The 64,325-nt window shown below is 58.7% G+C and overlaps 3 protein-coding genes across 4 annotated transcripts; all 3 read left to right on the plus strand.

The window, feature by feature from the left end:
- Positions 1-6,995: 6,995 nt before the first annotated feature.
- Positions 6,996-13,621, plus strand: CIMAP1D (CIMAP1 family member D). The gene is made up of 4 exons (XM_045800059.1): positions 6,996-7,122; positions 9,624-9,731; positions 11,402-11,515; positions 13,137-13,621. Exons 1-4 carry the CDS (start codon positions 6,996-6,998, stop codon positions 13,619-13,621), a joined length of 834 nt encoding a protein of 277 aa, XP_045656015.1.
- Positions 13,622-16,278: 2,657 nt separating this feature from the next.
- Positions 16,279-45,847, plus strand: SHC2 (SHC adaptor protein 2). 2 transcript variants are annotated; one of them, XM_087867473.1, is made up of 13 exons: positions 16,279-16,769; positions 30,664-30,734; positions 32,491-32,551; positions 32,727-32,846; positions 34,032-34,085; positions 34,241-34,292; positions 34,386-34,512; positions 35,771-35,933; positions 36,557-36,614; positions 39,470-39,613; positions 41,398-41,708; positions 43,820-43,953; positions 45,535-45,847. In XM_087867473.1, the coding sequence occupies exons 1-12, from the start codon at positions 16,305-16,307 to the stop codon at positions 43,946-43,948; spliced, it is 1,755 nt and encodes a 584-aa protein (XP_087723599.1). In that variant the 5' UTR covers positions 16,279-16,304; the 3' UTR covers positions 43,949-43,953; positions 45,535-45,847. The 2 variants fall into 2 exon arrangements, with proteins under 2 accessions (XP_087723599.1, XP_087723598.1); XM_087867472.1 differs by having other exon boundaries at positions 16,280-16,769; positions 36,557-36,620.
- Positions 45,848-51,692: 5,845 nt separating this feature from the next.
- On the plus strand, positions 51,693-54,751 carry C2CD4C (C2 calcium dependent domain containing 4C). Its single transcript, XM_045804822.2, has one exon. The coding sequence runs from the start codon at positions 51,718-51,720 to the stop codon at positions 52,978-52,980; it is 1,263 nt and encodes a 420-aa protein (XP_045660778.1). The 5' UTR covers positions 51,693-51,717; the 3' UTR covers positions 52,981-54,751.
- Positions 54,752-64,325: the final 9,574 nt, after the last annotated feature.

Here is a 64,325-nt window from a genome sequence, read left to right on the forward strand (position 1 = left end):
AAGGGCTGCTCCAGAGGGATGGATGAAGCCGGAGAGGACAGAAAGGACCTGGTTGGGTAGGACTCTGTAGGCTCCAGGAAAGCCCGCCCAGATGTCTACCCAGTCCTCCAGTCCTCTGAATACAAGCGTGCCTTCCTCTGAACCTCAGTGTTTGCATCTGCAAAACGGGGACTCGGCAGGCATGTAGTCAGGTCTCCAGCAGAACACCAGAGCTGATCCCACCCCTGCTCTGTCCCGTGTGGAAAGCTGCCACTTTCCCGGATGGAGACAGGAGGGGAGCCTGGCAGGTTCACTGTGTTCTTGTCTTGTGGAGAACAAGTCTTCTTTGTTAGAGTCCCCTTGGAACGAAGGGGCAGGCGGCCACAGAGGCGCGTGAGTCTGAGTCAGGGGGCTGGTCCCTGGCAGAGGGACAAAGGATGATTGCAGATACCCCAGGAGTAAATGGGAAGTGACAGACTGTGGCAGATGGGAGGTCAGAGCTGCAGCTGACACTGGATGGGGGCAGCCTATGAACACTGCTCTGCTGTGACCGTGTGCCAGGGACAGAAAACAGCAGGTCCCTCAATATATCCAGCCTTCAGGGGCACCTGGTGGCTCAGTCGGTGAAGCTTCTGCCTTCCGCTCGGGTCATGGTCTCGGGGTCCTGGGATTGGGCCCCACGTCCATCTGCGTCTGCCTCCTGCTTGTGCTCTCTCTCTCTCTCTCAAATAAATAAAGTCTAAAAAAAAAAAAAAACACCACCAACAAACAAACCCCAGCCCCCCAGCCTTCTGGGGGCACATCCTCCCTTTCAGCCCCCAGATGATTTTAGAAAGGAATGGTGGGAACTTGGACCGACAGCAGTAATGCCAGTGAGGGTCCCCTTCACCCACAAGTCAGTAGGCGTTCGTTGTGCCCTTAACTCTGGACTTCCAGGACACAACAGGCTCAGCTGCTTCTGTGTACCTCCCTGTGCATGGGTCTGCATGTGCGTGTGCTGGCATGTTGCGTGCAGGGGGGTGGCAGGGATGGGAGATAAACTAAAGGAACCAACAGGGCCCTCTCTGGGTTCAGCCTCAGACCTATTCTTCAGGAGATTCAGGTCAAAGCCTTGTAGCCACTCTTGACTCCTTTTCTCTTACAGCTGACCTCACTCCTCCTCTGTCCAGAGCCCTTCAGGGCGCCCACCCCCTCAGGGTAAAAGCCCAAGTCCACCACCTGCCTCTTCACCCTGCCCTCATCCCCTCCCTACCCTTTCCTCCTCTTTCGCTCCCCCTCACACTGCTTCAACCACAAGGGCCTCCTCACTGTTCAGCACACAAGCCCAGTGCTTCCCCAGGACCTTTGCACAGGCTGTGCCATTATTTGCAGTAGCCTCGAAGGGAAACTCCCTAGAAGCTCATCCATAGTGTGCTCTCTTCATGCGATGGAATATTACACTCAGCAACGAAAACGAGTGGTCTGCAGCCATACCCAGCAAGTGGGCGGATCGTGGACACTAGGTCCAGGGAAAGAGGCCTCGTAAGAATGCAGTGGACGGTTCCGTTTATGTAAAGCAGAAAAGAAGGGGGGGAACAGCCTCACTTGTGAAGTCAGGACAGTGGTTACAAGGTAGCAGGGAGATGACGGGGGCATGATGGGGCTTCTGGGGGCTGGAAGCATCCTGTCCCGGGATCTCAGTGCTGGCTACATGGCGTGCTTGATCTGTGAGGAGGAATGCTGGTCGCAGCCCTCTGCATCGACTACCCTCCGCATCCCTGCCCCCCCGCCCCGTACGGTGTCAGGAGCACCCTTCCCACGCAGTCTTGGCAACTGAAAGTATCCCCAGATATTGTCCAGGGCCCCCGGGGGGGCCAAATTGCCTTAGGCTGAGAACCAGCAGACGAAGGGAACTCTTCCGTCTAAAGCAGTCGAGTCCTCTGCTCAGTACTTGAACGGTGGCTGCTCTGAACAGAGGTGTGCCACGAGTGCGAGATGCACCTTCGATTTTGAAGGCTTAGCGTGAAGAAAAGAATGTAAAATGTCTCAACCACAGTTTTCGTATACTGAAATGATACTATTTTGGTTCTGTTGAGTTAAATAAAATATATTGTTAAAATTAATTTGTCTGTTTTTTGACATGTCTGCTAGAAAATTCAAGATTGCACACGCCGTTTGCCTTCTGTTTCTTGTGGGCTGTGTGAGTTTCCCTACACAGAGGCTGGTACATGGTAGGTGCCTAATACGTGCAGTTCCTGCCCTCATAGGCAGACATAGACGAGGTTAGAAGTTTGGATTTGTTCATGGCGCAGGGAGAGCCAGGGGAATGTTGTGTAAGCAGAACATGGATATAGGGGTGACTTTTTTTTTAAGATCTTATTTATTTATTTGACAGAGACAGCCAGCAAGAGAGGGAACACAGCAGGGGGTGGGTGGGAGAGGAAGAAGCAGGCTCCCAGCGGAGGAGCCTCATGTGGGGCTCGATCCCAGAACGCTGGGATCACGCCCTGAGCCGAAGGCAGACGCTTAACGACTGAGCCACCCAGGCGCCCCTAGGAGTGACTTTTGATATCAAAAGATCATTTGGTCCTTGTGCAGAAAATGGGTTGCAGGGGAAGAAGGGAGATGAGTGACTCTGGGGGCAGTGACTGAAGAAGGAACTAATGGATTCAGGAGGAAACGGAGGGAGTGGAAGAGGGAAGAGCCAGGGCCCTTGGTAGGGACCCCTGCTCACTCTTACTGTTATGAATAATACCAGCTCCATCCGTGTATCGCTGAGACTTTTCCCTTTGCCAGCTTGGACAAACTAAGCAGCCGCGTGAGGAGGCCACCTGGCCAGAAGCCAGTTGGAAGGGGTTCCCAGTCCTACAACCACGAGGGAATAAATCCCGCAGCAGCCCGAGGGGGCTGGGAAGTGGACTGCTCCCCACTGGAGCCTCCCGAGTCAGCCTGGAGCCCGGCCGGCACCAGCGATGCAGCCTGGGCAGAGGACCTAACTGCTGGCCTCAGAATCTGGGACACGTACATGGGTGTTTGTTAAGCCACCGTGTGTGGGGGATTTGTGATGTGGCACAGACAGCCGACAACCCGGACCGCACGGCTAGCTGTCCGCTGGAGAGGCCACATCCCACCGGTCCCAAACTGAACTCGATCTCCTCCCCACACCTGCGTTTCCCTTCCTGTTCTCTGGAGGCACCACATCAGATGTGCCCACAAAACCTGCTGGTTTTAGTTTTAAAATAGATCCAGGACCCACCTGCTTGTTACCTCCTCCTCCAACACCAACTGGTGGAGCCCACCAATCTCCCCCTTCTCCCCCACCATTTCCCATCCCCGCCTCCCTCCCTGTCCCCCTAACTCCCCCATCTCCTCCCATCTCTTGCCCCACCTCCTCCCCCCCCTCCATCCCCCATCTACCCCCACCTCCCCTCACCTCCCCTCACTTCCTCCCCATCTCCCCCCACCTCCCCTCACCTCCTCCCCATCTCCCCCCAATCTCCCCCATCACCTCCCCCCACCTCCTCCATCTCCTCCCCGCCCTCCACCCCTCCAGGACCAGTGCAGTCCCCTCCCTCCTCATCTCCCGCCTCCACCCACCGTCTGTTCCCACCCACCGTCTGTTCCCCCCCCCGGTTGCCGCCAGAGGGCGCCGGTGAGCACCGATTCGGGCAGGTCCGTGCTCTGCCTGCAGCCCTTCAGGGCTTCCCAGTCCCTCTGGGTAAAGGCCCCAATCCTCTCCCGGGACCCTGTGGGACTTGCTCCCTCTGTCTCCCCAACACTCATTCCGCTCCAGCCAATACGGGCGTCCTCGCTGTTCCTCTGGAATGCTAGGCGTGCTTGAGGCTCAGGACCTTTGCACCTGCTGTGCCTTCTCTCCAGACCATCCCCTGGCTCCCTCCTCACCTCCTTCAGGTCTCTCTTGAATGTCACCTCTCAGTGAGGCTTCCCCTGACCACTCCATTTCACACTGCAAACTCCCCACATGTCCAAGCCCTCCTTGCCCTCGGTTTTTCTCCATGACACTACTTTGCCTTCTAAAGTAATGTAAAACACACTCGCTCATTTGCCTCTCTCAACAAAAGGGTGAGAAGGGAGTCAGTGTGCTTTGTTCACACCTGTGTTCCCAGTGCCTGAACAGTGCTGGGCACACAGTGGGCACACAAATGAGTGATGGTCAGATTGATAATTCTGAGCATTGGATGCTATCAGCTCAGTCCCCGCAGCCTCTTTCAGGGGTACTGAGGCCCAGAGCCTGCCGTCCTTCACAAGCCCCCCACCCCCCGCCCCAGGCTGTGTCATACTGCCGAGGCAGGAGCCTTGTGCCCTATCCCAGTCCAGGCTTCCTTGTTCTATTTTGCTGATTTGCTCTCTTCTGTCAATGAATCAGATTGGATTAAAAACATGGCTCATTTGCTCATTGCTTCTCATTTACATGCTGTTAGTTGGCAGTGGTGAGGAGCTCTGAGCCAAAAGGGAGTTGACAGAGAGAAGCTGGTGTGATCGGTTGGAGGACCGGCTGGAGGGTGGTCTCTGCGGCTAAGGTCGGTCCGGCAATATTGCTGGATCTTGAGGTCCCCAAGACCTCCCCTTCAGGCTCAGGGAGTCATTCCAGTCTGTTCCCCACCCTGCATTAGCCCTTGGCTCCTTCTCATGTCACAGTGGGGAAACTGAGGCAGTCAGGGCTGAGTCCCAGCCAGAACCTGGATGAAGGATCACCCCCCAGCCAGGACCCTGGTCCTTTCTCTGCTTGGTCCTGGGTCCTGGAGTCTGATCTCAGTGGTGGTATCCATGGACTCCTGCACTTCCAGCCAGTTTTGGTCAGTGGGACAGACTGATTGGCAGGAGGAGAAGGACGTGGGGGGATTTATCTCCTGTCTCCCTCGTCAATGCCCAGTTCTGTTCACAGTGCTGGAGTTTGTGCTGCTTTTGGAGAGAATTTGGGGGGCCCACAGGTGGCTGGCAATGGAGCTGACTGTGGGCTGGTTTGTTGGCCAAGGCACCCCAGGTGGAGGGAGCTGAGGTAGGCACCCTGAGGAGGGAACCGGCCGGAGTGGCTTCAAGGAGTAGGAGTGCTACTGTGACTAGAGTAGAGTGACGAGGATTGAAGGGCTGGAGCCGAGGGCAGAGGGAAAAAGGGACAAGACTGTGCCTGGCAGGACCTTGTGTGCCAGCAAGGGCTTGGATGTTATCCTTGGGGCTGCAGGAGTCCACAGTGGGTTTTCAGCACTCCCAGACTGCGAGCTGGGATTAGAGTCTGGGAGAAGCCTTGACCCTAAGCTTTGAACTAAGATCTGAGTCGGAATGTCCTGGATTCAACTTGTAGCTCTGCCGCTAAGTTACTCAGGGACCTGCCCATGTCACCTCCCCTCTCTGAGCCTCAGTTTCCCCATCTGTGACCACAGATGAGGTTTAGCAACAGCATTTCCCTCAATGGGATGCTGAGATAATCAACTGATGTGAGGCGCACAAAGTGCCTGAGCTCAAAAAGGATGGTTTTTCTGTTGGTAGCTTCACATAGACTGTACTGTCCCTTTAAGGTGTGCGGGTTTGTAGTGATGTCTCTTTTCCATTCTTGATATTGGTCATTTATGTTCTTTCTCATTGTTTTTTGGTCATTCTAGCTTGAGTGTTATCAAATTTGTTGATCGTTTTAAAGAACCAGCTTTTGAGGGGTGAAGCTTTGTTGATTCTTTATACAGTTTCCCATTTCATGCAATTCTGTTATGTCTTTGATTTCCTTCCTTCCACTTACTCCTCTTTTTCTAGTTTCTTAAGGTGGAAACTGAGGTCACTGGTTTTACGATCTTTCTTCTCCCCCCCTTCTTTTTAAATATAAACATTTCAGACTCATTTTATGAATATTTTGATTAAAAAGTTAAAAAATTATAGAATGTATTAAAATTACATTGAGGAGTGAATTGCATCGTATGTAAATTTTAACTCAATAAAGCTGTTAAAAATAGCAGTGCAAAACGGCCTGAAAACAGAGCACCACACGTGGAAGACACAGGGGTTTGAATTCTGCTCTGCCAGGTTTCCCTGAGCCCCTTGACACAGCAGTTGCCTTTAGTGCAGGCAGAGAAATAAACTCTATTTGGGGAGTAAATCTCTGTTGGCTTCTGGGAGGCAGTGGGTTATCCTGGAGGACTACTATTGCCTCCTTGCCATCCTTGCTTCTGCCCCAGGGCATTTGCACAGCCATTCCCTAAGACATGCTCTTCTTTCACCTTCTCAATTCAATGACCTGTGCTCCTGCCCCAACACTTGGCCTGCACCTGCACTGCCACTGTGGGCTTCCGGCCTGGCTCTGTGTTTTCTAGCACATTAAACACCTTATGTGCTCATTTATTAATTCATTATTTACCTCCTTTGTCCCCTCCTGAGAATATCAGATCTTTATCTGTCTATTCCTTTGTGTCCCCGCCAACCCAAACAGAACCTAGTATGCAGTAGGTGTTCAATACGTGCTTATTGGATGAAGGAAAGAAGGAGGGAAGGAACGCAAGCAGGCAGATAGGCAAGTTTCTTGGCCTGAACTTGCAATTCCCGTATAGTGGCAAACTCACTGTATGACCTGGGGCTGCACCTCAGTTTCCCCAGCTGTAGAAATGGGGCCACACTGCCCAAGACTTCACCAGTCCCTTCTGCTACAAGGCTGCAGATATCGTGTTTATGGCTTTGGCTCCCTGGAGCCTTCTCTGGCCCCGGCTGCCCAGGTTGGCTGCTCCCTGGGGACCCACTCTGCTGACACCGGATTCTTTCCTGGACCATCCAGCCACCAGGCCGACACTTGATCCTGGCCCCACTTCCAGGCCAGCGTCCGCTGATCAGCCCGCTAGGGCCAGGGCCCCAAGACTCTCTGCCGAGGGACAAGGGATTGTCTGTGCGGTCCCTGGGTGGGTGTGGTGAGGCCAGGCCTCTGCCAACACCAGCACAAGCCGCAAGGACTGAGGACAGTGCCGGGACCTGTGGCCCAGAGCAGCTGCCGCGGGTGCTGCCTGGCCCCTGTGCTCCTTGCAGCTCCTCACCTGCTCACCATGGGGACCCTCAGCTGCAACCCTGACCCACGGCTGACCACAGCACCACAGGGCTGGCGGGCCCCTGAGTGCCACGTTCTGGAGACCAGCTTGAGGAAGTCCTGCGGGATGGCCACCCTGGAGAATGGTAGGCTTCCCTGTGGAGGAGGGAGGCTGTGGCGGTGGGAGCTTGTCCTGCTCTATTCTCCCTTGCTCCACTGTGTCTTCTGGAATGTTCTGGGAGCCCAGCTGGAGGTAGGAGGCTCTGACAAGTCCCTGCCCTTCCCCAAACCTCAGTTTTCCTCCCAGTAGGATGGGTGTGAATGTTGCATTTCCATCGGCCCTTGTGTGTGCTTCCTCCCAACAGAACGGAGCATTTTATGGGCAGGTGCCTTGGCAGGGGCTGCTGCTACAGCGGTGACAGTGGCAGAGGCTCGCAGGGGGCAGATGCGAGGCAAAACAAATAAGTCCGTAGTGTCTCTGTCAGTGATGAGTGCCTTGAACAACATAAAGCAGCAAGGAGAGAAGGGATGGGTGTGCGGCTTGAAAGTCTGGACGTTCTTCAGGGGCCTGACCGTTCCCACCACCCCTGACGCTGACTGTGCATTCTCGGTGAGGGCCCCGGGCCCCGGCCTCATCCCTCTGTGTGCAACAAAACAGCAGGAGTTGGGCTCCGGGGCCCCAGCTTTCCTGCTGAGGCCACCAAACACTGCAATAGTGACAGCACATCTCTGTGTCTGGGCCTCGGTTTCCCCACCTGTGACAGCACATCTCTGTGTCTGGGCCTCGGTTTCCCCACCTGTGACAGCACATCTCTGTGTCTGGGCCTCGGTTTCCCCTGTGACAGCACATCTCTGTGTCTGAGCCTCGGTTTCCCCACCTGTGACAGCACATCTCTGTGTCTGGGCCTCGGTTTCCCCACCTGTGACAGCACATCTCTGTGTCTGGGCCTCGGTTTCCCCACCTGTGACAGCACATCTCTGTGTCTGGGCCTCGGTTTCCCCTGTGACAGCACATCTCTGTGTCTGAGCCTCGGTTTCCCCACCTGTGACAGCACATCTCTGTGTCTGGGCCTCGGTTTCCCCACCTGTGACAGCACATCTCTGTGTCTGGGCCTCGGTTTCCCCACCTGTGACAGCACATCTCTGTGTCTGGGCCTCGGTTTTCCCACCTGTGACAGCACATCTCTGTGTCTGGGCCTCGGTTTCCCAACCTCTGACAACACATCTCTGTGTCTGGGCCTCGGTTTCCCCTGTGACAGCACATCTCTGTCTGGGCCTCGGTTTTCCCACCTGTGACAGCACATCTCTGTGTCTGAGCCTCGGTTTCCCCACCTGTGACAGCTAATCTCTGTGTCTGGGCCTCGGTTTCCCCACCTGTGACAGCACATCTCTGTGTCTGGGCCTCGGTTTCCCCACCTGTGACAGCGCATCTCTGTGTCTGGGCCTCGGTTTCCCCACCTGTGACAGCTAATCTCTGTGTCTGGGCCTCGGTTTCCCCACCTGTGACAGCGCATCTCTGTGTCTGGGCCTCGGTTTCCCCACCTGTGACAGCGCATCTCTGTGTCTGGGCCTCGGTTTCCCCACCTGTGACAGCACATCTCTGTGTCTGGGCCTCGGTTTCCCCACCTGTGACAGCACATCTCTGTGTCTGGGCCTCGGTTTCCCCTGTGACAGCACATCTCTGTGTCTGAGCCTCAGTTTCCCCACCTGTGAGAGCACATCTCTGTGTCTGAGCCTCGGTTTCCCCACCTGTGACAGCACATCTCTGTGTCTGGGCCTCGGTTTCCCCACCTGTGACAGCACATCTCTGTGTCTGGGCCTCGGTTTCCCAACCTTTGACAACACATCTCTGTGTCTGGGCCTCGGTTTCCCCTGTGACAGCACATCTCTGTCTGGGCCTCGGTTTTCCCACCTGTGACAGCACATCTCTGTGTCTGAGCCTCGGTTTCCCCACCTGTGACAGCTAATCTCTGTGTCTGGGCCTCGGTTTCCCCACCTGTGACAGCGCATCTCTGTGTCTGGGCCTTGGTTTCCCCACCTGTGACAGCACATCTCTGTGTCTGAGCCTCGGTTTCCCCACCTGTGACAGCGCATCTCTGTGTCTGGGCCTCGGTTTCCCCTGTGACAGCACATCTCTGTGTCTGGGCCTCAGTTTCCCCACCTGTGACAGCACATCTCTGTGTCTGGGCCTCGGTTTCCCAACCTCTGACAGCACATCTCTGTGTCTGGGCCTCGGTTTCCCCTGTGACAGCACATCTCTGTGTCTGGGCCTCGGTTTCCCCACCTGTGACAGCGCATCTCTGTGTCTGGGCCTCGGTTTCCCCACCTGTGACAGCAAATCTCTGTGTCTGGGCCTCGGTTTTCCCACCTGTGACAGCACATCTCTGTGTCTGGGCCTCGGTTCTCCCAGTGTGCCCTAAAGCAGGGGGAGACTGCTGGCCCTGTGGCCCCTCCTACGTTTGACTCAGGTTTGACTCACAATGCCCCTCACTCACTTGCCTCTTGTGGGCGGGCGGCTCCCACCCCCAGCTCCTGCCATGGAGGGTGGCCAGCAGCCCAGGCGGGGGCTCAGGGGCTGGGCCCTGGGTTTCCCCCAGTGTGTCAGCATCCGGAGCCTCAGGCCGTGACCTGAGGGCTTTGGTCGCAGGCTCGGGGCCAGGCTTGTACATCCTGCCGTCCACTGTGGGTTACCTCAACCACGACTGCACCAGGGCCGTCAGCCCGGCCTACTCCCTCTTCTGGAGGCCCAGCCCTGGTAAGATCTGGCGCGGGTGGGGGCTGGGCGGGTGGTGGAGGGGTCCTCAGAGCCTCCTGTGTCCCCGTGGCCCCGCCCCTGGCTTGCGGAGTGACCCTGGGGAGGCGGCGGTCTCCTCTGTGTCCTTGGAGGAGAAGGGAGGGCAGAACGCAGCGTGCTGCTGAGCCTGTCTTCTGTGTCTTCTGGGCCTCACGGCTTCCTTGCTGCCTCACTGGACAGGCAGTTCCGCGGCTCCGTGCCGTGTCCTCCTCTGCAAACAGTGATGGCTACTCCTTACAGAGCTGTCCTCAGCGGGAAGCCGGCAGGTGCCCGCAGAGGTCAGCCAGCCAGGATTAGCGCCTGGTGTCTAGACAGCTCAGCGGAAGTGGGCTTCTCGGGGGTCCTAGCTTCAGTTTCTCTGTCAGCAGGACGGGGCTCCTCACAGACAGCTGTGGAGAGGGCAGGGTGATGATCTCTGCCGTGCAGAGGACAGGCAGCGGGTGGTGGGGCTGGCCCGGTCAGCGGGGTCCTCGCTTCAGTGTCACTCACCGTTCCCCTGGCCTGAACGGCTGTGTCAAGATGTGAGCGAGGGTCCGTGCCGTCAGTGTGGCTAACGTGGGTGGCCATGGCCCCAGCTCGCGGCCCATCCCTGTTAGTGCTGTTGTTCTGGCAACACCGTGCCCTTCATAGGGTCGCCCACAGACTCCATTGCCCCATTTTCTACAGTGGAGGTCCCCACTGCGCCAGGGTTGGGGCGGTCCCGCACCAGGACTTTGATTTACAGGGATGATACCCTGGGGTGGGGGGTGGCTGATGGACACACAAGGCCCCAGCTTCTCCTCAGCCTTCAGAATCAGCAAAAATCCCAGCCCAGGCTGAAACAGAACTCCAGAATCCCCAAGGGGTCCCAGAAGGCAAAGGAGGGAATTAGCATGTCTGTCCCCAGCAGGGTTAAGAGCTTCGCCTCTGGCCTCTGGCCTAGGCGACCTGGGTTCTCACAGGACACGCCCTGGGGTGGAGGGACTGACAGGCTGGGGAGCCAGGGATGGGGGGGCCAGTGGGGAAGACTTGTTGGAGGTGGACACCCCTTGAGCTGGGACGTGTTTGTGCGTCAGCTTGGCTGCCGGCGGAATGCACAGCACACCACCCCGTGAACACGTGCCCCACCCGCAACACACAGAGGTCTGTGTGTTTATGGCTCAGCCCTGGCGATGACGTCAGTCACAGCGACTGGTCCTAGCCATGAGGTGCCCGCACCTGGCCTCCCTCCACGGACCTCCACGCCATTCCATCCTCTCGCCCCGCCGCTGAGGACAGGTCACGGAGGCCGTGCCGGGACCCCCGAGGTCCCACCCAGGGACGAGCGCAGCATGCAGAGGGCCCTCCTCAGGGTCTAGCTAGTCTTGCCGTACTGCCGTGCCAACCAGCCCACGAGCTGGTTCCCTGGTCTGCAGCAGAGGAGAGGTTGAGGGGTGGGACAGCTGTGACCACAAAGACACAGAAATGCTCGTCAGGACCAAGTCGAGGCAGAGACCCAGGGCTCCCCGGTCAGGGCAGCCATACCTCAGTGCTCCCAGGTGGGGCTGGGGGCTGTCTGGAGGGTGGGAGTGCCTTGGGATTGACCAGGGGCACTGAGCAGGGTCGAGGGGGCCGTTGGAGGGGCCCTTAGGACCCTGGGCTGCTCCCCCCAGCATCTCCACAGGACACCAGCCCTGGGCCTGTCTACTTCCTGGACCCAAAAGTCACCCGGTTTGGCCGAAGCTGCACCCCTGCCTACTCCATGCAGGGTCGGGGCAAGTCTCGGGGTGAGTATCTGATCAGTGCTGCCCCACAAGGACCCTACCCTTTCATTTATTTTATTTTTTTAAATAATAATATTTTATTATGTTAGTCACCATACAGTATATCCTTAGTTTTTGATGTTATGTTCCATGATTCACGGACCCTACCCTTTCAGAGTCCTGCCTCTGTCCTCTCTCTCCTTCCCCTTCCATCACCCAGTTCCTGGAACTTCAGTGACTTTGGATGACAAAATCAAGGGGCTCCAAGGAAGGGCTGAGGGCCCGAGAGAACCCGTGTGAAGTGGGCCATGGCGACAGTGACCCTGTGCATATGTGGTGCTGTGAAGGCAGCTGGGGCTCATCTTTGGCATCAGGGGACAACAGGGCATGGTGGGGACTGTGGCAAATGCAGCAATCCTTTTCACAGGCTCCAAACAACTCACTTCCACCTGACGTGCCTGATTTAATGACCTGATTCCATCTCCTATCCACCCGCCTTTTCATCTTTGACCTATATCACCCATTTGCTTATCCCCTCACTGATCCATCAGTTCATCTATCCACCCATTCACCCACCTATCTACTCACCAACCTACTCAACCACCCACCTGTTCATCATCCAATCCATTTATCAATCCACTGATTCATCCATCAATCCATTTATCCATCCATCTATCCCTCCACCCACCCATGATCCATCCACCCACATTCATCCATCCACATCCATCCACATTCATCCATCCACAATCCACCAACCCATTTTATCCAGCCACCCATCCATCCATCCTTCCATGATCCATCTATCCATCCTTCCATGATCCATCCTTCCATCCATCCATCCATCCATCTATCCATCCATCCACAATTCAGCTATTGATCCAACTATCTACATAACCATGGATCCATTCATCTACTCATTCACTCCTTACCCAACCACTCACCACCCATCCTTCCACTCACTCACTCATTCAAACACGTATTAAGCTGAGGAGATGAAGTAGATTTGACATGCCCTTGCTTCTTATAAGACCTCAGTCTGGTGGTGGAGTTAGGTCCAGATGGAGACCATCCCACCTCACTGTGCCCATGTCTGGAGGGAAGACCCAAGCCTGGGGGGAGGTCCTTGGAAGGGCTGCGAGGGCTCTGCCTAGGAGGAGGGGGTGGGAAAGGCAGCAGGAATGAGAGGGCTTTGGGACTGTCTGGAAGGATGAGAAGCAGCTCCTGGGAGGTGGGGTTGGGAAAATGGGAGGTATACGTGGCAGAGGGTCGAGTGTGGGCAAAGACCCGGAGGCTTAAAAGAGAACAGAGTGGGGGTGCCTGGGTGGCGCAGTCAGTTAGGGTCCGACGCTTGATTTTGGCGCGGGCCATGATCTCAGGGTCCTGAGATTGAGCCCTACGTCGGGCTCACAAACTGGGTGTGGAGACTCCTTAAGATTCTCTCTCTCTCCTTCTGCCCCACTCTCTCTAAAACCACAAAGAGAAAGGGAAGAGACTACTGTATAGGGAGGTCTGGGAAGCAGGAGAGATAACTCAGGGCTGCTTGAGAAGTGCTGTGAGCTCCAGGACACATAGGGGCAATGGGGAGCCATGCAAGGTCCTTGAGCTGGTGAGGACTCCTGCCAACACTCCTGTCCCATTCTCACAGGTCTGGAGGTGACACCAGGCCCCGGGGCCTACAGCCCAGAGAAGGTGGCCCCTGTGCGTCAGCGGACACCCCCGGCTTTCACGCTGGGCTCCCGCCTGCGCCCACGGCTCCAGGACACCTCAGCCCCTGCCCCTAACACCTATACCCTGCCCTCCCTCTGGGGCTCCCAGATATTCACTAAGCCGAGGAGCCCCAGCTACACGGTGGCAGGCCGCACGCCCCCCGCCCGCCCTCCTCAGGACCCTGCTGAGATACCAGGCCCTGGCCAGTATGATAGCCCAGACCCCAACACCTACCGTCAGCGCCGGCCTGCCTTCACTATGCTGGGCCGGCCCCGTGCCCCCCGCCCCCCGGAAGAGACTCCTGGGCCTGGCACCCACAGACCTGAGCAGGTCACCATGACCAAAGCCAGGGCCCCGGCATTCACCATGGGCATCCGCCACTCCAAACGGGCTACCACCATGGCTGTGGACACCGCGCCCTGACACCTTTGGGGTCAGCACCCCCAGCTGCCCCTGGACCAAGCTTCAGTTTACCTATGTTGTCAAGTGGGGTGTGAGCAGGCCCCTCCTGGGCCTGGCTTTGGCTGGTGGGGGGGGGGGCTTGGAGAAGGGGCAGGTGCCTCTTTCATTCTGTTTTTCTGAACTCTGAGGTCCTTCCAGGCCACCTGCTTCCTTTGGTCCCTGGAGGCTGTGACCCCGTGGCCCTGTGCAGGGTGAGCTTCCTTCCAGTGCCCCAGTTTCTTCCTCCTGGTCACACCAGGCCAAGTCAGGCCAAGCAGAGAAAGGGACAACCCCGCCCCTCCCCAGCGGCTGGCTGGAGATGAGCTTCCTGTGTCCTAGAACTCAGCGTCCACTGTGCTAGGGCCTGGGTCCCCAACACAGCTTGGGTTTCTGCTAAACTTGGGCTCTTCCCTGCTTCTCATGGAAGCACAGCTACCTGCCCTGGTCCCAGCCACAAATCAGGCTGGAGGGAACCTGACTGCCCTCCCCCTAGCTGCCTGCCAATAAATCTCCCTGTGGCACAAGAGCGGTCAGCGTCACAAACGTGAGCTCATTTAACCCACTGTCCACATCAAAGGAAGGAGACTTACATGCTGCTCTTAGGATCCAGACCCCCCAATTCTGCAGCCCCTGGGGGACTGGCTGGGACCAGAGGAGGGATCCAGGGCTGGGTAAGGCCAGAGGTAGAGCCAGGGCTTTGAATGGGAGAAGCCTGGTAAGCTTCTTGGAAGAGGGAATGTTGAAACTGTTTTGAGGGATGCATTATGTATTCCTTGTTTAATGTGTCCTACTTTCCGTCATTAGTAGGTGCCCACCATGTTTCAGGTATTGGTAAAGACCATCCAAGCATCACAGCAACTCAGGGGGCAGTTGATGTGTACTGAGAGGAAATGGGGCTTTGGAGAGATTGGACCCTTGCCTGAAGGCACACTATGCGCCCCTGTGTCCCTCTGATGCCAGGATTTGAATTTTGGCCATTGGGCTCTGGCTCTGTTCCTGCCGTTCTTTCCTAGGGACAGGAGGGAAATGCATGGATGATGTCATGTGACCCAGCCTCCCGTGTGATGAACCCAGGCCTCATAAATCCCTGACCCAGAAGGACACTAACCCAGGAGCTTGGGAGGGACCGACTGCCACCACGAGATGGCCCAGGGCTGGTGCCTCAGGCATGACCCAGAGGGGTCCTGAGCTGTAGGACCCTTACTCTATCCCTTTCCCCCAGCCTGGAAATGCCAAACTCGAACACGCACCCCTTTACCCAACTAGGTGGACAGACACCAGAGCCCCTACACATACACACACCCACCCCTCAGGGGAACCCAGATGCCCCCCTCACCTGCATACCCATGTTCGAATCTGCACACAATATGCAAACAGGCCAACTCTCATACGGTCCACATGTATGTAGAGACACCCAACACACACAAATCCAGATGGGGCTCTAGACCCCGACAACGTCACCGCCCCCCGCCCCGCAGACCCAAAGGACAACGCCCGCTGTATACCCTCTCATCCCGACCCTGCGGTTGCGCCAGAGCCGTCCCAGCGCGACAGGCTTGCGGCAGCATCACAGACCCCCGCCCCACCCCAACGCCGGCCAATCCGCCGCGAGTCCCTCCCCCGCTTCGCCGCCTCCTCCACAGGCTTCGCGGGCGACCGCCAGGCTGTGATCTCATTTCTCTGATTTATCGATCCGGCTCCAGGCAGCCTCACTCCTCCTTCCCCACCTGCTCGCGCGCCCCGGCCCCCTCCTTTTGTTTCCCGGCAGTCAGCCCCACCCCAGGTGGGGGAGGGGAAGGAGGCTCGGTCAAGACTGAGGCCAGGAGCCTGGGTCCTGGGGTGACCGTGGCCTCTCGACCCCCGGTGCCGAACGAGGTCTGGGTGGGGGACAAAGAGGCTGGGGGAGGGCGAGGCCCAAGAGTTCAGTTGGGTTGATGCCGGACAGAGCTCCCCAGAAATGGAAGAGGAGCCCAAGACCCTCCAGCTCGCGCCCCTGGCTTACAGCCTGGGAAACTGAAGCCCAGGGGAAAAAAAAAAAACAGCAGAACGGGGACTGGGCTTCGCTCCTCCCTCCCAGACCCAGGCAGCCCAACCCACACCCCTGGGCACGAGTCTCCGCAGAGAGCCCCTCTCTGGGTCTCTTTCCTCCTTAGGAAACCGAGCGGGACATAATTTTCAAGTACCTTGCAGCTGTTAACAGTGGGAAGGGAGGGGCCTGACCTTAGTGTTTGGGGCTCTCTCCTTCCCTGACCACGTCCCCACCCCTTTCCAGGCGTCAGTTTTCCCATCAGTCAAAAACGGGAGAAGGCAGGTGATTTCTGTCTCTCCCACCTCTGTCCTTCTAGGAATTTGGGCAACGGTTGGGGGGCGATGCTGGGGTAGCTGCCCGATCTTGGGTTGGAAACATCGCTCCCTCCCCGGCTGCTGGATCCGAGGCAGCGTGCATGCCCTCGGTGGGCCTCAGTTCCCCCAATCTCCCCGCAGGCGCCGGTACGCCCAGGGCCCGGGTCCCAGGGGCGCAGCCCCCCGCGGCTGCGCGCTGGGCCGGGCGGATGACATCACCGGGCCGGGGGCGGGGAGGGAGCGGGAGGGAGAGGGACCGAGGGGAGGGCCTCCTCCGCGCCAGGCGCAGCGCCCTGTCGGGCTCGGTCGGGCGACCGCGGCCATGACGCAGGGTCCGGGCGGGCGCACGCCCCCCGCACCCCCTGCGCCCCCGGAGCCCGAGGCGCCCACCACCTTCTGCGCGCTGCTGCCGCGCATGCCGCAGTGGAAGTTCGCTGCCCCCGCGGGCTTCCTGGGCCGGGGCCCGGCGGCAGCGCGCACAGCGGGGGGCGCGGGGGCCGCGGACTCCCAGCCCGAGCCGGCCGGCCCGGCTGGCGTCCCAGCGCTGGCGGCGGCGGTGCTGGGCGCCTGCGAGCCGCGCTGCGCCGTGCCTTGCCCGCTGCCCGCGCTCAGCCGCTGCCGGGCTGCCGGGGCCCGGGGACCGCGGGGCGCGCGGGGGGTGGCCGGGCCCCCGGACGCCGCCGCCGACGAGTGGATCCGCAAAGGCAGCTTCATCCACAAGCCGGCGCACGGCTGGCTACACCCAGATGCCAGGGTCCTGGGGCCCGGGGTCTCCTACATCGTGCGGGTGAGTGCGCCGGCCGGGATCCCTGGGATCCACGTCTTCCCCGGACTCCCAGCTTGGGGCTCCCCTCCCCCCTTCTCTTAGCCGCCCGGACTCTGAGAGCCGGGTCTCTTCTCCATCCTTACTCCTCTCCCCACCACCCCGGACGCCCATCTCCAGCCAGCGCTGCGCTGGCGGCCCCCAATCGGGAGGCGCTGGGGTCAGGGTTCTCACGGCGTCACGTGGGGAGGGGCGGGGAGAGGGCGGCAGGTGGGTGGGAGATACGCATGCGCAGGTGAAACATTCTCTGGCTCCTTTGGAGTTGGGAGAGCCGTCGGTGGGGGGAGGACGTGGGTGGGCCTATCCTACTTCCCAGACCCGCATTAAAGCTTCTTCGCGCACCGCCGAGTCGGAACCTGCAGAGGCCTTGGCCAAGGTGGGGGGCACGGGGAAGGGGTATCTGGAAACGGGCCCAGCCAGACCGCAGGATCGGACGGGAGACTGCGGGACTGGGGATGTGGTGTAAAGCGAGGGGCCTTCTTTTATCCTGGTGCTTTATTGTGAACCTTTCAAACAGACGCAAGAGTCGGACGAATAGAGCACCCGGGTACTTGTACCTACGACTGTAAACATTTTACCTTCTCTGCTCGAATGTCCGTCCCTGTGTGGGGTTCTCTGTAAAGCAGTGGAGTAAGGTGTTTCTCCGGACTGACGCTCTCGCTGCTAAGTGCTTCCGCCTGGGCTCCGGGATAGCCGTGCTCTTACCCGCAACTCATTGTTCCCTGGGAGAAATTACCAGAGATTCCAAAATGTCATCGAACTCTGGCAGGATTCACGCCCCCTCAGTTGGTTTTTTGGGACCGGGACCCTGCAAGTTAATGTGTTTGCATTTGGTTCCATGTCTGTTCCCTTTACACTGTCCCCCACACCTCCTGTCCCCCCTCTCCCAGGCTGGGTTGAGTCGTGTCCCCTGCTAAATTCATGTCCATGGGCACCTGCAAATGCAGTCGTCTTTAGAAATAGGATCTTTGTAGACGTAATCGAGTTAAAATGAGGTGGTCCTGGAGTAGGCTGGTGTGGCTGTCAGAAGAGGGAAATGACACAGACACACAGGGAGAAGCCACATGAGGACAGAGGCAGAGGGTGCAGGGATGCTGGCCCAGGCTTGGGGGCCCAAGGGTTGCTGCTCTGCAGCCCCGGGAGCTGGAGGAGGCAGGAAGGACCCTCCCCCACAGCCTCCAGAGGGCACGTGGCCCTGCCTCCAGCTGGATTTCCTACACCTGGGTCTCCAGAGCTGGGAGAGCATACGTTTCAGTGTTTGTAAGCTGCCTGGCTGGTGGTATTTTCTTACGGTGACCCCAGGAAAGTACTGTGTCCCTAATAGTGTCCACACCTTGAGTGTCCCTGTTCCTCAGACCTGTCTGAGCATCAGATCACAGGGGAGCCTGTGAGATGTTTAGAGCCTCAGGCCCCACCATGGACTTGCCGGGGCCATACGCTGCCCCACATCCTGGATCTGTCCCTTTTCTTGTGGGGTCTTTTAACTTAGATCTTTGCTCTTTCTTTTCCTGAATCCTGGCAGTGGGTCTGCATGGTTGACTGGGTTCAGGATTGGCCTTGTAGCAAGGGTGTTTCATGGATGGTGCCACGGACTTCATAGCACAGGGGAAGCCGTGTCTGCCCCTTGGCTGTGGGTGCGGTCTGGGGGTTAGACTGTTCAGAATTCAGATGCTTGTGCCGTGGGGTGCAGGCTGTTGGGTTATTCCCGTGATCATGACGTTTTTGTAATGCGGCAATACTGAATGCACGTCCATCCTGCCAGGCGCTGACGACCTGGTGGGAAATGAGAAAGATCTGGTCCCTGCTTCTCCAGGGCTTAGATTCTAGAGGGAGACACTGCCAGTAAATAAGAGAACAACTAAATGGCAGATCTTGGCAGGTCACAACAAAGTGTTGGCAGAGTAAGACTGGGTGGTACTTCAGCAGGGGTCGTAGGGGAAGGCATCTCTCCGGAGGTGACATTTAGACCGAGACCTGAAGCCTTGAGGCCCCAGACACGAAACAACTGGGGAAAGAGAGTTCCAGGCAGGGGTGCAGCAGGTGCAAAGGCCCAGTGGCAGGGAACGAGCCTGGCATGTTTGGGTAACAGCAGGGGAGCCATGTGCCTGGAGCTTATGGAGAGAAGAAGGAGAGAAATAAGAGACTTGTGGGCAAGTTTGGGTGTAGAGGGTTTTAAGCAGGGGTCAAAGGGGGGAGTTTGGGTTTTTGAAAGGGTCTTTCTGGGGTGGGGGTGGGGCCAGAAAGGCAACACAGAGACCCAGGAGGGGGCAAGGAGAGATGACCTGGACCAGGGCAACATGGGGGTGGAGAGAAGTAGGGACACTTCCGTGGGGATGGAGCCCACGGGCGTCTCTGACAGATGAAGGGCCCTGACCTGAGCCCTGCGGGTCTGAACCAGTCTCAGTCCTCTGCGGTGTCTGCCTGGAAGCCTCTCTCTCATCTACATCGCGGCAGGTATAGGGAGAGCCAGGTAGCTCCCTCTGGTTTGCAGGGCAGCATGAAGTTGGGCAGGGGGCAGATACACCCCAGTCACACCGGGATTAGCTGGTCGGAGCAGGACTCTTTTCACACTAGGACCCTGGGACTACAAAAGGGGCTGTACTGTTCCCCATTTCTGTAAGCTAGGGAAACCGTGGCACAGAGAGGCAGAGTGTGTCCACAGATGCGGAGTCGAAATCCAGCACCAGGCCTGGAACTAAAGTTCCCCCCACGAGAGAGAGCCAGAACTCGCCGCCATCTGCCAGATACCAGGGTGACTGGCAGACCGACAACCCCAGAGACGTCCCCGTCCCGGTCCCGGGACCTGGGACGTGTCCCCTCACGCGGCAGAGGGGACCTCGTCAAGGCTCCGAGGTGGGGGTGACCCTGGGCTCCCGGGGGGCCCTGCGTCCTCACGAGGTCCTCAGGAGAGGGAGGCAGAGGGCGGGAGTCCCAGAGACGGCAGACCCCGCGCTGCTGGTGGTGAGGATGGAGGGGGCACCACGGGGCAGGAAGAGGCAGGAGCCGGGTCTCCCTGGGCCCTGGGGTGCCGGCCCTGCCCGCGCCTGGGTTTAGCCCTGGGAGGCCCATGTCAGGCTCCTGACTCCAGAACTATAGGGGAATACGTTTATGTTCAATTTGTGGTAGTTGTAGTAGCAAGAGGAAGCTGGTACGTCGGCCGGCTTCCCTCCTGACATCACGGAACGATCCCTGCTTGAGGTGAGAAGACAGAGCCCTGGCGAGCGGAGATGGGAACGTGGCGTCTGAGTTCTAGGCACACAGTCCAGCACTGTGCGTGGATCAGTGTGGATTCTCCTCACAATAGGTTGCCCACCCATTGTATAGATGAGGACACTGAGGCACGGCCAAGTGAGGAACCCACGGAACCTCTCCTGGTAAGGCTGGTGGCGGTCGGGGTGCCTCTGGCTGCATCACCCCAAACCCAACTCAGAGCTTTGAGGTAAAGGATGTCCATTGTCTCACGTGAGAAGAGACCCCGGACGGCAGCTCTGTGGCTGCTTACCTCAGCAGCTCGGTGACCTCATCGTGGACCTGGGCTCTGTTCATCTGTGTTGGGGTGACTAGTGTCCCCCCAAATTCACATCCGCCTGGAACCTCAGAATGTGATCTTGTTTGGAAACAGGGTCTTTGTGGATGTAGTTAATTGAGACGAGGTCACGCGGGAGTAGGGTGGGCCCTAAACCCAACGTGTCCTTGTAAGCTGCGTGAGGACGCCTGGAGAAGGGGGCTGTGTGAAGAGGGAGACGGAGTGTGAAGAGGAGAACGGAGTGACCTGGCTGCCCGTCCAGGGACACCAAGGACCACCAGCGGGCTTCCCCAGGCGCTAGAGGAGGCGGGAAGGACCTTCCCTGGGTGGTCAAGCCCTGAACACCTGGATCTCAGGCCTCCGATCTCTCTAGCTTATTGAGAGAATAAGCTTCTGTTGTTCCAAGCTGCCCTGTCTGTGGGGTGACAGCTGCCCCAGGAGGCAAGTATGCCACCCTTGATGTGAGTTCCCTCTCAGACCAGGTCCTCTCCTGGCTGCCCCGTCATCCTACAGAAAAGAACCTTGTTCCCATGTGGTCCTTTCTTGAGTAAGCGAATCTTTCCCAGAAATGTCCAGCCAGCTTCCTCTCATGTCTCACTGGCCAGACTTGTGTCCCGTGAACTTTGCCTAAACCAGCTATGTGGTGAACCAGGATCGTCACTGCCCGAAGAACTTCCGGAGGCAGTGGAATGTTCTAGATCTCTGCTGTCCACTATGGTAGCCCCATGGGGCCACTGAGCCCTTGAAATGTGGCTAGTGCAATGAAAAAACTAAATTTTAATTTTAGTTAATTTAATTTAATTTTTGAAATCTTTTTTTTAAAGATTTTATTTATTGATTTCAGAGAGAGAGAGATGGTGAGAGAGGAACACAAGCAGGGGGGAGTGGGAGAGGGAGAAGCAGGCTCCCTGCTGAGCAGGGAGCCCAATGTGGGACTCGACCCCAGGACCCTGGGATCATGACCCGGATCATGACCTGAGCGAAGGCAGACGCTTAACGAGTGAGCCACCCAGGCGCCCCAACTTTACTTAATTTTGAATTAAATTCAGGTGGTCATCCGAGGCACGTGCTCGCCCTGGGGACAGCTCAGCGCTAGCTGTCCTTGATCTTCCGACCTTTCTGAAGGGTTGATGTCTGAGCAAAATTTTGCTATTAACGAAGGGAGCTCGCACTGTGGACAAGACAGAATTGGCATCAAGCTCTGTGGACACCAATCCTATCTTCCTCCCACTCATACCATTTTGACTCATTGGACTTCTCCTTTTACAAAAATTCCACTGATAGGAACTTTCTGCTTTTTAAATTTTTAAAAAAGATTTTATTTATCTATTTGAGAGATTGAGTGAGAGAGAGGGAGCAGGCAGAGGCAGATGGAGAAGCAGGCTCCCCACTGAGCAGGGAGCCCGATGTGGGTCTCAATCCCAGAAGCCTGGGATCATGACCTGAGCTGAAGCCAGACGTGTCACCGACGGAGCCACCCAGGCGCCCCAAGACCTCTCTGCTTTTTAAGGTGCGCCTACTCACGCCCTCTGACAAGCTCTCCATGAATGAAGGTTTTTAAACTGTGTGCCCAGCTCTGCTCGTGGTGCCGTGGGGCACAGAAAGACAGTGACCCAGGCCAGGTGGACTGGCTCTGGCTGGGGAGGGAGTGGAGCTCAAGCCTAGACACATGTCCGTGAAATGACTGGGACTCCATGCCACTCAGTTTTTCCTGAAGTGTGGTTTTCATACGCTGGTGATATGCAAGGGAACTGTGGGAGGTTAACTGAGTAGAGATGTTTTTAGCTGAAATGCAGCTTATTCCTCAAATGTCTCCAGGATGACTTAATTCAGTGGCTTGACGACATCCCTAAAGACCTAGGTCTTTCCACCTTTTCGTGCTGCCATCTTCAGCATGCTTGCTTAGCTGCCCTCATGGTCACAAAATGGCAGCCACAGTACCAGGCATCACATGGTGATCCAACCATGGCACTGGAAGAAAAGAAGACCATCCCTTCCTTAGTTCTCTTTGTAAGAGATTGTTCAACATTCCCCCCACCACCACCTCATTGGCCCCAAATGGCAAAATCCATTCATAGCAAGGGAGATGGGATTACCAAATTGGCTTAAGCCAATGATGAACGGTGTGTGGTGCCCAGACATCTGGGAACTTGTTATAAATGCACATTCTTGGGCTCCACCCCAGAGCTGCTGAGTCAGAGACTGGGGGGGGGGCAGCAGTCAACATTTCCAGGTGATTCCAACACCCATTAATGTTGGGCACCACTGGTTTAGGACAACTGCGTGCAGTCCTGGGGGACTAACCGCTACTTGTGTAAACCCGGTATTTTGTGACCGTCCGCCGTGAAATGAACTTCGCATCTATGACGCCTCCCTGCACATGTATTTCCCCGGAGAATCGATACCGTGCTGTACAGCAGCAGTAAGGGACACACAGCGACAGCAGCCCGTAGTGAGTTAGGCTGTTTCAGTACCTAGATGCGTAGACGTGATCCTGCAGACACAAGGGACGAGGGCGGAACTGCGGCTGTAGACACAGGACATCGCTCCACAGCTCCATGCCATAGGCAGCGTGATATTCCGACCTAGCGCACAGCTCCCGTAACGTCTGAGCTCACGGGGTAACGTCTCCTGTCAGTACGCACGAGAGTGTCATGAACTCAGTGTGTGTGAAGATCGTCTCGAAAAGTTAGACAGACTTGCCCTGTGACCCAGTCATCCACACCTGGGGGCACACTCCAGAGAAGGGAAAGCAGGGAGTCCAACAGGCACCTGCAGGGCCATGCTCACGGCAGCAGGAGTCGCAGCGGCCAAGACGGGGCGGGGGGGAGGCACCCCAGGTGTCCACCTGCAGATGGGTACACACGGCGGGGTCTGTCCACGCGCTGGACACGACCCGGCCCTAGAACGGAAGGGAGCCTGACACCGGCCATGACGTGGATGGACCCTGACACCGGCCATGACATGGACGGACCCCGACACCGGCCATGACGTGGACGGACCCCGAGGACGCCGGGCTCAGTGAGAGCAGCCAGACCGAGAAGGACACATCCCGCAGGACCCCACTCCCAGGAGGCCCCCAGAGGCGTCCCGTCCACACAGAGAGGAGCTGGTGGGAGCCAGGGCTGGGGCAGGGGGTGCGGAGTCCGTGCTTCCTGGGGACAGAGTCTCTGTGTGGGGAGATGGAACGTTCTGGAGACGGAGGGTGGGGTGGCTGCAGGACAGGGTGAGTGTGCTTCATGTGAGGGTTACGATGGTGAATCTCGTGTACTCTACCACAGTTAGAAAGTAAACAAAAATTGCCCCACTGCCCCGTGTTATGGGGGAAATGAGTTAGGCTGGGGGCATGGTGATCATACAGGGTTTCCCACATACACGAGTGCCTGGCAGGTTGCTCTGAAGTCCCTGGGGACCTGGGACCGTTGGCATCCATGTGAGACTCCCGGTGCTAAGAGCGGGGCGCCCGCTCTCGGGAGAGCGTGTGCTGTGCTCTTGTACTGTCTCTTGGCTTGTGTGTGACTGGTGTTAGCTCACGATTGGGTTCAGGTTGTGCATTCTGGGCAGGCTGTCTTCCCCGTTCAGCAAAGCGAGAGGCAGGGATGGATGCCAGGCCTGTTACAGGTTCTGGAAACTTGGGTCACTTGCCATATTGGTAAGAATGGTGTTCCCCCAAATTCATGTCCACTGGAACCTCAGAATGTGACTTTATTTGGAAATAGGGTCTTTGCAGATGTAATCTGGTGACAATGAGGCCATCCTAGGTTAGGATGGGCCGTAAATCTGTTTTTCTTTTTTAAAGATTTTATTTATTTATTCGACAGAGATAGAGACAGCCAGCGAGAGAGGGAACACAAGCAGGGGGAGTGGGAGAGGAAGAAGCAGGCTTCCAGCAGAGGAGTCCGACATGGGGCTCGATCCCAGAACGCCGGGATCACGCCCTGAGCTGAAGGCAGACGCTTAACGACCGAGCCACCCAGGCGCCCCTGTAAATCTGTTTTTTTAGAGAGAGAGAAAGCAGGTGGATACGCAGAGGGAGAGGGAGAGAGTCTCCAGCAGATTCCCCGCTGAGCGCGGAGCCAGAAGCAGGACTCCACCCCATAACCCTGAGATCACGACCTGAGCCGAAATCAAGAGTCGGGTGCTTTGCCAACGGAGCCCTCCAGGAGCCCCAGATTGTGCAAATCTAACAGGACTGGTGTCCTCCTAAAAAGAGAGAAATGTGTTGGGGCGCCTGGGTGGCTCAGTCGTTAAGCATCTGCCTTCGGCTCAGGGCGTTATGCAGGCGTTCTGGGGTCGAGCCCCACATCAGGCTCCTCTGCTGGGAGCCTGCTTCTTCCTCTCCCACTCCCCCTGCTTGTGTTCCCTCTCTCGCTGGCTGTCTCTCTCTCCGTCAAATAAATAAAATCTTAAAAAAAAAGAGAGAGAGAGAGAAATGTGGACACAGAGACACAGGAGAAGGCACGTGACGACAGAGGTGGAGACGAGTGTGTGCCTGTGAGGGCTTCGGGCCACCACCGCCCTGCTGGAGGACTCGAGGGAGGGCCTTGCCCTGGAGCCTTCAGTGCCCGCGCCCACACCCTGATTTTGGACCTTTAGTCTCTAGAACCGAGAGGGCATAAAGTCCCGTTGCCGTCAGCGGTCCCGATTGAGGAGACCCACAGGCGGGCCAGGGTGATGTATGTTTTCTTTATAGGTAGCAAGTCTCCGTGGGAGGTACTTTTTAATTTTGGGTCAGACCTTCAGAATTGAGGGATAACAAACGTAAAGCGTGTACGGACGTCTCACATTCATGGCAGGACGTGGTTTTGCTCACCAGGAGTGCGGCCACTGCAGACCTAGCTGTGCGCGTGCCCCCCGCCAGGCGCCCGCAGCGTTCCCGCCTCCCCCCTGCTTCCCATAGACTGGTGTCTGCTCTGGAACCTCTCTGGGGAGGGAGACTGAGAGGCTGTGCAAACATCTGGGTTCCCAGCAAACTTCCACTGACTTGCCTTAGCAGAGATTGGATGGACACTTCCCATGATGATCGCTGCACGTTTAGTCTCATCAGGAAAACCATTAGGCCTCCAACCACAGGCTCATGGATGCGATAGGCAGCTTCCTCTTTTCTTCAAACAAAAAAAATTAAGATAGAATTTAATACCATAAAATTTTCCCATCTAAATTGTACAGTTCAGGGGTTTTTAGTATATTTGCAATGTTGTGAAACCCTCACCGTGATCTAATCCCAGAGCGTTCCATCTCCCCCAAAAAGAAGCCCCGTCCCCATCAGCCTCAGCCCCCTCCCCTCTCCCCCTCCCCCCCCCCGCCCCCACGAGCCCCCTTCCCGCCCGTGGACGAGCCTGTTCTGGACGTGTCACACCCGTGGACTCACACGCCGCGGGGCCGTCTGTGTCTGGTTCCCTCCGTGAGAGTCGGGGGCTCGGGTCCGTCCCCGGGGCAGCGCGTGTGGGCGCCGCGGTCCTGCTCGCGGCCGAGGGACGCTCCCGTGCGTGGGGGACCCATTATGTGGTCTGATCATCTATTGATGAAGACTTGAGTCATTTCCTTCCATCTCCTTAAAAAATAAACCCAGTTATGTTCATTGGTGGAGACTACCTGAAATAAAATGTTGAGCAGATAATAGTCTGGGCCACAGGGCACAACGTAAGGAGGTCGGTGGGTGGTGGAGGGTCTCCCGGGCTGGGAGTGCAGAGAGCTGAGCACTCATTGGATCTCCGGCCTGGCTTGTGTGGGAGCTTGGCTCCATTCTTCCCCTCTGCAGGCCTCAGTTTCCCCACGGGTAAATCAGCTCCTTCCTTGTAGCTTTCTAGGGTGGGCTCTGGGCTGCCTCTGTTTCTGCGTGTGCAAAGGTGGGATACAGAGCCATTTGGGGTCTCCTCCTGACCTTCTGTATTAGTGTCCTGGGGCGGCTGTAACAAATCCCCCCACACTGGACAGCTTAAGTCAACGGCAGAGTTGTCTTCCCCGGCTCCCGGAGGCTGCAGGTCCGAGATGCAGGTGTCTCGGGGTGGGCTCCTGGTGAGGGAGGGTTGTGTCCAGGCTCCCCCAGGTCCTGGAGGTGCCGGCAGCCCTCGGCTGGCAGATCGGTCACTCTGAGCTCCACCTGCGTCCTACTGGGACCCCCGTCTTGGATTTAGGGCCCATCTGCAGGCTCTGGGGGTGAGCAGGTGGACAAACCCTTCAGCGAGGCAGCATCCAACCCACCATGGCTGGTGTCCAGTGGGTTGTGCATCCCGGGCAGAGGTCATGCTCGCTGGCAGACCCAATGCTGAATCTGACCTCTGAGCTTTTTCCCCTGCCGTCTATTTAAAAGTAAAAATTCAATTTCTAGTCAATATTTACAAACTAGGAGGTTTCACACAAAAGCCCTGGATTTCTGGTGTCTTTTTTAAAAAAATCAGGTGTCTGGCAGCAGTGGGCCCCTCTGGCTTGGAATATGCAGTGTATGCCCCCGCCCCCGCTTCTGGTCGTGCAGTGGTTGGACTCCAGAACCTGAGGGCATGGGTTCAAATCCTGCATCTGCCACCTACAAGCTTGTGACTCTTATTGAACCTCCTTGGACCTGTGTTTCCTGAGAGGTGATAATTGTCAGTCTGGCGTGGGGACGTGGGTCAGTGCATTAAGAGGAGTTAATGTGTGCAGTATGCTCTCAGTGTGTGGGAGCTCACCCTGGCCGTCTGCTAGCCTCCCCTGCCTTGCCCCGTTGGCACCTGAGTTTGCGGTCCCTGCTCCCAGCCCTCTGGGGTGGCCCCATTGCATCCCCTCTTGTGTGAGCTCCCATCTCTCCGGCATAGTTAAGTTGTGCACCCACCCTTTGTCCAAGCAGGGGCTGGGGGCTCACTGAGGATTCCGGCTGCACAGTTAGAAAGGACTGGACATTGAGTAGGGTGAGCCCGGGGGTGGTATGGGAATAAGAACCCCTCACCCTGGGCCTAGAACACTGACACCCACTCCACAGACACATGCTCAGCTGGACGGAAGACAGCTGTTGGGCAGCCAGTGTCCCACCAAAGCTGTCCTTTCAGTGAGAAAATCCACTCCTGGGAGCAGGGACTACAGCAAATTCCCTTTGAGGTCCCACATGTCTAACGCGTGCCTGGCATGGAGGCCATGCCCATCCATCTGTCCATCTGTCCATCCATCCACCTATCCTTTCATCCATCCACCCATCCATCTATGTATCTATCTATCTATCATCTATCTTTGTATCTATCCAGCCATCCATCCATCTGTCCATCCATCACCTGTTCATCCATCCATCATCCATCTGTCCATCATCCATTTGTCCACCCATCCATCTGTCCATCTGTCCACCATCATCCATTTGTCCACCCATCTGTCCACCCATCTGTCCATCCATCACCTGTTCATCCGTCCATCCATCATCCTTCCATTCATCCATCATTCATCCATCCATCATCCATTTGTCCACCCATCCATCTATCTGTCCATCCACCCATTCATCTACCCATCCACCATCTGTCCACCTACCCATCAATCTGTCCATCTGTCACCTGTTCATCCATCCATCCATCATCCATTTGTCCACCCATCCATCTACCTGTTCATCCATCCATTCATGGTCCATCCTTCTATCCTTCTATCAGTCCATCTCTCTTATCCATCCATTAATCATCTATCCATCCATTAGTCATCCATCCATGGTCCATCCATCCATCCATCCATCCATGTATCCATCCATCTATCATCTATCTATCTTCTATCTATCTATCTATCTATCTATCTATCTATCTATCTATCCACCTATCCATCCATCATCCGTCCATTATCCATCCATCCATCCATCCATCCATCCATCCATCCATCCATCATCCGTTCAAGAGCTGAGACAGATCTGTTCACTCCCTGACTTAAAAGTCTCCCATGGCTCCCCAGTTTACCCAGCATGAAACCCAGCCCCTCATCACAGCCCTAGGACCCTGCAGTCTCCTTGCTTGTGCCCTGTCATCTTTCTCTGCTCCTTGATTCTCTGCTCTGGCTATACTGGAGTTAGTCTGTGGCCTCTCCATGCTTGTTCTCACTGCTGGGCCTTGTACTTGCCATTCCCTTTGCCTGGGTCTTTGCTTGGCTTGCTCCTATTCTCCCTTTGGTCACTATCTCAGTTAGGAGTCACCATGTACAAATCATCCCACAGTCTGGTGCAGGACAACAAATGTTTATTATTTCTTTTGGCTCTATGGGTCAGCTGGGGCTGACGGTCTCTTTATTCACATGGCCATTGGCCAGTGTCAGCTGGGATAATGGGGATGGGCCACGTTTCTGTCCTCATAGAGCAGGCTGGCCTGGCAGGGTTGCAGGGACCTGAGACCAGTGAGGGGACAAGCTGCAGGGCACAAGTGTCCTTTAGACCTTAACTGTGTCATCTTTGGTGACATCCCATTGGCCCAAACAAAGTCCCGTGGCCAACTCAAGGGCTTGGATGGGGGGAGGAATGACTTGCGACCATGTTTTTGCTACTTAATGATAGAGCTTGGAGATAATCTCATACAAATACATAAAAACAATTCTTGTCTTTTTTACGAATGCATATTCTTCCATTCCAAGAACCGTGATTTGCTTGTATTTAGCAAGAAGACAGGGTACACAGTTAAATGAAAAGTTCCAATGAACACCAATAATTTTTGGTGCACTATTTGGGACATACTTATACTAAGACAATATTCATTGTTTAGGGGCAATTGGAATTGAACTGGGTCGTGTATTCAATCTCACACGACTGGATGTGTTGAGTTTTAGGGTGTCTCTAGTTTCTTGCTAATTTGTTCAGTGCTGCAGGTCCTGGCGGGAAGGGAGGGTGTGTGCGAAAGGGTGTACCTGAAGGGAGACGGGGGCGGGGGGCAGGACTCACAGCGGAGGGCCCGGTGTAGGGAGCCAGCCCCTGGGGCCAGCACGAGGGGGAGCTTGGGGGCAAAGGGGGTGCGCGGGCGCTGACCCGCTGGGGCTGTTTGGGGCAGCAGACACCTGCCCACTGTTCCCCTTCTGGTCCTGCAGGCTCAGAGCCTTGTGGGGAGGGCGGGACGTGGGCCACCCCGCACGGCGACTTGGGTGCACACCAGCAGCCCCGGGGCTGGTGCGTCTGTGGGGCAAAGTCCTCAAAGTGGACTTTCAAGGTCAAAGTGTGTGTGTTTATGATTTTTCAAAAAGTGAGGTAACATTTACGACAAAGTTAACCATGAACCGTTTTACTTTATTTATCTTATCTACCCTATCCTATCCTAGTCTACTCCATTCTGTTTTGTTTTAGGTAAGGTCTCGGCCCAACATGGGGCTTGAGCTCGTGACCCTGAGATCAAGAGTGGCATGTTCCACCGACCGAGCCGGCCCAGCACCCCAACCATTACGTATTTTAAAGTGTCCATAGAACTTAGTGGTATTTAGTGCATTCACAAGGTCGTGCGACCATCGCCACTATCTAGTTCCAGAACATTCCATCGTCCCAGAAAAACGCGTTCCCGTTAGCCGCCATCCCCTCTCCTCCCCCAGCTGCTGGCGCCTGCCAGCCGCCTCTCTGTGTCTGGGTTTGCCTGTTCTGGACGTTGCACGTGCACGTTCCAAGCAGGAGAGGTGCTGTCATGAGGCTGTTGGCGCCAGCCAGCCCCCGCACACGGACGCCAGCTGAAGCGAGGCTTCCGGCCCGGAGCTGCTCCCTGCTCCTTGCCCTTGGCAGCCGTCGAAGCAGCCTGGAGCTCTGACGCTGTTGCCGCCTCTGCTGTCCCTCAGTACCGTCTCTCGGAGACACTACAGCACCTTTCTGTGGGGATGGCGGCCTAGGCAGGAGCTGGCACACTTTTCCTGGAAAGGGTCAGATAGTCAGTGCATTGGGTTTCATGGGCCAGGTGGTTCCCTGCCCGTCTGCCTGCAGGCCCTGTGCTGGGCTTCGGGGCCGCAGCAGCGAGCAAGAGCCTCACCGTCCTGGTCCTCCTGGCGCTCTTCACGCTCTAGTGGAACAGAAAGCGAGAACCAACAGCAGACAGAGCCTGCAGGGATCAACCGGCTTCCAGGAAACCACTCGCTTAGTGTCAGGGAAGGTGGCTCTGAGGAGGTGACGCTGAGCCTCCAGATGGGAAAGGAACCAGTCTGCAGGTTGATAGGGAAAGGGAGCAGCAGGGAGACAGCAAGTGCAAAGGCCCTGGGGCAGCAAGGCTGGATGTTGCCAAGCACAGAGGACAGGGCTTCAGCCCAGTGGGGGCAAGAGAAGAGAGTGAATCACTTGCTGGAGGAAGGGCTTGGGTTCACGTGTACCCCGCCCCGGGCTCTTCTGGGCTGGTGCTTGGGGCCTGCCTGCTAACCGCTCGCTCTCTCTTCCCTTAGTACATGGGCTGCATTGAAGTCCTCCGCTCCATGCGCTCTCTGGATTTTAACACCCGCACCCAGGTGACCAGGTGAGCTTTTGAGACCGGCTGCTGTGGGGCTGGGGGCCGGGGGCCAGGACTCGGGGCAGCTGGGGGAGGGCAGATGTGAGGCTCTGGAGAGGTGGTGCTGGCAGGCTCAGACAGTTTTGCTGGGGATCCAGGATGACAGGTGCAGTGACCTTCCCTCCTGCCGTACAGTGGGGAACAGTGTGGCATGGACTTAGAATGGCCTTGGGGGGGGCACAGGGGTCTGAGTCCCAGCTCTGTCCTGCCCTTCAGCTGTCCCTGCTCCCCAGACCCTGGGTTCTCTCTGTTAAAGGGAGAAGACACCTGGTCCCCTGCAGGGGTGCTGAGAGATGCCTCAGCAGGCCGTGGGACCCGCGGGCGCTGGTGGGCTCCCGGTTAGGACTCAGGTCAGGGCTGGAAGGGGCTGGGAGCCCGTCCAGGACAGGGATGGCATCTCTGGTGTCCTCCCTGCTTTTGCTGGCACAGAGGAAGCACATTGATCTCGTGATGCGCTGAGCTGCCAGGAGCCCTCACGAAGAGGCATGGTACAACCAGGGCTGAGACAGAAGGAAGCGACACCTTTTAGCACCTGAAAACGGAGTTAGTCCATTCACTGTAGACATAGTGACACTCTACTGAGATGTAATTCACACACCAAACAGTTCACCCACTTAAAGTGCACAATTTGATGTGTTTGGTTTCTTCACAGAGTTGTGCAGCCACTCCCTCCCTAATTCCAGCACATTCCATCAGCCCAAAAGGAAACCCCATATCCAACAGCCGTCACTCCCCACCTTCCCCCCAGCCCCCGGCCCCCGCGAGCCCCCTTCCCGTCCGTGGAGGAGCCTGTTCTGGACGTGTCACATACGTGGACTCACACGCCACGGGGCCTTCTGTGTCTGGTTCCCTCCCTGAGTGTTGGGGGCTCGGGTCCATCCCCGGGGCAGCGTGGGTGGGCGCCACGCTCCTGCTTGCGGCCGATCACATGCCCGTGCGTGGGGGACGGTGTGTGTGTGTGTCTGTTCACGGGTCAGTGGACCCTTGGCTGGCTTCCGCCTGTTGGCGATTGTTATGACTTGTGCTTCTGTGAACAGGTCTTGTGTGGACGTGTTTTCGTTTCTCCTGGGCGTGTTCCTGGGAGGTGGGAGGGGGTGCTGGGCTGTGTGCTGACCCCACGTCTCGCTGTTTGAAGAGCTGCTGGGCCATTTCCCTGGTGTGGCACCGTTTTGCCTTCCCGCCAGCTGGATGTGAGGGTCTAGCTCCTTCTCGTGTCTCCGGCATTTTTGGGGGCCCAATGTGGTCTGACCTTCAGGGTCCCGTGACATTCTAGTTCCCCCGGGGGATTAGCAGTTTCACAGTGGTCTGTTCCTTACTGTCTGGGGGAGCCCAGAGCAGAGGTCACCCTCTCAGGCCACAGAAGGGGATCTTGACTGGCCTGTGGCCACACGGAACTTGGGGTCCAGGCTCAGGGGCTATGCTGGTGCCCCTGAATCTGACTCCTGTGGTTTGCGGTTGGGCTGTGGCCCAGGGATGCGTTGTCACTGAGAAGGAGGAGCAGAGGGCCAGAGCCAGGGGCGGTGTGGGGGGGTATCTGCAGGTACGAATGGGGTGGGGGCGGATAGCCCCTGGTCCGTGGCTCTGTCCCTTTCTCCTCTTTCCAGACAGCCCAGCTTCCCTCCCTCCTGTGAGCCCCACACTCTCTGAGCTCCTGCCTCCTCCCCACGCACCCCCCCCCCCCCGCCTCGAAGCTCATGAAGCCCCTCCTCCCTCCCCCACACAGGGAAGCCATCAACCGGCTCCATGAGGCAGTGCCCGGCGTCCGGGGCTCCTGGAAGAGGAAGGTGGGTGAGGGGCTTGTGGTCCCCGAGTGGTGCCGGTGGGCGTGGTTGGAGCCGTGGGGACCGCCACGGCCACCCTTGGACCCTGCCCGGCCGGAGCCCCTCTGCAGCCCCTCCTGCCCCAGTGCCCGGGCTCCCAGGCCTGCGGGCCCGGCACTGCCCTCTGCCCCGTCCCCAGGCCCCCAACAAAGCGCTGGCCTCCATCCTGGGCAAGAGCAACCTGCGTTTCGCGGGCATGAGTATCGCTGTGAGCATCTCCACGGACGGCCTCAACCTCTCTGTGCCTGCCACACGCCAGGTGAGTGTCACCACCGCGTCTCCAGCCCCACGCAGGGCAGGTCTGTGTGTGGGCGTGCTCACCTGGAGCTGTGCGACACCCCACCCGAGCCAGGAGCCGAGCTGCCCTCGTGGCAGCCACAGTCCGCGTGAGGGGCTGGGTCGGCGATGCTGCTGGACCCCAGGACGCCCTGCAGAGACTGACCCAGACCCGGTGTCTGCAGTGCCCGGAGGGAGAGCCCTGGCTTGGAATCTTCTGGTGGAAACAAACCAGCAAAATAAGAGAATAATTACAAATTCCAAAAAGGACGTGGCGCCAGGCAAGGGGTGTTGTAGGTGTGCAGCAGACACTGTGACCTAGCAGGGGGATCATGGAGGGCTTCCTGGAGGCAGTGATACTAGCTCGGAGGGGGAGGTGAGCAGAGGACATCCCAGGCAGATGTTCCCCTGTGGGGGGACAGAGCTGGAGAAGTCACAGCTCTAGGATTTGTCCAGAGAGCACCGTGACCCCAGGAAGTGCTGTGATCTGTGGCTGTGGGGGCACAAAGGAGGGAGCCCAAGCCAGGGCATCTGTGGAGGACCTGGGGAGGCATCGGCTGCTCCCTGGGTCATGGAGGAACGTGAGCACTCAGGACAGCAAGGGATGGTGGCAAGTGAGCACACAGACGAACGTGGAAATGAGTGTGCAAATGTGCGCACAAGACAAGCATGCAAATGAGGGGTGCGTGCATAAGTGAGCGTGCAGATGAGCCAACATGTAAATGAGCATGCAAATGCGCACACAGGCGATGGTGTGGAGGCTGGAGCGGCAGGTCCCATCTGTATCTCTCCCTGCCTGCAGGGCTGCACTGGGTGTGCCAGATGAGTGTGCCACCCCTAGGTGTCTGCGTGAGTGGCTGCGCGGGCCCGAGTGTGATGTGTCAGGGTGTGAAGAGGGCTTGAGTGTGTCTGGTGTGTGTGGGAGTGGTTGTGTCCTTGGACCTGTCCCTGCGTGAGCATCTGCGCAGAGGCGTGGGTCTGTGCGTAACTGTAGTGTCTGCATCTGTGGCCGCGCTGTCTGTGTTGGGCATCGCAAGTGTGCACGTGTGAGGCTGCGTGTGGCCCGGGGGGCTGCCCGTCCAGCTGCACTTCGGGTCCCCTCCCTGTGGCCCTGGCCTAGTGACCAGGCCGAGCCTGCCCCGGTGACCACGTGTCTCTCTCTGGCCAGATCATTGCCAACCACCACATGCAGTCCATCTCCTTCGCGTCGGGTGGTGACACGGTAAGGCCAGGGGCTGGGGGTGGATTTCTGGTCCCCTCTGTCCCCTGCAGCCCTGAGAGCCCCTGTCCCCTGCACTGCTAGAGCTGGGGGCCGGCGTCCCGGCCGGGTTGGCCCAGGCGGGTCCAGCTGACCCCTCCCCCGCCGTCTCTCTGCAGGACATGACGGATTACGTGGCCTATGTAGCCAAGGATCCCATCAACCAGAGAGGTGAGGTCCGGGGGGTGGGGCGGGCGGGGTCCTGCGCCGCTGTGCCAGCCAGCCGAGGCCGCGCGGATGCCACGTAACGAAAACCCTCCCCAGCCTGCCACATCCTGGAGTGCTGTGAGGGCCTCGCCCAGAGGATCATCAGCACCGTGGGCCAAGCCTTCGAGCTGCGCTTCAAACAGTACCTGCACAGCCCCCCCAGGGCGGTCGTGCCGCCAGAGAGGTACCAGGCCCGGCTCGCCCGTCTTCCGGAGATAGCGCAGGCCCGTGCTCACCGCCTCCGCCCTGGGCGCCAGGCCCCGCTTTGCCCCGTCGTTCCTCTCTGCGCCCCTGTGCACTCACGGCGTAGCCGCCGGTCTCCGTTCCCTCGTCTTCAAACCCGGGATGAACACGCCCTGCGCTGCCCTGGCCTAGGCGAGGCCTGCGGGGGGGGGGGGGGGGGCGGGGGCGTCCTCGGCTGCTGTCATCCCATCTGGGCGGGGGTGGCCCAAACTTCTGCAGAGGGCCAGACAGTCAGTGTTTTCGGCTTTGCGCCAGACCACCTGTCTCAGCCGGCGGCAAGAGCAGCCGTGGGGGATGTTTAAAAGGATCAATGGGCCGCCGGCCAGCAAATCTGTATTTATAGACGCTAAATTTTGAATTTCATGTAACTTTCCCATGTCACCAAGTATTGTTCTTTGGATGCTCTCTGAATCATTTGAGAGTTTTGTGGTCTAAAAGAGAAGCAGCCATTCTTAGCTCCTGGGCCGCACGCGCACAGGCAGCGGCCAGATCTGTGGGCCCTGCACTCAGCTGTTCATACACTAGGTAGAATTCGCTAGATGAGGTAATGAGTACACGGATGCGTTAGAAATGCAGGTATGTGCCCGAGAAGGAAGAGGCAGAGTACGCAGGGACAGACAGCCGCGTGAGTCCGCCGCACTGCCCCGCACCGCGTGCCTGGGCCCCCTCCCCCACGGGTTTAGGCCTCTGTGTCACACACACACACACCGGCGTCCATCCCCTGTGAGGGCATCTGCAGCCACCTCTACCTCGCACGGGCTGTGGGGGGGCCCCTGGTGCCAGCCGCTTCCCCTGTTTTGCTTTCAGGAGCCATAGGTGCCATTGCGGGGCCAGAGGGCAAGGACGGTGCAATGCTGAGGGCACCCCACCCTAGCCCCGCGGCACCGGACTCTGGGTGCAGCTCGGCCGGTGTGCTCTCTCCCTGGTCTCCCTGGGGGTGCGGACCGGCTGTCGTGAGGACCTGCTGTATTAGCAGAAGCACTGGGAAGCGCACCACGTCCCCCTGCGGCCAGCGTTTCCTGGCACCTGCCCTCTGCCTGAGAGGAGCCAGGGTCAGAGTCCCCTAGGCCTGGCTCGTCCCATGCACCTGGCAAAGCTCAAGCCACAAGGCCTTGGCACACTCTTGGGGGGCCCCCCATTCTCTCTGCCCCCGAGTACTGGGGTTCCTGCCTGTGCTCCCGCTTGCTTTCTGTCCCCAGGCTGGCCAGGCCAGAGGAGTCGGCCTGGGGGGACGAGGAAGAAATGGAACACAATTACTACAACAGCATCCCGGGGAAGGAGCCGCCCCTGGGTGGGCTGGTGGACTCCAGGCTCACCCTAACTCAGCCCTGTGCCCTCGGGGCCCTCGGAGCCCTCGGCCAGGTCAGCCTCTGTGGACCTTGCGGGCGGGGGTGGGGGGCGGCAGGGCTGTCCCCAGGAGCTGAGTCTTTGGGCTTTCCTGTAGCTTTCCTTCTGCTTCTCTTCTCCTTGATCCTGGTGGAGGGTCTTGTGCCTTCCTTCCCCCTTTCCCTCCCTCCTTCTCCAAACCGCACAGAGCGTCTGGCCCTACTCCAAGCTTGGGCACTGAGTAAATCATTGTATCAGCAGTTTCATCAGGGCCATGAAATGGGCATCCCGGGGCAGTGACAGGAGTATGTGACAGGGAGACTGACTCCGTGCTCAGGGGACTTTCAGGAGGAAGCAGTGTTGGGGCTGGGCCCTGTCGGAGAAGAGTTGCTGCCTGGGAGAGCAGTGCAGGGAAGGGCATCCAGGCGGAGGGAACAACATGTGGCAGGGGGCAGGAAAGGAGAGGAGAGGGCAGTGAAGGCTGCAGCACAGGTGGGTGGGGGAACGAGGGCCGTTTCGGAGCCAGGGGCTGGGGCTTCCCTTCGCCTCTGGCTGATGTCTCCAGCCATGCAGGAGGGTGGGGTGCTGGGGAAGCCTGGGTGCTGGGCTGGGAAGGGCGGCTTGCACATGGCCGGGGAACCCCTTACTCTCTTTTTCAGGGGGCATCTCCTGCTCAAAGGGACACGCACAGCCTGCCATGGGACCTGGGCCCGTCAGGTACTGGTAGGTGCCCTGGGGGCTCGGGGGTGCCCCACCCCTCCCCACGCTGTCTGTCTTTTCGCTTTCGCCTGTGGGACCGGGCTCACTTCCCATGCCCTCAGGAGATCTGACCACATCATTCTCTTTTTATTCTGCACAGACTAGTTTCATTGTGTTTTGGGGAGAGATACTGCATTCTCATGGTTCAAAATGCCAGAGCATAAGAAGGCATCCAGTGAGAAGTCGCTGGGGCACCCCTGTGCCTGTCTGCCTGTCACTCTCCAGGCAGGCCGCCACTGTCAGTAGTTACCAGTTTTCATTATTTTCCCGGAATTTTCCACGTATCTTCAAGCCAATTCAAACGCGTGTGTCATTTTGCACATTTTTGCAGCTGGTGGCGTGCTGTGCACACGTCCACCTTGCTTTCTCCAGGTCGCCCTCCGTCCTGGAGCTCGTTCTGCGTCCGTGCGCGCAGACGTCCTCATTCTTGTTTGCATGTTGGACCCTGTCACCCTGTGACGGATCTTTTCTATTTCGCCTCTACTGACTCCTGGACGTGTGGGCGGACCTCCAGGTGTTTGCTCTGACATAGCAGTTGCCCTCCCATCAAGGTACCGTGGGCTTTTGTTTAACAAAATGATTGAGTTTCTGCCCGTGAGCATCTTACTCCGTTAGGCGTAATTACGAGGGACCTGCCCCCGCCCCCAGTCCGGGAGCTCCCCCCCCCCCCCCCGCCCCCGGCACATTTGTGTCTCCTTTCAGAATCGGTAAGCAGCAGAGATGATGGCCCTCGAGGCGTGCTGGTCCTGCTCGCAGTGAGCTCCTTCTGAAGGGCTGCGAGCTCCCGCCCCCCCCCCCCCCCCCCCCCCCCCGTCTTGCCCTGCACGGAGGGTCTTTCAGCCGTGTGTCTGTCCCGCGGAGGCCGAGCTGGGGCACAGCCATGAGCCGAGCCTGTTAGTCGCACTACCGGCGGCTGTGAGGCTGTTCGCCCACCAGCCCCGCTGCACCTGCCTGTCCCCCACAGCCTCGTGAACATCTGTGCTGGGTTTGGGGTTTTTTAGATCTTCCCAAATAATCTGGGCATTTTCGTGACTGCCAGCACGATGGTTAAAGACCACTTTTGTCGTTGGGCACCCAACAGGTGCCCAGCTAAGATCTGGCCCTGGCACCCGGGCCGACTGCCCTGTGTCACCCGACTCCCAGGGCTCCCCAGCGTCTCCCAGCCCCGTCCTCTGCACGAGCTGCCAGCGCTCCTTGTTATGCCTTCCCTGGTTTCCAGCCGAGAGCGCCTACCAGGCCGTTCATGCTCCGATGGCCAGGAATTCTCTCTCAGTCTGGATTCCTATAACCCGGCTTCTTCCCTCTTCCCTGGCCCTGACGGTGAGAGGCTGGGGAATCTGTGCCTCCTCCATGCGTCCCGTCCCGGGAAGCCTGGGCTGAGATCTCTGTGCCCACATCAGCCACCCGGGGCCGGCACATTGTCAGCACTCATATTGAATCATAACTTTAAAGAAAAAGATATTTATTTAATTATTTATTTCAGAGAGAGAGAGAGAGAGAGCACAAGTGGGGGGAGAGGCAGGCAGAGGGAGAAGCAGGCTCCCCGCTGAGCAGGAGCCCGATGCGGGACTCGATCCCAGGACCCTGAGATCATGACCTGAGCCGAAGGCAGACGCTTCACTGACCGAGCCACCCAGGCGCCCCTGAATCATAACTTTTGCCAGATACTGTTCTAAGGTTTTAATCCTCAGCCCGACTTATAAAGGAGCTACTCCTCTCTCCCCATTTCACAGAGGAAGAGGCTGGGGCACAGAGAGGTTAGCAGACTTGGCCGTGTCCACGGAGGGCCACTGGAGCTGACATGTGAGTTCACATGTCCACGAGGGGAAAGATGTAGTTGGCATAACTGTAGGGCCCTTGGGCTGGATATGGCCATGCAGTGTACTGACATCATTATTTCTCTACCAAGGATTAAAAATGGTGATGTTTGGAAATGAATAGACAGGGGCCCCTGGTGGCTTGGTCATTAGCGTCTGCCTTCTGCTCAAGTCATGATCCCAGGGTCCTGGGGTCGAGTCCTGCATTGGGCTCCCTCCTTAGCAGGGAGCCTGCTTCTCCCTCTCCCACTCCTCCTGCTTGTGTTCCCTCTCTCGCTGTCTCTCTGTCAAATAAGTAAATAAAATCTTTAAAAAAAATAGATATGAATAGACAGTTCTGAGAAAAATGCACATGAATGCCCTTTGAACCTGGGAAGAGAAGCTCAACCTTGTTCAAAAGACGAGAAATGGAAACTAACGTCCTGCAGATGCCGTTTCTTGCCTCTCAGCCCAGCAAACCCCTGGCACCTGGTAGGACACCGTGGGCGAGGCCAGGGGACTGGTCAGGATCTGGCAGAATCCAAGTGGGGCGCCGCAGGGACCCAAGTGAGAAATTCCTCCGAGGATAACTTTTGCCGTCTTTGTGGCTTTTGAACCATGGCAGTGCTTCACACACTCACAATTAAGAAGAGAAGAGAGGAAACCCTAAAACAGAACAGAAACAGAATCAAGTGACCCACGTGTCGTGTGGATAACATACTTACAGGGAGAACAGTTTCATCGAGATTGTGTTTGGATGTGGGCATTTAACACAAGCATGAGGCTTTCTGCCACCGTCCTGCCTGGTGGCACGGCCCCTCCCCGGGGCTGGCGCTCTATGCCCTGCAGCCCCTGGGTGGACATTTATGGGGTCACTCCAGATGCTGCTGCACAAGCCAGGCTACAGCTTCCTTCCTGGAGGGTGACAGGTGTGGGTGGGGCTCCCAGGTGGGGTCCCTGCTGCTCCCCTCTCCTGGGCTCCCCCCACTGACCCCCTGCTCCCCCTGCGCTCCCCAGGCCCACCGGGGGATGGCTACGTGCAGGCTGACGCCAAGGGCCCCAGAGACTACGAGGACCACCTGTATGTCAACACACAGGGTCTGGACGCCCCGGAGGCCCTGCAGCTGGAGGACAGCCCCAAGAAGGATCTGTTTGACATGCGTATGTGGGGGCCACCCAGCCTGAGGGGGGAGGCCATGGCACTAGCAGCCCGTGGTCTGCTGGGGGCAGCCCGGCCTTCTTCCCCTTGGGACTTTGCAAGCTGGTGAGGGTGGGATGGGGGAACTCCCTAGCCTGATAGGGGAGGCTCTGGGGCCCCCCTCCCTGGGACTCTTCAGTCTCTTGGGGGTAACCCAGTTTCCTCTCTATAGGGGTCCCTAGTCTGGGGGAAGGGCCTAGCTCACACCTTGAAAGAGGGGCTAGTATGAGGGGAGAGGCTTAGGCCCCTCTTCACTATGAGACTCCTCAGTCTCTCGGGGGAGGTTTAGCTCTTTCCCTCTGGGTCTCCCCCCGATGAGTGAATTTTAGCTCCCTCCCCATGGTCTGAGGAAGTGGGCCCCAACCCCTTCCACTGGGAATCCTAGCCTGATGGGGGAGGCACCCTTGGGGAGGCTGATGAGGCAGGCCTAACCACATACTGATGGAGTGAACCGCTGATGGGGGAGCCCTTTCCTTCCCTCCCTCTGGGAGACCCTGGCCTGAGGGAGGACTCGGTCGAATGGAGGAGGCTTGTGTCCCAAAACCCTTCTTATCGCCTATGCACAACACCAGTGCCACCCTCTTCCACAAGCACCATGAGGCTCTTGGCTCCGTGCTGGCCCAGGCAGGGTCATTTCTCTTACTTGGGTTACCTCCCTAGTGGGAGATCCCCAAGAACCAACCAAGCCAGCTGGAAATTTCTTCCTTCACAAAGTCTGCCAAGCCCCCTCCCCCACAATCTGATAGGACATGAGCTAATGTCCATTGAGCACCCACTGTGCACCGGTCAGCGGACTAAAGGCATGGCCCCTGCCGGCTCCTCACGGCAATCCTCGGATGGTAGAGGAGGTGCCCTAGTGTGAGCTCCTGAGGCCGGCTGTCCCCTTGGGGTGACCAAATGGCCCAGTGACCCCAGCCAGGCTTCCATTGAAAATTCTGGGTCTGTGTCTGATTCGTCCAGCCTGGGTCAGTGGGGGGGAGGGTGAAATGAAGATGTTGACTGGCCAGGCCTGGTCGCGGGTCCTGCTAGCTGGAGGCTGGGTCAGCCACACCTGGACCCCTGAAGGAGGCAGGCAGGAGGGATTCCTAGGAGCAGAAAGTGGAAGGAGCGTGGGGCACAGAACACAGGTGTGCCAGGGTCGGGGTCAGGGCTGGGGTTCTGATCTGTGCTGCACCACGTCCCATTTTCCAACAAGGAGACAGGGTCAGAGAGGGCGAGTGACCTGGCCAGCGTCACACTGGTGCTGGCCGGGAGCCTCAGAAAGCCAATTCAGACTGTCGGAAGCTCGTCTAGGGGGGTCTGCTGGAGAAAGGCAGGCCTGCTGCCCGCCACCGAGATGCAGTGTTGTACCAGGGGCTGGCCAGTGTGGTCAGGCCGTCAGTGACACAGGAGGCATAGTGTTGGGAAGGAAGCCAGAGTGACAAGACAAGAAAAAGAATGTGTGCACAAATTGGAGAGAAAGAAGGGCTTTGCTTGCATGTACATAAAAATCCAAGAGAATATACTGCATAACCCTAGAACGCAGCCGCCGGCACCACACAGCGCGCAGAGCACGTGAACACACCCGTCCACGGTGTGAACACACCACACACGGTGCACACTCAGCACACAGCCAGGGACGAACGGTGGGCTCAGTCCCCCAGGGTGGAACGACCACCTGGAGCTGTCTCTTCCCAGCCCAGACCCCTCCCTTTCCAGCGGAGGCAGCTGCCCGCCCCTGCCTCCTGCACTTCGTCCTCGTTTGCAGGACCCTTCGAGGATGCTCTCAAGCTGCACGAATGTTCTGTGGGGGCAGACACGGCGGTAGCGCCCCTTCCCTTGGAGGACCAGTGGCCCAGTCCCCCGACCCGCCGGGCCCCCATCGCCCCCACGGAGGAGCAGCTGCGGCAGGAGCCCTGGTACCATGGCCAGATGAGCCGAAGGGCGGCGGAGAAGCTGCTTCGAGCCGATGGGGACTTCCTGGTGCGCGACAGCGTAACCAACCCCGGGCAGTACGTCCTCACGGGCATGCACGCCGGGCAGCCCAAGCACCTGCTGCTCGTGGACCCCGAGGGCGTGGTAAGGTGGGGCCCAGGGGCTGGAGGCGGGGCCGGAGTGGGGCGGGGCGGGTCCGCAGGCTGGAGGCGGGTCCGGGGTGGGGCGGGGGCGGGTCCGCAGGCTGGAGGCGGGTCGGGAGTGGGGTGGGGCGCGTCCCGGAGGGGGAGGGTCCGCAGGCCGGGCTGGGCTGGGCTGGGCTGCGCTGGGCTGCGCTGGGCTGCGCTGGGCTGCGCTGGGCTGCGCTGGGCGGGAGCGGTTGGGGAGGACAGGGCCCTGGGCGCCCACCCCAGCAGCCTTTAGGTTTAATGAAGTATTTTCTGGATTACAAAGTCCTTTATGTTTACAGATTCTGTACCAGGTAATTTAGAATTACAAAGTATTTTCCACTTTAACAAGAATTTTAGGATCTGTAAAATCCTAAGTTCCAAAGTCCATGCAGTATTTTGGGGGTTACAAAAGTTTTTCCAATTTCAAGGCCTTTCAGGGTTTACAAAGCACGATATTTGATGCATTTTTCTCCCACGTTCCATCAGCACTGTGTAGCTTACAAATAATGATGTCTTTGAGTGATAGATATGACTTTTTTTCTTTTCTAGTGTATTTTAATAGCTCGCAAAACATGTTTCAGTTTACAAGCAGTTCTAGGGTCTGCCAGTTCCTGGATGTACACTTTTCTCTCATTTTGACACCTTTGAAGCCTGCATGTTTTTTAACTCTGTCTCTGAACTGCATGATTATTTTGCTGGGAGGTTTTCCCCTCCCTCTCCTTGTGGAACATGAAATAGTGATGCATCTTAACATTGCTTGGAGTCAGTCTGAGCTTTGGTATTCTACAGTTCCTAAAGCATTTTGGGGTTTACAAAGCATTTTTCAATTTATGAGGAGTTCTGGGATGTTGATGAAGCATTTTCCAGTGTCCAGGGGTCTTGGGGCTTACAGCTTATTTCCCAGGGGAAGGAGCTTAGGGGTGTTAGAGTCTTACCAGGTGCTCTTACTGCATCCATCCGGAGCCCCAGAACCGCGGCTCCCGGGCAGCTCCATCCGCTCTCTGTCACTCTGTATGGGTCACACTCCCGTGGTGGGGCCGAGGCTCTGGTGCCCGTTCTCAGTTCCCCCTGTGTCTGGCCTTGGTTATAATGTCAGAACCTCCTGGGCCCCAATCCCTCTCTGCTAAGTGGATCAACCGGATAGGATCAGCAACTCTTAAAGCTCCAGAAAGTTCAGAACTTCCTCAAAACACTTGAGTGAAGTGCAGACTCCCAGGTCCCGACCCCAGTTCCAAAGAAATAGACGGTTTTGCTGTAGGGCCCGGGAATGTGCCTTCTGAGCCTGCTTGTGTCCTGTGAGCCTGCTTTGCCAAAGGAATACCTGACAGCGGGGGGGTCGCAGGGTTACGGTCTGTGGTGCATCCAGCCCGGCACGTGGTGATGCTCAGATTCTCTCATTCTAAGAAGCAACAGATTGTTTTCCATTAGGTGTTCCCAAGTTTTCCTAGGGCTGCCTGCCCTACCAAATGGCCACCGATGGAGTGGTTTAAACAGGGAAGAGTCGTCTTCCCCGGCTATCGAGGCTGCAAGTCTGAGCTGCCGGTGTCGCGGGGCGGGCTCCTGCTGAGGGAAGATCCCGTCCAGGCTCCCCCAGGTCCTGGAGGTGCCAGGGGCCCTTGGTGTCCCTGGCTTGTTGACACATCCCTCTGGTCGTGGCCTTGTCTGCTCTCCTTGCCCAAATTTTACTCTTGTAAAGACACCATTCATTGGCTTTGGGGCCACCAGAACGAGTTCATCCTAAGACCCTTCACTTAATCACATCTGCAAAGACACTTTTTCCAAATAAAGTGCCATCCACAGGTTCCAGGGGTGGGGACATGGACACGTCTTTTTTGGGGCCACCTTTCCACCCGTCATAGTTGTGGCGCCAGAATCCTGTGGTTTCGGAGCCCGTGTCCCTACCTAACTCTGGAATTCTGAGTCTGATTCTATGGTTGAAGTTCTAGAAGCTTCTGAGCCAGCGGTCCTCAGACTTGGACGTGCATCAGACCCACAGGGAGGGCTCCTGGGCATGCAGACTCCCATTCAGCAGGACTCCCCAGCAAGCCCCTGGCGGCGCTCACGCTGAGGCCTCTGGCCCTGCAGGTGCGGACCAAGGACGTGCTCTTTGAGAGTATCAGCCATCTGATCGACTACCACCTGCAGAACGGGCAGCCCATCGTGGCCGCCGAAAGCGAGCTGCATCTGCGCGGTGTGGTCAAACGTGAGCCCTGAGCCAGGTGTGTAGTCTGCCCTGTGGGCTCCCAGCATTTACCCATTCAACCCAGATTTTTTTCTTATTTTAAAAATTAAGAACTCACAAACCACACAATTTACCCATTTAAAGTGTGCAACTCAGTGGTTTTTAGTGTGTTTAGAGCTGTGCAGTCATTCCCTACCTAATTCCAGAATATTCCATCACCCCGAAGGCACCCCGTCCCCATCAGCCATCACCACCATCCCCTCCCCAGCCCCCAGCCCCCACCAGCCCCCTTCCCGTCCGTGGACGAGCCTGTTCTGGACGTGTCACACACGTGGACTCACATGCCGCGGGGCCGTCTGTGTCTGGTTCCCTCCCTGAGCGTCGTGGGCTCGGGTCCGTCCCCGGGCAGCGTGTTGGGTGCCGCGTCCCTGCTCGTGGACAAGTCACGTGCCCGTGGGTGGATGGACGCATGTTTATCTATTCGCTGCCAATGGCATTTGGGTGTTTCCACTTTTTGGGTGTTAGAAATAATGCCACTCAGCACATGTGTCCAGGTTCTTGTGTGGATGTGTATTTTCGTGGCTCCTGGGTCTGTACCTCGGAGTGGAATTGCTGAGTTGTCATGGTAACTCTGGATTTAACTGGTGATAAAACATCTCTGGGAGGAGGTGGCTCTATGCTGGAGGAGGGACTAGGGTGGCCTGGGTCTGGTGGGCGTTCAAAGAGAGGTGGGTGAGATAGAAAGGGACGCTCTTGGCCTTTGGCTTTTGGTGCTGGGGAGCCACGGGAGGGTTTTGATTTGCGGAGGGACAGGCAGTTCTAGGTGATTCCGGGACCTTTCTGGTGAGAAACTGGGGCCTCTGGGGGCGGTGGGGTTGGTTTAGGCAGGAGATGATGCAGCCGAGCTGGGCTGCATGGACTGACTTGGAGGAGGGGGAGATAGGACCTGGGATGTGGGAAGCCCAGAGCTGGGGGCTCAGCTGGGGAGGGAGGGCTGCGAGGGAAGGGGGTTGTGGGATTTCCCCCAGGGCTCAGCAGAGAGGAGTTTCCTTCCAGGTTGGGCTGCTCTCCTGTCCCCATGACCAGGGGCCCCCTCCTGCCTCCTCCCTGTCCCTAGCCAGGCCTGAGGCTGCAAGCACAGAAGGGATTTCCAGTCTGGGGGCGGGCCTTAGGGGCTGGGAGCGGGCGCGTGGAACACTGACATGAGCTGTAGGGCCTTTGGGGGCTGTGTGTTTGCACGGGTCAGGGCACGACCTGCTTCCCTTCCGTCCCCAAAGGGGTGGTGACCTGAGCAGCAATGCCGATGGCAGTCACGTAGCTGGCAAGGCGGCAGTGGCTGTGTCCAGGCACCACGCTCGCTCGCCACCTCCCAGACCCTCCTGAGTCCCAGGTGGTTCTGAGCATTTTCGTTTTGCAGAAGAAGGAACAGCCCCGAGAGGTGAAGGCACTAGCCTAGGTCACACTGCAAGAACACGGGGGAGCTGAGACCTCACCCTGGCCCCTCAGCCTGAGGACCTCACTGGGCCCCGTAACTGAGGTTCGGAGGGGCGCACTTGAACCCAGGTATCTGGTTGTTGTCACAGCTGACCCTTGACCTCTCCTCCTCTTTCTTCCCCAGGTGATGGTTCTCAGGTCCCGCTCCTGTCCTGCTCCGCAGATGCTCCCTGTCGTGGCCTTACGGGCTCCTCAGCCTCTCTCTGGACCCTGGTCGGGCTGGAGCTGCCGCTGTCTCTCCCTCCTCCGGCTGGGCCTCTGGATCTCCCTTCTCCAGCTGGCCCTGGGCTGGCTCAGCAAGGCCAAGAGATGGGGGGCCCAAGACTCCTGTGCCCCACTGACCCCTGCCTGCCTCCACCCTCTGCCTGGGGTGAGGGTGTCCATACCAAAGACAGAAACTTTTCTCACCTTTAAAGAAAATATACTACAGAAATGCAGTCCTCTCTCTCCGAGCCCTGGCCAGGGTCCCCGCCGGGTCCAGGACGCACTGTCTCTTTCCCAGAGGGCCTTCAGCTCACCTCCCTGGAAAGATGGATTCCTGTCCTTGCTGGCTCAGTTTCTCCACCTGAAAACTCAGTGCACAGTTGTTTTTTATGGGGCAGAATTGAGGTGCTCTGGGGTCCTCAAGGCCAGGACACCTGTTAATGCTGAAGGGGGGGGGAGCCTCAGGGCTCTGCTGGGACGGTGGGGGGCATCCAGGCAGCGCCAGGGCAACCCGCCCCAGTGGGGGGTGGTCATGAGGGCTCTGCCCTCCCAGCTGTCCGCCTGGACTGGATGTTTGAGGTCTGTTTGTAGTTACCCATGGGGATGACCATGAGGAAGCCGGCCCACCTGACACTGAGGGGCCTTCGGGTCGGGGGTCCAGTCTTCCAGGTGGAAAGCTGAGACATAGATGTGTCCTCCCTTGGCTGGAGGGTGTGGGGGATGGAGAGGAGGATGCGGGCCTGGGGGTGTCTCCCTGTGGGGGGGCACTGTCCCAGAACCCAAACACCGCCCTCACCCTCTATTTCCACTGCCAGATAAAGCACCCCACTCCTCTATTAGACACAGCCCCATCCTCTCCTGGGAAACACCGTAGTTCCTCGCCGACATGCTGCAGGCTTTCTCTGTCTTTCAAGATGCCCTGAATATCTGGCGAACAGCTCTTCATTTTCTCCTCCTGACTGCTCCTAACTTAGCCCTGAATGTGGCCTGACTTCTCAGGTGTCCCCACTCCTGTTCCCCTAGGACCCCTGCTTTTCCCTGATGCCTCTCCAGACCTTCCCTCACATGATTTCCGGGCTCTCCCTCCCAGAGACCTCATCTCTCCCCTGGGCCCCTCCTCTGACAAGCCTGAAGAACCCTTCCCAGCCTCACCACATCCTGCCAGGGCCACACCTGTGCCTGGGGTCTGGCTCCAGCCATCAGCAGGCCCCACCCCCATGCCCTGGGGGAGCCTGGTGAGGGCGTGGGGAGCAACAGCCACTCTAGTCTGTAACTGGGGCGGGGGGTGCTATCAAAAGGCAGAGCCAGAGGGGGCTCTGATGCCTTGTTTCTTATTAGAGGCATGAAGACAGAGGGGCCAGTCTGTCCATCCACCCATCATCTACTCCCTACTCACCCATCTATCCGTTATTCATTCCATTCATTGGTCCATCCACCCCTTGCCCCATCCTGGTATCCTTTAGGATGCCTGCACTGGGTTCTTCTTATCTACCAGGACCTCTGGTGGGTAACGAGGATGCAGCAGTGACCAAGACCGAGCTGTCCCCATGGAGTTGATAGTCCAGTGACATGAAGCAGCAAATCACTAAGTGTGTAATGACAAATGAAAGGAGCGAGTCCTGGAACTTAACCCAGGAAATCCAGGAGGGTTTCTCTGTGGGAATGACACAGGGGCTATGGTCTGGAGGTTGAGAGCCCCAGGGGAGAAGGACAGGGTTCTAGGCAGAAGGAATAGCATGTGCAAAGGCCCTGTGGTGTGCAGCTCGCAGGACATTCAGGGAACAGAAGGATGCCTGTGTGACTGGCGGTGAGATCAGAGGGGTGGTGGAGTGGAGGACATGGCTGGGGGAAGCTTGGTGCCAGGGAGAGCTGCTGGGGAGCTTTTAAGCATAGAAAGGATAGGATTCCTAAGTGGGAGTATACTGTTGGGGCAGGAGAGGAATGGGGGCAGTAGGGAGAATTCACTGGGCTCTGGACTAGGGGAGTCTCACAAGGTAGGATTCCAGAGACTCGTAGGCTAGAGAGGGGTCCTAACGCACTTTGTTCGTTCGTTCATTCCCCTGCGTCCTCCTTCAAAGCCTCTATGTATCTAGCCCCCTGCTCATGCGTGTGCTCAGAACCACACCGGCTACTTTACAGACGGGGGAGCAGAGGCTCAGAGGGTGAGGTGGCAGAGCTGGGATCCCACCCCATCACCTCCCCCGTCCTGCTCTCTGAGCCGGGAAAGCCAGGTCTGGGGTGCCCACGCAGTGATGCGGGCTGTGAGCCTGACTGCCGCTGGGTCCCCCACACTTGTCTCCTGCCCCAGTCAACCCTCAGTTACTCAGTTGAAAAATGCTCCTTGGGCCAGCCTCATCCTCAGGGAGCCTGGGGGTGGGAGGCCACCACGCAGCCTTGGACTGCTTGCTTCCCTTCCCTGAACTGGGTGCCCTGTGGAATTGGCAACTCCCCTGTGCCTCAGTTTCCCTATCTGGAAACGGGGTGGTGGCCCTCCTCCACAGTGGGCTAACCTGTGCCTTGTTGGGCTGAGGTCTCTCCTGGGAGCTTGCGGACAGGCCTTCGGGTCCCTCTTCAAGGGAGGAGACAGAGCTCGGAGGAGAAGCTGTTGGCCAGAGCTGCATGGGTATAAGGTGGCTTCTCTCTCTAAGGTGGAGCTTTTTCTCTGCGCTTCCTCGGAGACGGGGGGCAGCCTGGCTCCTGGGAAGCACCCTGTCCCTCTTCTCTCCCATGAGCTTAGGTCCCTGGGGGGTGGGAGTTGAGGACCAAGGCCGTGCAGCATGAGGTGGTGCGACTCAGGGTGGGAGTGGCTGGTCAATACCACTTGGGCCCCCTCCCCAGCCTCCCGATGTCTGATCCCAGGAAGGCTGCAGCTTGGGCTCTGGGGGGAGTCCTGGAAATGTGCCTCGCCACACCAGCCCCCTCAGGGCTCTGCAGACGAGTAGGTTTGTTGACTGGGAGAGGCTCCTGTTTCGGACCACAAGGGTAACTCACCAGCTGGAAGGGCCAGCCTCCCGGACCCCGCCCCTCTGAAGGCAGATGTTGGGGACCTATCCCTGGGTTCCTTGTCTCTCTGGGCCTCAGTCCCCCAGCCCCCGAAGGTGATGGGGTGGGGGCATAGGGGGGGGCTACAGCTGAGCCGTCTGTGGTGGGGATCAGGTTCTGGGGTCTCCTTCGAGGCCGGGCCAGCCCCCTTTCCCACCAGTAGCAGCGTCCAAGAAATGATGACCAGCATATCCATCACAGCGTCCTAGGCCCCGCTGCAAGCCCTCTGCAGTCCTTCACCCCGAGGCTGCGGTGCAGGGGCAGCCTCTATGCGGGCAAACTGCCCAGGGGAGAGAGGCAGAGAGGGCTGGACACCTGCCAGCAGTCACACAGCAGCAAGTGTTGGCGTCGGGCTTCCAACCCCAGCGGAGCACCTCCGGATAAGAGTCCCCAGCTGCTCAGATGGGAATCTGCACAGAAGAAGCTCAAGGCCTCCTCCCTCAACCCAACTGGGAGGAGACCCTGCCCCAACTGGGTAAGGGGGAGTGGGGAGTGAAGCCCTCAGTACCCGGGCTGGCTTGTCATCGGAAAACCTGGCACTGTTCCCCCCAGACACGTGATTCAGTCCCTTCCCATTTGTGACCACTGCCGTCCCTGTCCGTGCAACGGAGGAAGGTGGCTTGCGGCCCCCGAGGCCCTCCCTCCTGCGGCTTCAGGGCCACCCTTCTTACTGTGGTGCCAGGCAGGTATTCATGAACGACCCCAGTGTCTTGGGGTCACAGCAGGGAGAAGGCTGCCTTCCTGCCTCCGTCCCAGCAGCTCCAGGCCCAACAGGGGCAGTGACATCAACCAAATATGTGCTCCAGGGCGTTTTTCACGATAAAGTTGGGGTTCAGTGGGCTCTGTCAGGCTGTGATGCCCGGCCAGCTCAGGCTGGCAGGCAGGGCAGGCTTCCTGGAGGTAGAGGTGAGGTGAAGCATTCATTGGCATGGGGCTCTCCTGTCAGACTTTGTGGCCATGCCAGTGTTCCCCCCAGCACAAAAAGGGGCTCAGTGTTTGCTAGGAGAGCAAAGCTGAGACAGAGCTTTTGGGGGAAGCATGGACCTCTTTGAGCCTTGCTTTTCCCATCTGGACAGTGGAACTCCAAACCCGACCTCACTCCAAGAGAGTTCTATCCCGCTGCCAGCTGGCCCTCTGCACCCCCTTCTGCTGAACCAGCGGTTACCCCAGACCAGCCCCCATCCTAGCTGGGGCCACGATGAGGAACACAGGCGGCTCCTGGACAATCATAATTTAATAAAGTCCAGGCCTTGGGTCAGTCCTGGCAATCCATTAACTTGCTGGCTTCTCACAGACCAAGACCCGACCCGGGACTGGTTGGCTGTAGGGTCCTGAAGGGGACATCGAGGCTGGGAGGGAGGGCAAGGGGTGAGGAAGCAGAGGTTGGGGTGGACAGGGCACAAGGCAAGAGCAGTGGGACCCAGGGGACCCTGTGGTTTCAGGAACTGCCAGGCCTGGGGCTGCATCCTGGTCCCGCCCCTGGTCAGTCTCTGAACTGTGAACAGCAGGGTGGGGTGCTCCCGCTTCTCCCCTCGGATCACGTTTGCCCGCCACACGTTCATCACAGGAGCCACCAAACCGACACTTATAATTTACCGTGCACCTGTCCACTGGCGTCCCTCGCACTGGGCATCATCAGAAGGCCGGACGCGGATCCGCTGCCCAGCGTCCACCAGCCGCTCAATAAACATCTTGAAACCCAGGTCGCTCCTTGGGCGGCTGCAGAGTGGACACCCGTTACCCTTTTCCCTGGGGAGGAGCGCGCCTTAAGCGGATGGGTCCTTATTTCTAGAAGGAAAGCTTCCCTTCGTCCTGCACTGACTGGGGAGAGCCGTGGGGCCTACCCACCGGGAGGCTGTGAGTCCTTAGGGGCCTGGCCCAGACAATGGTAAATGATAAATTTAGTTGCGCCCCTTACTCCCATTCTTTGATTCTTCGCCGGGAGACGGGAAAGCGGCTCTCCAGAGAACCGGCCCTCAGCAAGTGTGGGTCTGGGCCCCGCCCGGGTGGACTGAGGCAGGGGCCAGGGGCTTCTGGGGGACCCCGACTTCGCGGGTCCGCAGGCACAAGCGCTCGGGGTGGCCATCAACAGGGCGCCCCCATCTGCTTCCCACCCGCCCGTCCCCAGCAGCCGCCGGGGTCCGGCCGAGGGGCAACCCCCTGCAGCCTGGGGGCGGGGCGAGGCGGGGGCGGGGGCGCGGGCCGCCTGCGCGGCCGTACTAGGAGGAATACGGCGGCGCGGCGGCCGGGCTGGGCGGTTTCCCGCCGCCGCTGGTGAATGAGTCCCTGCTGCGCTGCCGCCGCCGCCCGTGCTGAAGCTGTGGCCGCGTCCCCCGCGCGGGCCCCGAACCTTCGCGCCAAGACCCCGGCGTGCCCTCGGGACAGCCTCCCGCCTCCGGCCACCACCGCGGGGCAGGTGAGTGCGGGGACCCCGCCACGGTCCGCAGGGTCTGCTAGGACCCCCGCCCCCACCCCGAGCTGAGTCTGGCTGGGGTGGGGGGCGGAGAACTGGCGGGAGGGGTCAGCTCGCTGCGCTGTCAGCCCCCGACTCACCTCCTCTCCCTGCCCCCACCCCCGTGCCTGGGCCCTCAGCGCTGGGCAAAGCCACAGGTGGGCGGGAGCTTGGGGGGGGGGCTCGGGGCTGGGACATCCGGGGGGTCCGCACACACACCGTGGGTGTCTTCCTTTTGGACTGAGCGCAGACCCTTTAGAAAGCGCTTTGAGATCCTTAAAACGGGGTGGGGGCGGGAGAGGGGCCGCTGTCCCCTGGGAGCTTCCCAAGAGTCGGAGCGCCGCCCCCACCTCCCTCGCTCCGGCTCGGGTCTGGGAAGTTAAGCCCGACCTCTCTTGGGAGGGGAGGGGAGGCGCGACACGCCCTGAGTGACCCTGCTGGCTCCCTGCTGGCTCCCTGCTGGCCAGGGCCTTCTCCTTGTGGCCCCCCTACACAGGCGCCAGGAGCCCCCTCTTCCAGTCCCCCGGAGCCTGGGAGCCCGCAGCTCCTGACCCCTGCTTCTCTTCCCAGACTGCTGCGCTCCTCCTGACCTCCTTCCTGCCTGCCCCCATGAAGAAAACCAACCTGTGGTTCTTGGAGCGTCTTCGGGGGTCTGGGGAAAACGTCACTGCGGGGAGCGAGGCCGGGGACAAGGCTTCCAAGGGGCCCCTGTACAGCAATGTGCTCACACCCGACAAGATCCCCGACTTCTTCATACCCCCCAAGCTGCCCGCCGGCCCCACAGATCCTGAGGGGCAGGCTGAGCTGGGCCCCGCCTCGTCGGAGCAGAACCTGGCCTCCGGGACACCCCGCCGAGTCCCCCGGAGCCCCCGGCTGCCTGCCAAGTTGGCGGCCGAGAGCAGGAACCTGCTGAAGGCAGCCACGCGGCACGTGATCCAGATCGAGAGTGCGGAGGACTGGCCGGGGGAGGAGGCCGCCACCAGCGCTGACCCCCAGGCCCTGGGGGCCATGTCCCTGCCCTCCGTGCCCAAGGCGCAGACGTCCTATGGCTTCGCCACGCTGGCAGAGAGCCCCCACACACGGCGTAAGGAGTCCCTGTTCCACAGCGAGCATGGAGCCCTGGCACAGGTGGGCTCCCCAGGTGCCGGTCGCCGTCGGGGGGGCGCCAAGGCCAATGGGGGCGATGGGGTGCCCAGGGAGGCTGGTGGGGCCCTCATGAGCCCCAGCCGCTACTTCAGTGGTGGGGAGAGTGACACAGGGTCCTCCGCGGAGTCTTCCCCTTTCGGGTCCCCTCTGCTCTCACGCTCTGTGTCGCTGCTGAAAGGGTTCGCCCAGGACAGCCAGGCCAAAGTGAGCCAGCTCAAGCACTCGGCGGGCCGCCACGGCTCCCTGTCTGCCGAGGACGGCGCACCCGACACCAGCCCCGGGGCGCGGCGTCGCGGGACCCGCAGGGCCACCCCAGAGCTGGGCCCTGAGACCGGCCAGGCGCCCCGCGCGGAGCACGCCATCCGGATGGGCCTGCGGGGCAGCGTGCGGCTGCTGGCGGAGTATGAGGCCGCCCAGGCCCGCCTGCGGGTGCGCCTGCTGGCCGCCGAGGGCCTCTATGACCGCCTGTGTGACGCCCGCAGCATCAACTGCTGTGTGGGCCTCTGCCTGGTCCCCGGGAAGCTCCAGAAGCAGCGCAGCACCATCGTCAAGAACAGCCGCCACCCCGTCTTCAATGAGGACTTCTTTTTTGATGGCCTGGGGCCGGCTAGTGTCCGGAAACTGGCCCTCAGGATCAAGGTGGTCAACAAGGGCAGCAGCCTCAAGCGGGACACGCTGCTCGGGGAGAAGGAGCTGCCCCTGACCTCCCTGCTCCCTTTCTTGTAAAGGCCCCTCCCTGCCTCCCTGCCTCCCTCCCCAGGGTGCAGAGAGAAGACCCCACCTCCCTCCCACTCAGATCTCAGCGGGCAGGAGGCCGGTTGGCCAGGCCAGTGGTGGTGGGGGGGAGGTGTTTAAACTCAGGCTGGGCCACAGTCAGTGCTGGGGGGTTACTGGGTTGCCACCAGTGACCAGAACATTACTTTTCATGGATTTGTTTTTTCAGAGGAGGAAGACGGGGGGCTGCCAGGGAAGAGAAGGGGACACTTTGCAGGGCTAAGTGTCCCCCCTCCCCCCCATGCCCTAAGTTCCATGCCGCCTCACCCCTTTCAGAGTGCTGGAAAGGGGTTCTGCGGGGGAGGGGGGTAGCCAGGAAACTGTGGAACCCTTTACCGAAGGCTTCCCAGTTCCCTAGTGACCCTGCAGGGGCCCAGAGGGCCTGGAGGCCGTAGAAATGGATCACAGACCTAGAGGTGGCCAGTTCAGAGGCTGAGCCTAATATTTTCCTTGGTTGCATGAGAGTCCTCCTGCCTGGCCCACCAGACACCCCTGCTCCCTCTGCCCCCACCAGAGAGCAGGACCAGGCCCAGGATCTACCAACAGTACCCACAGGGCTGCAGGAGACACCCCACTTGCGTTAGGCTCCAGAGCAGAGTGGGTCAGGGAGGCAGGTGCCACCAGCTGGCAGAAGACAGAGAAGGGAGGCAGGTGTTGCTGTGGGGCTGGAAGTGAGGAAGGCCCAGGAGAGGACAGTGGAGGCTAGGGCTCTTCTCCTGCCCCTGGGAGCCGGACAGCTCTCCTGTCTGCTGTTCTCCTCCAGCCCCTTCCCTGCCCGGCCAGCCCGCCTCACCCTCAGGAGACTCCCTCCCCCGGAGGGGCTGCTCAGAGCAGGCCCAGAGCACGGCCCCCAGCCCCCACTTCCCCCATCCCTCCGAGGCTGGGGGCTGCCTCCCCCCTGCGCAGCACCCTTGGCCGCTGGGCGCCAGGAAGTGATAGCCAGGGAATGACGGCTGGACTTGCACTCCACGCAGTAAATAGCTTTTGGTTCGCATGGACAGAGGGACGAAGCTGGTGGGCAGGGTGGACCCTGCTTGTGCCCATTCATGCTGCATGGGTTTAATTGTTTGTCAGTATGTGGGTCCTTGAATGATGTTCATGGACGTTTCCCAGCTTCACACAACAGAAATGGTACAGTTCGAAGTAGGGGCCAGGCCAGGCTGCCTGGTGGGCATGGTTGGACTGGGGCAGTTCCTGGGGATCCCGGGGGCAGCCCTCCCCAACTGAACATTGTCCCTCCTGACTAGGTTTCCAAATCCCAGCAGGGGAGAGATGAAGGAGAGCTCCCCCATAGCTGGGGAAAGCACATGTTCCCCTTTGCGTTTTGGGACTGAGAATTTGGGGCCCTTGGAAGGTCCCTTGCTGGGCCCCTCTCCCCCCCACCTCTGTTCTAGGCCTGCCCTTTCATGCCCCCTGCTCCCGGTGTCAGGGGGGGTCCCCCCTTTACTCTAGAACCTGGGCACCCCCCAGGGCCAGGCTCGTGGGCTGGAGCAGGTGGACAGCGGACCCTGCACTGAGTCAGATGCTTGGAGCCTTGCCCCCCCTCCCTTCCCTCTGACCCTGACCTCCTACCCCTGCTTTCCCTCTGGGGAGGGCCCATTTTATAAGCCCCTGCACTATTTGATATCTTTGTGTTCCAAGTTGACTGTGGGTAAATCTTTAAGACACCCTCTCCCAAGTGTGTTTGTTTATAAATGCTGTTTTTAGTGCAATAAAGGTGTTTCGGGAGTGCGGGGGTGGAGATCTGTTTGCTTTGGTGTTTAATAACAAGAGGAATTTTGCCTTGAGCTCCAGGGAGGGTGGTGGGGGCCTTCTCATCGGCGGAGTCCTCTCAGCCCGTCGGGATCCTTGGGTCTGTCTCCTGCTTGGGGCGGGGGCGGGAAGGCGGACTGCAGCAGGGTGATGCCCCTGGGGACCCCCGGGCCCTGTCACGGTGATGGCTAGTGTGCATTTATTCAGCGGGTCTGTGCGTAGGTCCTGTCCTTGCCCTCCATCTGCACACACGGCATCCCGCCTCAAGGACGAGGGTGCTTCAGCAGCGGCCCAAGGACTGGAGAAAGCCAGGACTGGAGCCCGTACCCTCACTGTGGCCACCAGAAGGAGACCAGGGCCTGCCCCTTGCAGGCTCTGCCCACCTGGGGATACACTGGACTTGCGGTGTCATCACCAAGAGGGAGTCGGCTGCCAAAGCAGAGGCACCACCCCGCCCCGCCCCTCACTCTCGTCTGGTCTGCTCTAGCCCTTGAGATCAGACAGGTAGCAGAAAGCAGCTGCTTCAGCCAGGAGGCCACCCCCACATGACCTGGGGACACATGACTTGGGGGCTTGGGCTGGAGGCCATTCACATCCATGCTGCTCCCTTGGCCTGGAACCCCTCCCAGCCCCCAACTTCACTTTTGGGCTTTCAGCTGAGATGGTACTTCCTCCAGGAAGCCTTCCCAGCCCTCTTGGCTGGGGAAGGGGGCTTTTCTCAGTATGTCCCACATCCGATCTCAGCTCACATGCCGATTGGAGTCGGGAGAGGTTCATCTTGGTCAGTGGTGTCCCCAGTTCCAACACCATGCTGGGCACCCACGAGGCTTCTGACCAGGAACCGATGAATCATTGGAAAACCATGGCTTGACCCCATGTCTGGGCCCCTGCAGGGTCACTGGGAACCGGGAAGCCTGCGGTAAAGGGCAAGGGTCCCACCCACCTCTCACCCCACCCTTGCTCTCACCTAAGGTATGGCTGATAATTGGTCTGCTGTGTTTAGCTGGGGCTCCCCAACCTCGCCTCCTTGTGTTCTCCTTCAGCAGGGCTGAGTTGGCAGGAGATGCGAAGAACCCTTTCCGGCCGAGGCGTGACGGGGGGCGGCATCCGGCCCAGGTGGCTGGGGTTTGGAACGGGGACGTCATGAGGAGAAGAGCAGGTCAGGCAGCACAGGCCTCCTCGGTCCCAGGGAGCGGGGAGCTCGGGCTAACGTAAGCTCTGCGTACTCCAGACTCTCTCTGACAGAGGGGGAAACTGAGACCCAGAGAACCGACACGGGCCAGCTGCACCTTCATGGACTTGCTCGACAAGGACGCTGTGCTTCCTCCTCCACCCCAGTTCTGGGGTCAAGAGGCAGATGAGGCTGAGCTGGAGAGACAAGCCTTCCAGGTGGTACCGACCCGAGGGGAGCGCCCGAGGCTGGGACAGGAGCAGAACCATTTCTTCTAGTCTAGGGGGCACAGCTGGGAGGGAGGGATGCATGAGCCACAGCCTGGAAGACATGCAGGGCCAGTGAGGTGGGTTCCAGGAGAGGGCAGGGGCTTCCCTGCCACCCCTCACCCTGCAAAGGCCGTGTTGGGCATGCCCATGCCCTCCTGGTGCAGCCGACACCCTCCATGTAGAACTGGTGGGACTGGGGGGCCCTGCCAGGCTGGGGAGGGGGTTGCGGGGAGAGCAAGCACATCTGAGTGTTCAGCCTTTCTGCCAGGGAGCATTAACTGGGCTCCTGCCGTATGCTGGACCCCCTTGGTGGGCCTCATTAAATCTCAGTGAGAAAGCCCCAGGTCACAGGTAGAGAACCCAGGAGTCAGGTGGGAGGGTCAAGATGTGGCCCCACTGTGAGCAGCTCCTGCATCCTGGGTGTGCCTGGCCTCCTGTGTGTGCACCCACTTCACAGCAGAGGGAACAAGGGTGCAGAGCGATCCCAGAAAGGAGGCGGCTTTGAACCCATGCAAAGTGGGACAGGAGCACAGACAGGCTTGGACTGGTTCACCCCCCACTGCTGGCTCAGAGCTGGGGTCCCCTCGGACCTGCACGCTGGAGCTGGCTTCCTCTGGGATTCTTGGGCAGCTGAGAGCACCTGGGCCCTCCGTGTAGGGCCCTGTTTCCCCACACAGTACCCCGGACTGAGTTGTGTCTCCCTCTCCCATGCCCCAGGTCAGGGTGCCTCTCTCCCTACAGCTCCCCCAGTGCAGGGCCCTGACTCCTGCTCTGACCCGGGGCCTGGCTGCTTTCTCTCTTCTTAGCCCCGACCGTCCATTACAAAGCCATCAGGAGCCTTTGTGCGGGGCTAGGGTCCCGAGCAGCCCCCTCCCCCTGCTGAGAGCCTGCCAGATGAGCCACGCGAACAAGGCCTGGTCGGGTCCCAGGATGTGTTACCAGGGCAACCGGGTACCTTCTTGCCTCTTCCCTGCTAGCCACTGATTGCTGGGCAGCCTGTGTGTGCATGTGTGCGTGTGCGCGCGTGTGCCACGCATGTGTGCATGCACGCAGCCACGTGCCTCGGTGCACATGATAACCATGTGTGCGTGCGTGTGCCACGCATGTGTGCATGCACGCAGCCACATGCCTCGGTGCACATGTTAACTGTGTGCGTGTGCGTGCGTGTGCCACGCATGTGTGCATGCACGCAGCCACGTGCCTCGGTGCACATGTTAACCGTGTGCGTGTGCGCGCGTGTGCCACACATGTGTGCATGCACGCAGCCACGTGCCTCGGTGCACATGTTAACTGTGTGCGCGCATGTGCCACACACATGTGCATGCACGCAGCCACGTGCCTCGGTGCACATGATAACCGTGCGTGTGTGCCCATGTGCACACATGTGTGTGTTAGTGTTGCCACACGTATGCTGAGCTCAGTCCCGTTTGTACACACAAGATACAGTGCAGGTGTAAGCATGTGAATGCATGGGTGCACACCAGTATGGCCGTGTGTGTGCATGTTAGCACACGTGTGTGCCTGCACACTCTCATGTCTACACGGGCGTGGTGTGTGTGTTTCTCTGTGCATGTAGGAAACAAGCTGTGTCACATGTGTGTGTGTGCTTGTGTGTGTGCTGTGGCTGGCCCATGCCTCAGGACACCCGAAAGGACCAGCAGCCTGAGAAGACCCCTCCCTCCATTCTGCATGCTGGCTCCTCGCGGGAAACACACTTTCCGTGCGCTCCATTCTGCCTTGGGTCCCAACCCCCTTCGTTTTCCCAGGACAAGCTGCCCCTCCCTGAGGTCAGGTCCCCCTTACTGCCCGTGAGGGCAATCTGATCAGTATGCTTTGTGTCTGCCTACAGCACTCAGCCCAGGGTGCGGCCAGGGGCAGCGTCAGTCCTCTGTCCCTCCAGCCTGGCCGCCACCCCGAGTGCCACTCCTCTCAGCCGAGCCAGGGGCACCCAGGGCCACCACCAGCAGGAGGAACCCGACTGGTTGCCAATCACCAGCACCGGCCACGACAGAGCCAGGACGTGAGGGGTCAGGGGCCTGCTGATCCTGTGGGCACCTGGATCTGGCGGTGCCTGAAGTCCGTAATTGTACACTGCTTCAGTTCAGAGAGCCCATGAAGTCCCTTCGTGGCTTAAACCAACTTGACATGTATGTGCGTGTGTGGTCTTTTGTGTTTCCATTTGTAGTCAAAGACCACCGGTGCAGCACGTCTTCAGTCTGGGGGGAGAAGCAACACTGACCTCGGGGTGTCCCAGTCTGACGTGGGAGAGCAGAAGGCAGGCAGCCCCCCGAAGGCCTGGGATTTGTACATCTCATCAGCTGGGAAAGGTGGAAACCGAGGCTGCTCCCTCAGGGCATTGCTCAAGGAGGGCTTTGCAGAAGGAGTCCTGGCACAGCAGGGACCTTGCAGAGGTGAAGGAAAGGGGCTTGGGTATGGGGCTCGCCATGGCCCCATATCCCAGCATCTGAGACCCACCCTGTGCCCACCCCACACTGTGCCTCACGCCCCTTTCCCAGAACCTTTGCTTGCCTGGTGCCTGCCTCCCACCTCCCTGGGCCCAGAGATCTGAACCCTCATCCCGAGAAGCGCAAGAGGAACGCTCCGCAGTGGAATTCAAGCCCCCTCTCTGCACTCTGCAGGCTGTGTGGCCTCGGGCACGTCACATGGCATGTCTGGGTCTCAGCCTCCCCACGCAGAACGCTTGGGTTGTGATGAGGCCCAGACTCCTTTGTGGGAAGAAGGGCTCGACGCACCGGCGTGCTCCGTGGAAGCAGGTGGAATATTGCCATGATAATTAATGTAATCACATTAGGCTATAATTACAGGCTACCTTCAGACACACCGAGGCCGGGCGTGCTCTCGGCCTCCGGGTGCCGGGGGCCTCTCCCCCGCGGCACCTGCACCCTCCTTCCAGTGTGGGATTCAATTAAGCTTCTGTTTTCTCCTCAGCTCCTCCAGCTGGGAGGGAGGGCCTGCCTCCTGCAGGCTCTGGGGACCCGAGAAGAAACAACCCTGGAAAAAGGAACCGCGGGGATGGAGGGACCCTCGTTTGCACACCCTCCTCGCCGCAGGGGGGCTGCCACGTCCTTTGCCCCTCTCACCTGGGTACCTGGCTAGCAGCCTGCGGCCCCAGTCCTGGCTCTGCTGCTCGCAGGCGCCCTGGGGCTCAGTTTCCCCTTCCGTACCATGAAGATGTTATTTCCCTCCAGGGTTATGTAAGATACACACATACCGTGCAGGGCCCGTTTATTAAGCCCAAAATGGGTGCAAAAATGGCTCATTTACAGCAAGTCTGCTGACCCTCCTCACAAATGGAGAAACCGAGGCACAGGGCGGCAAACCCAGCTGGCAGGTGGCAGGAAGGTGGTTCCTACCAGTGCTGGGTGCAGACCCCAAGGCTTCCGGCTCACCCGTGCTGCCTTCCTACACCTTCCCCCCCCCCCCCAGTCTCCTTCTTCTTGTGAGCGGTGCAGACCCCCAGCCTTCCAGGCCCTGCCTCGGCCCTCCGGCCTGCCTGTGAATCGTGACCAAGCCCTCCCTCCTCTGGGAATCAGGTTCCTCTCCAGGACCCCGTGCTCTACGCCACACTGGGGGGCAGGGGCAGGGTCTGGCCACAAGTGTGGCTCCCAGATTTGGTCCTGGCACAGCTGAAGGCCCAGCTGTAGGGCTGACTAGGGAGGCTCTGCTCCGACCCGAGGGCTGGCAGAGAATTCAGCCTTGTCCAGAGGGGCCTGGGAGGTGATCGTTCACACGCTTGACGCCAGAGAGACCAACCCGTGGTGTAAAGTGGGGCCTCGGGTCACTGAATCAGCGGGCCGGAGATGGAGATCAGCCACGTGGGTCGGCCGCACGTGGCAGGAGGCCAGCTCGGGTGTCTCTGCTGACTGCGCCGCTGGGCACCTCCCTAGGCCCCGTTCCCCCATACAGCCTTTCCCTGTGTGTTCAGTGAGTTCCACGAGTCCTCGCCAGAGAATTCTCCAGCCTGAGGGTGGTTGGGGATGCCCGAATTTGCAGTTGGCGTCAGAGTGCCTGTGCTGTCTCGTCTTTCTAGCTTGGCTGCTTCTGGGCCCCCTCCACCCCAGCCCACGCTCTCCCTGGGGGCTCACATTGCCACGATGACACGTGAGTTCTCCCCAAAAGCCCAGCCCCTGACTGGCTCCTGGGCTCCCCTCCCTGTCACCCCCCCAACCCTCCGAGTCCCTGGATCAGGCCACCCCTGATTCCCAACCTTACTTCTGCTCCCCCAGCCAAGCCACAGAGTCTCTTCTTTATTCCTCGACATCAGGGAGGCCCCTCAAATCACGGATGGCAGCCCTGGCTCTCTAAACTCCCCACAGAGGACCCAAGGCAAGACCCCCCACCCCCAGGCCTCAGGTTCCCTGTGTGCAAAATGAGGCGCTAAGCTTGCTTGCAGCTCTGGGGGTGGGGCGATGGCAAAGTCAAATTTTCAGACGTTCACAACATAAACCCCATCAATACCCAGTGGCCACGGGGTCACAGGTGCACCTGGGTGCACACCAAGGACCAATGGGTGGCAGAGCGGCTCAAAGGAGACTCGCACTCCAAGTTCAAGGTGAAGCAAAACTGGTTAGCGCCTTCCAGGGCAATAGAGTGTAGCCTTGTGGACAGAGTCCGTGTGTTTGCAGGTTGTGAGTCCTGGACTTAGCCGCCAACCCCACATTCGTGTTCGCGGAAGTGACAGTGAGAGGAAGTGAGCACATTCCGCTGGGTGGCAGGTGGCCTGGCTGCTCCGAGCTCTACGGGGCAGTCCTCACCTGGTAGGTCTGCCTCCCAGGGGACACTGGGTGATATCGGGGGACATTCACAGTTGCCGTGACTGGGGGTCCTGGCATTGAGTGAGTGGGGGCCAGGAATGCTGCTGGGTGCCACACTGTGCCAGGACCGTCCGCCCCAAAGAATGACCCGGCCCCAATGCTGGCAGTGCCAAGGGAGGGCCCCTGGCTTACAGTGACACTGGATAGGGTTATCGTCTTGCCCCTTTGCAAATTGTGGGTGATTTCTTCTGCCGTGAGGATGATATGAGAGAAGGCATGGGAAGGGCCTGGCATGGCGACCGCCATGGACGTTGGGGACCCTATGGCAAGCCACACAGACAAGACTCCTGCCGTGGCAGACCGCAGCTTCCAGAGATGGCCTCTGGGATGGTATTTCCAGGCCCCTGTGCTCTTCCAGAACCTGGCCTGCCCCCAGCAAGGGGTGGGTTCTCTGTGTCCTCCTCATCAAATCTGGGAGGACTCGTGTCAGCTCAGAGCAACAGAATATGGCAAAAGGCACGCCGTGTGACATCCAAGGACAGCCCATAACGAGAACAGAGTGCTTGCCTGGCTTTCTCTCGAGACGCTCGCACTCGGAGTCCTGTGCCATGCAGGGGGGAAGCCCGGGCCCAGTAAGGGTCAGGCTGGTGGTCCCACTGAAGTTTCTGGACATGGAGCCTGTGCGTGCCTGGACTGCAGTCTTCTAGCTGGTGTCCCCAACATCGCCGAGCAAAGACAGTTCCCCGTGGCGCCCACCCAAGCTCCTGACTACAGGGCCCAGCAGCGCTGGGAACCATTGCTTCACATCACTAAGTTTCGGTGTACGGACCCGAACCAGGTCTGAGTGACAAGAGCCCTGCCCTTGGGGAGTCTTCCGGAGGAGGAGACAGCAGATCAGCAGATGGACGGGATGTGAGGGGGAAGGAGAAGAGCGGTGTTGATCCAGGGCAGGCAGTGCTCTGCGCCCCAGGAGCATCGAGGAGGCCAGGGTCTGAGGGGTGTGAGGACTTCACCGGGATAGGGGGGATGGGGGGGCAGTGGACTGTGAGAAATGTTTGAGAGAGACCCTCTGGTGTCTGGGAGGAAGGGGGACTGTTGGCCAGCACGGAGCGTGGGGGGAGGCTGGGGCTGTATCCAGAGAAGGATGGGTATGGAGGTGGGGGTGTGGGGGGAGTGGGTAGGATATGTTTGAAAGAGATGGAGGATGTAAACCTCTGGGACGGATGGACCCGTGCCCAGCTCCCTGCTCAGCGGGAACCTACTTCTCCCTCGTCCTCTGCTGCTCCCCCTGCTTGTGCTCCTGCTCTTGCACTCTCTCTGTCTGACAAATAAGATCTTTAGAAAAAAAAAAATCAAACCTCCGGCATGGGCTGAGATTGGGTGTGGGGATGTGGGTGGGGTCACGCCTGGCCCCCTTGTCTCAGCCCCACTCTGTCACACCCACCAGCAGACCCGGAACCACCCTGCAGAGAATGAAGTGCCATGCACAGCAGCACGGACGGAACTCACACGTAATGAAGCTGGACAGGTTGAGCAACTCCATTTGCAGGGGGTTCAGGGACAGGTAACACGAACGTGGGCTGATAAAGTCAGGATGGTGGCCACGGGGCGGGGGGCACCCGGAGGGGGATGAGGGTGGCCTCCGGGCAGCTGTCACTGTCGATATGTTGGTCTGGGTGGTGGTTACAGTGGTTCTTTTATTTATAAATGTTCACTGACCTCATAAGGGTTAAGTATCCAGAATGTATTTTAAAAATTCTTTCAACCCAGTAAAAAAAAAAGAAAAAGAAAAAAAAAAGACAAACAACCCAATTAAAAAATGGGCAAAGGACTGGCACAGACACTTCTCCAAAGAGGATACAAAAGTGTCCAGAAAGATCATGGAAAGACACTCAGCACCATTAGTAGTCAGGAAAACAGACCAAAACCACAAGGAGATGGCCCGTCACACCTGGAGGGTAACCATGTTGCTGAGGGCTAGACCACCGGGAGCCTGACACAGGCCTGCTGGGCTGGGGACAGACCGACATTGCCTCAGACCCAGCCCGTGCAAGGACCCCACAGCTCCACTCCTGCACGCACCCGGAAGGCGGAAATGGTGCCGTGAACAAAACTTGTACTTCCATGTTCTCAACAGCATTACTCACAGCCGCCAAAACGTGGAAACAGTCCAGATGTCCATCCAAGGGCACACACAACGGGGTTCACTCACCCCTCTGCGGGGAGCAGGAAGGTGCCCACCCGCGCTGCCCCGGGGACGGACAGAGCCCACGACGCTCGGGGAGGGAACCAGACACAGACGGCCCCGCGGCGTGTGCGTCCACGTGTGTGACACGTCCAGAACGGGCTCCTCCAGGGATGGGAAGGGGGCTCGCGGGGGCCGGGGGCTGGGGAGGGGGTGGGGAGTGATGGCTGATGGGATGGGGGTGCCTTTTAAGCTGAGGGGATGTTCTGGAATCACATAGAGGTGTGGGTTGCCCAATACTGTGAATGTATCACATGCCACTGAATCGTTCACTTTAAAATGGGTAATTTTATTTTATGTGACTTCTTTTTTTTTTTTTAAAGATTTTATTTATTTATTTGACAGAGATAGAGACAGCCAGCGAGAGAGGGAACACAGGCAGGGGGAGTGGGAGAGGAAGAAGCAGGCTCCCACAGAGGAGCCCGATGTGGGGCTCGATCCCAGAATGCCGGGATCATGCCCTGAGCCGAAGGCAGACGCTTAACCGCTGTGCTACCCAGGCGCCCCTATTTTATGTGACTTCTAGTTCAATTTTTTAAAAACTCACTGAGCTTGATACATTTACGATTTGAGCACTTTAGTGTACATAAGCTATATTTCAATAGAAAGGATATGAAAAATTTCTCAGAACTCACCCATTTCTTGCCCCCACTTCAGCCCTGACTGGAGAGACCTCACCACCCGCTCCCAGTACCCCTCCCCAGAATTTCCCCTTCCCCCTCCCTGCCATCCCACTCACCTGTCCCCCCACCCTCACCTCCCCTGTCCCTCTCTCCCCTCTCCCACGGTCCTCCCACTATCCCTCCTCCCCCACTAGCCCCCCCACCCTCCCTCCCATCTCACTTTCCCGATGTTCCCTCCACCATACCCCATCCGGCCTTCTCCGTAGCACCCTCTCCCGCCCCGCCCCGCCCCGCCGCCGCCGCCGCCGCCGCCGCAGTCTCCCCCATCTCCCCCTCCCCCTCTCCCCCCACCCCTCCAGGACCAGCGCAGTCCCCTCCCCCTGCGTCTCCCGGCGCCACCCACGGTCTGTTCTCCCGCTGCCGCCAGAGGGCGCCGGCGAGCACTTGCAGGCCAGGAAGCCT

Source organism: Ursus americanus, chromosome 14, assembly GCF_024610735.1.
Source record: "Ursus americanus isolate L20-20 chromosome 14, mUrsAme1.1.p, whole genome shotgun sequence".
In the NCBI taxonomy this organism is placed as follows: Eukaryota; Metazoa; Chordata; class Mammalia; order Carnivora; family Ursidae; genus Ursus; species Ursus americanus.

Coding starts and splice junctions, on each gene's coding strand:
- CIMAP1D (XM_045800059.1), top strand. CDS start 6,996: ATGGGGACCCTCAGCTGCAACCCTGACCCACGGCTGACCACAGCACCA. Junction 7,123..9,623: donor GATGGCCACCCTGGAGAATG/GTAGGCTTCCCT, acceptor CTTTGGTCGCAG/GCTCGGGGCCAGGCTTGTAC. Junction 11,516..13,136: donor GGGTCGGGGCAAGTCTCGGG/GTGAGTATCTGA, acceptor CCATTCTCACAG/GTCTGGAGGTGACACCAGGC.
- SHC2 (XM_087867472.1), top strand. CDS start 16,305: ATGACGCAGGGTCCGGGCGGGCGCACGCCCCCCGCACCCCCTGCGCCC. Junction 34,513..35,770: donor GCGGTCGTGCCGCCAGAGAG/GTACCAGGCCCG, acceptor TTCTGTCCCCAG/GCTGGCCAGGCCAGAGGAGT. Junction 41,709..43,819: donor TCGTGGACCCCGAGGGCGTG/GTAAGGTGGGGC, acceptor CTGGCCCTGCAG/GTGCGGACCAAGGACGTGCT.
- C2CD4C (XM_045804822.2), top strand. CDS start 51,718: ATGAAGAAAACCAACCTGTGGTTCTTGGAGCGTCTTCGGGGGTCTGGG.